Here is a 72089-nt window from a genome sequence, read left to right on the forward strand (position 1 = left end):
CAAAACGGAGTGTCAGAGAGAAGAAACCGAACTCTTATGGAGATGGTTAGATCAATGATGAGTTACTCATCACTCCCGCTTTCCTTTTGAGTATATGCCCTCGAAACAGCCGCCTACATTCTGAACCAAGTTCCGTCCAAAACGGTTCCTGGTACTCCTTATGAGCGATGGACTGGCCGTAAAGTGAATCTTGGCCGCATCCGAATTTGGGGTTGCCCTGCACACGTGCTGAGGCAAAAGACTAGCAAGTTGGCTAGTAGGTCAGAATTGTGCCTGTTTGTAGGATATCCGAAGGAAACCAAAGGTTTTACTTTCTATAGTCCCGAGGACGATAAGACTTTCGTTAGCACGAATGCTCGTTTCCTTGAGGAGGACTTTATGAAGGATGCGAAACCTAGAAGCAAAATTGTGCTTGAAGAAAAGTTAGGTGAGGAAGCTTCTACCTCATCTGTAAGAACTGTTCTTACCCCAACTGAAACACAACCTAACTCATTAGAATCTCGTCAAGTAGTACTTAGACGTAGTGGGAGGGCTACTCAAAAGCCTGACAGGTACATGTTTTATGGAGACTCTCTTGTAGCCGTCTCCGACATGGATGACCCTGTTTCCTATAGCCAAGCGATGGCTTGTTCTGAATCAAACCTTTGGCTTGACGCCATGAAAGTTGAAATGCACTCGATGTATGTCAACAATGTCTGGAAACTTGTAGACCTTCCTGAAGGGATTAAACCCGTAGGGTGTAAGTGGATATACAAGAAGAAAATGGGTCCTGATGGGAACGTTGAGACGTTCAAAGCACGACTTGTGGCGAAGGGTTATACCCAACAAGAAGGGATTGACTATGAAGAAACCTTCTCGCCAGTCGCGATGCTTAAATCCATCCGCATACTCCTATCCATAGCTACAGCTCTCGACTATGAGATCTGGCAAATGGATGTCAAGACAGCCTTTCTGAATGGCGATCTTGACGAGCGCATTTACATGGCTCAACCAGACGGTTTCGTGGATAAAGGTCAAGAGACCAAGGTTTGTGAGTTGCTTAAATCCATTTATGGACTAAAGCAAGCATCTAGGTCATGGAATATTAGATTCGATGAAACTGTAAAGAGCTTTGGCTTTGAACAGTCAATAGATGAGCCTTGTGTTTACAAGTCAATACACGAAGGCAAAGTTGTGTTTCTGGTACTATATGTCGATGATATACTATTCATTGGTAATGACGTGGGTAAGTTATCTGAGGTTAAGGTCTGGCTGGCAAAGCAATTCGATATGAAGGATCTAGGAGAAGCCGCGTACATTCTGGGGATCCAAATCTTTCGAGATAGGAAAAACCGGACCCTGTCGCTCTCTCAAGCATCTTATATTGATAAGGTGATGGATCGCTTCTCGATGCAAGACTGCAAGAGGGGTCAAACACCCTTTAGGCATGGAGTTTCACTCTCTAAGGACCAGTCTCCCAAGACTGCACGAGAGATTGAAGACATGAGGAAGATTCCTTACGCCTCTGCCGTAGGAAGCCTCATGTATGCTATGCTTTGCACTAGACCTGACATCTGTTTCGCCGTTGGCGTAGTTAGTCGTTTCCAATCCAACCCTGGACCCGAGCACTGGATTGCTGTTAAGCATGTTCTTAAGTATCTTCGAAGAACTAGGAACTTGATGCTTACATACTCAGGTACTGACCTGACTATGACGGGATATACCGACTCCGATTTTCAAGCGGATAAGGATTCCAGGAAATCCACTTCGGGATCTGTGTTCATCCTTAATGATGGAGTTGTTGTGTGGAGAAGTATTAAGCAATCTTGCATTGCTAACTCCACAATGAAAGCAAAATATGTGGCTACTTGTGAAGCATCCAAAGAGGCTGTATGGCTTAGAAAATTCCTCAAGTATTTGGAAATTGTTCCAAAAGTCGACAAGCCCATGACCCTTTATTTTGATAATAGTGGGGCTGTCGCTGACTCAAAGGAACCTCGAAGCCATAAGCGCTCTACACATATTGAGAGGAAATACCATTTGATTCGAGAGATCGCGCAACGCGGAGACGTGGAGGTGAAGTAGATCTCTGGCAGATCTATTCACCAAGGCCCTAGCGAACATGGTCTTCGACCAACTTCGAGAGGGATTAGGCATGTAGGACTACTCACATCTTCTTTGAGTCAAGTGGGAGTTTGTTGTCAATGGTGCCCACAAGAAGAGTAGTAGTGTCTATTTATGTACATTTGATGTCATATAGTCTTACGAAGACTCTTGCTTGTAATTGCTTATTCATTAATAAAAAGTTGAAACGTTCATTCATTCTTTCTTTGTTTGAAGCTTTATGATAAAACCTTAGTCTTTTAGTCCATAAACAAACTTAACAACTTACGAAGAGACAAATGTAGATTTGCATGAACAAACTCTTTGTAGTTTGCTTAAAACGATATATTCGCAATCTTAGGGTCAAAAGACTATTGACCTCAGTATGATTGTTAGAAGAATCTATGATGTCTGGTTATGAGGCATTGAGAGTTGGGGACTCTATAGTTCTTCTAGGTATCTTCCGAAGGTACTGAATTGACCAGTGCACTTCTAGAGACAATATAAGAACAAACCATTTAACCTCTTATGTCTCGAAGTCACTATGTATGAATTGCATCATGCTTACCTTAATCCTGAAATGAGACATGCCATTTCACACCTTAGTATTCTCATTTGAGAAAGTCAAAGTTCGGACTCACTATGTGATTCCAAACAAGGCCTATTGGTGAAGTACTAAGTTGTGAGTCTGTCATGAGTAACTTTGTGAAGTTCTCATAGATATGGAATTCATGTACAAGATTGCTGAAATGCAATGTATGTCACCTCATGCTTTGTTCCTTGTAGTGTGAATAAATGAACTGGCCAGTGTCCAAATTGAGTCTTGACTCTTTTGGATGAAACAATGTGACTTGTTAGCTCCTCGTCAATACATTGTTTCTAACTTATTCACAAGCGACAAAGGAGTTGAGGAAATAACAGCTAGAAGGGTAAAATGGTAATTTAGTAAATCCCGACTAGCTGATGACATTCATGAAGGGTAAACATAGATAATATTCAGTGGATCCGCTCATCATTATTAGGTCGAATTCTTGAGTAGAAAATAAATTCATTTGAACCGAAAGATTTTTAGTGTCAGCTCTTTAGTGGAGTCAGTTGGCATTAAGCTAAACTTGGAAAAGGTTTGTGAACTTTTGAGTCCAAGTGTTTAGCTCAAGCTTTGTTCATTTGGGTCCATGAGGTCACTGTCACGAATCACATCGATAGGAATAGTTAAACTGGAAGCTAAGTCAAAACAAGAACGAAAATAGTCAAAAGGGTATTTTTGTCTTTTGAGACAAAGGATGAAATGAATGTCAATAAATTTTTTGACAAGTTCATTTGATGACTTAATGTCACTCGGCCATGACTTGATCATTGGGCCTTGTGAATTAATTTCATTTCATAAGAATTTTATTGAAAATTCTAAATGGGCATTTTCTTATGTTGTCATGAACAAGTGAAGAAAATTCTAGAAGCCTTTTCTAGAAGATTATGGGCGCCTACCCTATAGAGAAATAGGAGAGTTTATTTTGTGCATAAATGTATTTAGATACTTGCCAAAAGAAAAAGAGGAAACAAATTTCCCACACATGCATGGGGAATTTCGGCCAAGTGAGAAAAGGGCAAGCCAAGGAACAAAAAAGGAAACAAATCCAAGCCTCTAGGAGGCAGCCTTGGGCGCCCAAGATGGAATGGGAAATAAAGGATTTTTGCTCATGAATATGTGATATTCTATAGAAGAGGAAACTACTTTATTGAAGGTAAAACCTCTCCTATAAATAGGAGCCCCATTCCTCATATTTCATTCATCCAAGTTTAAGAGATTTGAGAGACTCTCTCTCTAGAACTTGGCCGAAAATCCTCTCTCTCTCTCTCTAGTTTATTTTCGATTTTTTCTTGTCTTGGCACCTAGGTCCTCACTCGACCTAGTATTTAGCTCTGCGACTTAGAGACTCGTTCTTAAGTCGTAGTGTTTAAAAGTGCCCACTCACTGATTCCTTCTTTTCGAGTGATTTAGTGATAGAAACTTTCGTGGTTGCTCGAGGTGCCGAGGAAAGAAAGAGAGACGTGCTGCGAGGGGAGACGAGCGTTGCAAACTTTCCACAAGCTTCTTCAAAGTTCAAGCTTCAAGAAAGGTTAGTAAACTCTTAGCTCATACTGGTTTTTAATTACATGTACTTGCACTTGTCTAGGTTAGTAAAAACTGTTTTACTTGTAAAAGAAAATTTTTAAAATTCCGCCGCTTATCGAAGCGTTAATTATTTTCTCAAACCCTAGATCGATTCCAACAGTCCCCCGTGATGCACGTAAGTTGCTACGCGCAACGTATTCAAAGACTCCATACACAGCGCATGCGCTATCGCTAAGCGCGACGCACCCGTCTTAACAAAAAAACACGACATGCTTGCACAAGCAACACGCTCGCGTGGGAACACAGAATTAACCCGTATGATGGTTCGATGCCAAAAACAGCTACATCAATAGCACATAAAATATCGCTAAAAAGAAACTCCTTAGACCTAACCCGCATAAAGGTAAACTTGCCTAAATAGTTGCACGATAACTAAGGGAATAAGAGTGAAACCCCGCCAAGAGCGGAAGAATTGTCAAAAGCTAACAACTAAATGTTCCAACTAGAATATGCCTCGGCCAATCAAGATAAGAGCACACATTAGAGCATAGATAGAAACGGGAAAACTTGCTCAATGGTCAATTATAAAGAGATTAGATTCAAGTTTCAACTCCTCCATCTTCTCCTGGGTGACCCGAGTAACATCTTATGCCAAGGAGTCATGCTCGAGCTCTGCTTGCACATATGCAACTTCACTTGTCATGAGATGACCCTGCACGATCTTCATCTCGTCTGCCCGAGTGTCCAACTGACGTCGAAGATCCTGAACTTCACCGCGAAAGACTTGAACCATATGAGTTACTCCCTCAGAAGCCTTGTGCTCAATGTCAGCTTGCTCGCTAACCTCGCGACCGACGACTAGGCCCGATTGCACTTATTGTAGACGACTCCCAACTCGACACAGTCTGCTGAAGCTCTTTGCGAAGTCTCGCGAGCTCCGCCTTCAAGTGGGGACCACCATCGGCCCGAGCTAGCTGAGATTTCACTTGAGCCAGCTCATCCTTAACTAGTCCTATACGAAGAATGAAGTCAAGAAAGATATTCTCACCCCACATGGAACGGTCAAGTACCTAAGGCGGTCAAAGCCATGAATTAATAAAATGTGACTTGCATGAAATTTACAACAAAATAAAAGAAAGAGACTTACTTTCTGAGCATCGGCAACGCCGTTTTGGAAGAACTCAACGTCGCTGCCTAACACAACGTACTTCTACACCTTCGGTTGAGATTTTTGAAGGCCTTGAGAGCACTCGCCTTTAACTTCAATGGCCTCCATGGTAATCATGGAATGAGCATGCTTCGAGTCCGAAGGCCCATTCAAAGGCGTTGCATTCGATGCCCGCTTCAGGGAAGCACGGGTATCGAGCTCGCCGAGTGAATGGCTCATAAGCTTGCCCAAGAGGCACAGGCCACAATCCAAGAATGCGTTGCTGCCAGGTCACTCTCTCGAGAAGACTTCGCCAGACGCTCTTAAGCCCTCTCTCTCTGGATGAGGAACCTGCAAAGGTGACAAAGTGAAAACACTGAGCGTAGATGCAAAGTCGCGCATCAAAATAGCAAAGGCAAACACTACATGATAAGCCATGGCTCGTGGGAGAAACCGCGATGTAAAGGACTCCCTCACGGGATTCCAAGTGGAAAGAAGGAAACCACGTAGTCGACGCTATCAACTCCTTCAAGCGAAAACAATCAACCCCATTCTGATCATTCGACATGCCACAAATGGCCTTCACAAAGTCGAGACTATCCGTCCCCATATCGGTGAGAACATCAGCCAGAGGGCCAAAAAGAAGCGACGCCACCCCAAAAGCATCAAACACCCAATCAATCCTGCTAGTGGTCTCGGTGTCTGTGATGGGATTAGTGCTTCGAAGATCTCGAGCCATATGAAATCCAGGTTGACCCGACACCATGAAGACCATACGAGATTGCAAAGTCATTCACGGTCATGGCACACTTTGAACGGCTATACCACTCCATGTGGCACATCGTGACCAAGCGATAGAAAGTCGGGCTCACCTAAGAAGAAAGTAACCCCAATCGCGCGAGAAGCTGCTAGACGATGGGCTGAAAGGCTTATCCTCCCAAAGTGGACGAAGAAGTGCCACAAAGGAAGGAATGGTGTAAGTCTCCCGAAGGCTAGAAAAAGGTGTGGTGCGAGATCAAAATCTTGATATCGACCCCCACACAGACAAAACCCTCTAGAGCGGCAAGACCCTCGGTCGGGAACAAAACCATCTTCTCTGAGCACCTGATCGAGGCACATGCCTCTGTTGGAATTGATCTAGGGTTTAAGAAAAAGATTAAACGCTTCGGGAAGCGGCGGAATTTTAAAAAATTTCTTTTCAAGTAAAAACAGTTTTTACTAACCTAGACAAAGAAGCAAGTACATGTAATTAAAAACCAATATGAGCTAAGAGTTTACTAACCTTTCTTGAAGCTTGAACTTTGAAGAAGCTTTTGGAAAGTTTACAACGCTCGTCTCCCCTCGCAGCACGTCTCTCTTCCTTTCCTCGGCACCTCGAGCAACCACGAAAGTTTCTATCACTAAATCACTCGAAAAGAAGGAATCAGTGAGTGGGCACTTTTAAACACTACGACTTAAGAACAAGTCTTGAAGTCGCAGAGCTAAACACTAGGTCGAGTGAGGACCTAGGTTCCAAGACAAGAAAATATCGAAAATAAACTAGAGAGAGAGAGAGAGAGGATTTTCGGCCAACAATGTCTAGAGAGAGAGTCTCTCAATCTCTAACTTATGTTGAATGAATAGAATGAGAGGAATGAGGGTCCTATTTATAGGAGAAGGGTTGGCCTTGGAAAGAAGTAGTTTCCTCTTATTTTCCAAGCCTTTATGAGCAATCTTTTATTACCCATTCCTATCAACATAGGCGCCCACCTCATGCACATCCACAAGGGATTTGTTTCCTCTTTTATTTCATGCCTTTGACTTTCTCTTGGCTTGTTTGGCCGAATTTCCTTATGGCAAGCATAGGAAATTTGTTTCCTCTTTTTCTTTTGGCAAGTATCTTGATACATTTATGCACAAAATATTTTCTCTTTCCTTGGGTATTATGGGCGCCTATTCTCATCTAGAAGGAGCTTCTAGAAGCTTCTTCATTTGTTCATGACAACATGAGAAAAACCCATTAAGAATTTTCAATAAAATTCTTATGAAATGAAATTAATTCACAAGGCCCAATAATCAAGTTATGGCCGAGTGACATTAAGTCATCAAATGAACTTGTCAAAAAATTTATTGACATTCATTTCATCATATGTCTCAAAAGACAAAAATACCCTTTTGACTATTTTCGTTCTTGTTTTGACTTAGCTTCCAGTTTAACTATTCCTATCGATGTGATTCGTGACAGTGACCTCATGGACCCAAATGAACAAAGCTTGAGCTAAACACTTGGACTCAAAAGTTCACAAACCTTTTCCAAGTTTAGCTTAATGCCAACTGACTCCACTAAAGAGCTGACACTGAAAATCTCTCGGTTCAAATGAATTTGTTTTCTACTCAAGAATTCGACCTAATTATGATGAGCGGATCCACTGAATATTATCTATGTTTACCCTTCATGAATGTCATCAGCTAGTCGGGATTTACTAAATTACCATTTTACCCTTCTAGCTATTATTTCCTCAACTCCTTTGTCGCTTGTGAATAAGTTAGAAACAATGTATTGACGAGGAGCTAACAAGTCACATTGTTTCATCCAAAAGAGTCAGGACTCAATTTGGACAATGGCCAGTTCATTTATTCACACTCCAAGGAACAAAGCATGAGGTGACATACATTGCATTTCAGCAATCTTGTACATGAATTCCATATCTATGAGAACTTCACAAAGTTACTCATGACAGACTCACAACTTAGTACTTCACCAATAGGCCTTGTTCGGAATCACATAGTGAGTCCGAACTTTGACGTTCTCAAATGAGAATACTAAGGTGTGAAATGGCATGTCTCATTTCAGGATTAAGGTAAGCATGACGCAATTCATACATAGTGACTTCGAGACATAAGAGGTTAAATGGTTTGTTCTTATATTGTCTCTAGAAGTGCACTGGTCAATTCAGTACCTTCGGAAGATACCTAGAAGAACTATAGAGTCCCCAACTCTCAGTGCCTCATAACCAGACATCATAGATTCTTCTAACAATCATACTGAGGTCTATAGTCCTTTGACCCTAAGATTGCGAATATATCGTTTTAAGCAAACTACGAAGAGTTTGTTCATGCAAATCTACATTTGTCTCTTCGTAAGTTGTTAAGTTTGTTTATGGACTAAAAGACTAAGGTTTTATCATAAAGCTTCAAACAAAGAAAGAATGAATGAACGTTTCAACTTTATTATTAAAGAATAAGCAATTACAAGCAAGAGTCTTCGTAAGACTATATGACATCAAATGTACATAAATAGACACTACTACTCTTCTTGTGGGCAACATTGACAACAGCCTCTACCTCAGAGATCTCAGATCCGGCACTCCTCAACACCACGAAAGAGTGGTCATCCTTCGAAGCTGCCAAAACGATCTCCATGTTCTTACAAGGGAAAGCCACGGCCGATCCTTTGTCACTTGAAAAAGTCTCCAAGTAGTTGCTGGGTCCCTCAGACTCCGACCCAAAAGTATAATCGTACGAGATCTCATCGAGGACAGATTCGAATGGAATCCTGCTAGAGATCAACAAAACGAGTTGTGCATCGCCTTTCGGCGCACAGTGGGCATCCAAGTCAGAAGCCTAGATACCCTTCCAGAAAACTACAAATCTCGCTAATTTTCAGTGGTATCCTGTGCGACTTGTCGCACCCAATACTATTTGGTGCGACAAGTCGCACCTAAAGGTTTCAAAATTTTTAAGCGCGTCCAAAATCCCCCCTTTTTATTTTCAGTGTCTGAAAACTAAAAAATTAATTTTTTTTAACTATCGGGTGCGACTTGTCGCACCCAGTACATGCAACAGATGCGACATGTCGCACCAGATATCATTCCAGAAACAAAAAAAAAATATAAGTTTAAGTGGTATCGAGTTCGACTTGTCGCAGCTAATACTATCTGGTGAGACTTGTCGCACCCAATATAAGCAACAGGTGCGACTTGTCGCACCCGATATGAACAACAGGTGCGACATGTCGCACCGGATAGTATTATGGGAACATTATAACTACCGAGCTCGTTCTTCTTCTTCTTCACTTTGCCGAAAACTAAAACATTTTTTGGTTTCTCTCACTTTGCCGCCCAACTCTCTCGCCGGAGCTACCATCGCCTCCGACCAGCCCCAATGCCCCGCTCACGTCCTCGCCAACCGATTCCTCAACGGGGTCGCCATCTCCGCCTCTCTGTCAGCTCAGCTCCTTGGTTGACGCCGCTTCGTCGTCTCCGCCTCTCTGTCCGCTCGGCTTCCTTAGGTAATCTCTCTCTCTCTCTATCTCTCTCTCTCTCTCTCTCTCTAGATTAGCAGTATTTTTCCTTTTGGGTTTTTTTTGTTGTGCAAGTTTGGCGCTCGACCTCCCCTTCAGGCTATTTCTCTGTTCCCATTGTGTTTTACTTTCTTAGGTATCAAATAAAAATTTGGAGTGTTATGTGTAGAAGAGTTAGGAATAAAGGTAGTTTTGAGTCATTGAGTTAGGACTGTTAAGAATCTTAGTATATCTTTGAGGTCAAGAGATTGAGAATAATGGTAGTTTTGAGTCATTGAGTTAGGACTATTAGGAATCTTGTTATATCTTTGGTATATAGTTAATGATCTGTTTCAGCCATGAGATCTGAGGGCTTTTGTAAAACCAATTGTATGCGATTTAAAAAGCTTGTAACGATATCTGAGAGTATCTTTCAATTTGCGCCAGAGATCGTCCACGAGGCCACGAGAACGCTGATCCTCTGAGACCATCGAGACCACTGAGCCACGCTCGGAGATCTGCCCAAAAAATCCTCCTCGTCGCCACGCTCCGAGACATGCCCGGTGAACCGCCTCGTCACTGCCTAGCTCGGTGATCCAACAGGTTAGTTAATTTTTTTTTGTTATATGTATTATTTAAGTTTAGGTAATTATAATGATCGTAAACATAATATGATAATTAAATGTTTAATGTTTAATTAGGTGAATGTAATTATAAAAATAAATGAAATGATTTAGTTTAAGTTGTTTGATTTTGATTAGTTTAGGTTAATTGTAATTGTTTTTTTGTTTTGTGTAAATGTTAATAATGTGTAAATATGTTATTATGATTTAATTTGGTAATATAAAATTAATTATTATGATTTTCTTAGTTTGATAGTTTTGTTAGTACAAATTGTAAATAGTATATGCATTGGTTAGTAAATTGTAAAGATTTAATTTTGTTAGTTTGTTAGTTTTGTTGGTAAATTCTAAATTGTAATTAAATTGTATATGATTTTGAAATTAAAATTGGAATGAAATATTTATATGATTTAAATAGTTTAGTTATTATACTTGTATAGTTTTAGTTAGTATATTTTTTTAACTGTAAATTGAGTTGTTATGTTACATGATTGGATTGAAATTCATTAGTTGTTTTGTTAGATAAGTTGTTTTGTTAGATAATTGAATTATATTGTTGTGATTGAGCCATAGAAGTTCGGTTTAGGGTTTAGTTGATCAATCCATAGAGGCTCGGTTTAGGGTATCATGACACATTGTTGTGATTGAGCCATAGAGGCTCTATTTAGGATATCTATATGTTTTTAAATGAAAATGCAGAATTTTGGTTTGTCAATATTCTAGAGGAAAGTCTACCGAAATTTTGGTAGATTTTTTCAAATGATAGAGTACTCGTATCTAATCATAATCGACACAATCAGACTTCAAAAAAATATTCCGTTCTCTCTCTCTCTCTCTCTCTCTCTCTCTCTCTCTCCGTCTCTCTTCAAATTCTCTTGACTTTTGCTTTCTTGAAGAACACTTTTTTCCTAAGTCATGAACCAACACACACATCCATTCACCAACTACATCGTGTTCCTACTAATGATTTAGCCACTCATACTAGAAGATAAGCAAATCAAGATAGTGAGAAGAGTAACCAACAAAGCAATTAAGCAAAGAGACATCATGAATAAGCTAAACAAAACAATTCTATTCAAAAACTCAATTCAACTATCAATTATCCAGTATTCAACCAAACAGCAAAATCGCAAAGCAATAAAGTAAATCAAACTAGACAATACTCAAAACTAAGATCAAAACTCAAAAATGCCAAAAATCACCAAGAATCTTAGAAATCAAGTAAAACAAGAAACAATGGAAGTATAAAAGATGGAGATGAAGGGGTGACACTACTACAAATATTAGGTGCGACATGCCGCACCTAAATGAGAATTAGATGCGACATGTCGCACCGGATACTAAAAAAAAAACTTTTCAATTCAAGACAGTAAAAATAAGAGGAGGGATTTTAAGCCCGCCTAAAATTTTAAAACTTTTAGGTGCGACATGTTGCATCGGATAGTATTGGGTGCGACATGTCGCACCCGATACCACATAAAATGAGCAAAAAAATTTTATTTTGTGGAAAGATATCTGGTGCGTCATGTCGCACCCAATGCCCATTTAGGTACGACATGTTGCACCGGATACCCTTCTGAACTAGAAAATGAAATTTGTAGTAGTGTGACAAGAGGTGGGGTATAGGTTGATGGTAGGTGAGGTTGTTAGTTCTTTCTGTTTCTTCTTCTTCTTCTTCTTCTTCTTCTTCTTCTTCTTCTTCTTCTTCAATCCCAAGCTTTCTCTTCTTCAATGGCTTTCAAGACTTAAAAAAACTTGGTATTTTCCTAATGGGTCTCTTCCTTATGAATATGGACCGGATTGAAGCTATAAGGCATTACATGCCTTATTTTCGGAGCCTTCTAGACCATTGGATGAAATCCAAGAGCCAAGATTGAGACTATAAAAAGAATGGAATAAAAAATCATTTTAAAAATTTACCCTCTTTCTTCTTCATATTGTTTCTTCTTTTCGTAAACTCTTTTCTTCATTTCTAACATTTTAACAGTAATTCCAATACTCCGATGGAGTGATAGGCAAGCATACTTGTTCAGACAATGATTCTCGTGAAATCAAGTATAAATAAAAGAAAAGTATGATCTTCATATTCTTCAAAAAGAAATAGTTATAAAAAATTGAAGATAAAAATGGTAATCTCCCCTAAATCAACTTCTTCTTCAATATAATCTTTGTCGGACCATCCTAATTTTGGAGACAATAAAAGTTAATTTTTTTAGGAGCCTCGATGAACAGGATGGGAGAGAAAAGTTGTTGGTAGATAATCTTTGAGAAGAAGATGAATGAAAACTATGGTGTTTGGATCGAGAGAGAAAATTCTATACTCGTTGCTGTTTCATTGATTGTGAATCTGTACATCATTTGGTTTAAATCAAGGAAAAAAATGCCGATTTCGTTGCCGTTTCGAGCCTCCTGATTTACGGAAATTCGTCATGCCGATGGAATTTCGAACGGAAAAATTGTGGAAATGGGCAAGTAAAATGCCGTTTTCAAATGCCGATTTCCATGGAAATTCGACGTGCCGACGGAAAACCAAACGGAAATAATGTGGCGAAACAAACACATAAATATATATATTTTTACAAGTAGTTCAAATTTAAAACACTTCAAATCATACATATATCAAGATATCAATAAATTCAATTCACAATACTTTCTTTCAATTCAAAACGTAATAACTTCATTTCATAATCTAATTTCTACATGTCAACAAATTTATTTCAAGATATCAATAAATTGATATCACAATACTTTCTTTCAAAACGTAATAACTTCATTTCATAATCTAATTTATACATGTCAACAAATTAATTTCAATATAATGAACATATCAATAAATTCCTACACTTAACTCTTAAATGATTTCATTTCTAGCATATACAAGAATTAAACACATAACCTTACTTAACAACAGAAAAAAAAAAACATGAAATTCGGTTATTTCAGTCGCCGGAAAAATTCAAGGTTCGCAGGAAAAAATGGTGTTTCGACGGCCAAGCGTCGTTTTTTTTTCTTTTCCATGGAATTTCCTCGAATTTCCTGGAAAAGATGAAGTTTTTATACGTAAAATGAAACGACAACGATCGGCATAAAACGACAGAAAAGAAATGTCGTTTCGTGGAAATTCCATCGGCATAAAACATGGAAACGACATATTTGTCTTCCGTCGGCCGTTTTTCCGTGGAAATGGAATTTCCACCCGAAATTCCTGGAATTTCCGCGGCATTTGATTCCTTGGTTTAAATACACTGAAATCAAGTGGTAACTGTGCTTGAGCAAGCATGGACAGACCTAACTCCATAATGTGGCGGTGCAACCTCTCTCCACGTCAATTCTGTGTGTGCACATGTGGACACAGATGCCTTAGTGCAATGCCTTGTTCAACAAGGAATGGTGCAAAAAGACGGTACTCTCCACCCCAGTCACATTGAACTGCACAGATCTTCTCTTTTGAGTGATTTTTCCACAAACTTCTTGAAGCTTTTAAATACATTGAATGCCTCCGACTTCACTTTGAGTGGATAGATCCACGTGAATCTTATAAAATAATCCAAGAAGTGGATATAATACCTATACTCATTATTAGAGACAATCGAAGCTGGGCCCCATAAATCTGTGTGTATAAGCTGTAGCACTCTAATGGACTTTGTTTGAGAAAGAGGTGAAGGTAAAACATGACTTTTCCCATATTGACATGTTGAGTAAAAGTCAGTTATTCTTCTTTTAGGACATACAACATTACACTTATTTAGTATCATGTGTAAAACTTTCTCAGGTACATGGCCAAGGCGTCTATGCCAAATGGTCCACTGATCATTGTTGCTAGAGCTACAACATTTTGAGCTAAGTCTCTGAGAGCTTGTGAGAGATGAGTCTTGTTCAGGCTGTTGAGAAGAATGTTGTGTTGAGGTTGTGGGAGAAGAGGATATGACCATGAAGCTGATAGGAGTAGATTTGACACTTTTGCCTGATGCTGAACTCTGGAGCAGGTACAATCCATTTTTAGTTGTTCCTCGTAGAAGAACCTTCCATGTCCTCTTGTCCTTAACACAACAATAATTTGCATGAAACTCAACAACTACATCGTTATCATTTGTCAACTGTGATATGCTCACCAGACTCTTTTTTATTTCAGGTACTCGTGGTATGTTTTTCAGTCTTATCTCTTGACTATCTCTCCTAATTCAAGACTTTTCCAGTAGTTTAGATTGGCCTAAATGAGTAACGTTTAGACAATACCATTTTCGACCATGAATTTCTCCTTGCCCTTGTAGCTTGTGCTCACTTGCAGGTTCTCCATCTCTGAAGTCACATCATTGGTAGCACTGGAGTCGCCATACCAGGCTGGATCGTACACTGTCTCTGGTCCAACAAAGAAGGCAGACATAGCAAAGTTTGACTTATTCTATTGATGAGATAGTTGATGTTGAGGTGGCGTGGCCTAGTAAGACTAATCAAGATGATACCAACATGCCGTAGCGATATGTCCCTACTTGTTGTAGATTTGACATGTCGGTCTCGAGTTGCTTGATCCTCTAGCTCCATTGGACCTTCCTCTCCCTCCTCTTCCACGACCACGTCCTCGTCCGCGAGTCTCGACACGATTCACCATTACCGAGTGAACCTGATTATCAATGTTGCACACCATGTGTTCGATATAAGACTCCTGAGACAAAGCTATGGCTAGGCCTCTTGAACAGAGATCTCTGTGCCATTGAGTTCATGTCCTTATAGCTTATCATACCCCGCAGGTAATCCCATCAGAATCGCAAAGACGAGCTCGTCGTCTGAGACTTCATAGCCGGCGAGAAAAAGAGAGTCTTCAAGATTCTCCATCTTTGAAAGTAGTCGGAGATTAAGAGTGAACCTTTCTTTGTGGTCTGTAGCTGGAGTTTGAGTGGCATAACTTGAGCTTTTGATTTGACGCCGAATTGTTGCTCCAGCGCGATCCAGAGACCTTGAGCATTTCAGACACTTGTGACGGATCTGATGATTGTTGTGGTCACCGATGACAACATCCAGCTTAAGAGCAATTGATCTTCACGAGTCCAGATCTCGAATTAAAGATTCGGAATCATGATTTTAGCTCCGCGCTCATCGAACGATTCGCTGAACTGCCGCAACTGAGCTCTGGTTCCATAGATGAAGCCTTGAAGATTGTGGCCTATTATCGTTGGAAGAACTTGAGATCTCCAGATGGAGTAGTTCTCACGGTCGAGTTTCACCGTAACTGCATTGTTGAGGGTCGCAGTGAAGTGATGATTGATCATCGGCCTTGGATTGTTGATATGAGAGGATGACGGAGAAGAAACACCTTCAGTCGCCATTAGATATTGCTTTGATACCAAGATAATCTTTGAAAATAAGATGAATGAAAAAGGTAGTGTTTGGATCGAGAGAGAAAATCCTCTACTCGTTACTGTTTCATTGATTGTGAATATGTACATCATTTTGTTTAAATACACCGAATCATCGTCAATCATAGAGTAAGACTTCCTAACAAACTCCAAACAACCTAACATATTAGTCCAGTGTTTCACGTGACGTCAGCAGAGCTGTGGTTGCTCTCACTTGCTGACTGTGTAGGTGATGTGTCTAATACGCTATTATTGGTGGTGTCCGAGCTATTCCCAAACGGCGGTCTCGACAGGTGGCTCTTCGGGGTCGAAGTTCTGCCGTGGACCCTCGAAGGTCTTTCCTCATTCACCCATTCATATTTAAGTTCCTAGCCTTTTAATATTCATATTATTATTAGAACGACAAAGAAAATAAAAGAAAAACCCTTTGGACAAAAATATAGAAAGATAAAAAGACTTGTAAAGTGAACAAGAAGACCAAGAGTTGAAGAACAATCGTCGACGATCCATGGAATTATTTATTATTTGTCTCTCATTTTTTTTCGTACAATTATTCCCAAGACGTTGCTTTCCACACTTTTTTTTATTTCCTTCTCTTGTATGGTTGCAATAATATTAATATTAATATTATTCTTTTTTAAATGAAATACTCTTCGGGGAAGTCTTTCTGTTTGCTTTTCTCGTAATACTCAATAATGCACAACGCGCGAGTCAACAAAATTATTATTGCTTTTAAACAAAAAGTGGAAAATAAAAATAAGGAAAATAAAGTAAGTTGAAGACTTTTAATTTTATTAAATTAAATTTAGCAAAATATATTATATAATTAGATTTACTAATATTGATAATTATATTTACTAATATTGATTCATATATTATATATAAAAAAAAAGAAGCCGCCAATTAAAAGAAAAAAAGGAAGCCGCCTATTAAAAAAAAAAAGAAGAAGACGTCAATTAAAAAAAAAAAAAAAATCGCCACGTGTCACCGCCTGACGAAGCCACGTGGCGGCGTCTGGATGAAAGTAGGAGATGAGGTTCTATATTATAAATAATGCTCTAAACATATATAAAAAGTAACATTAAAACTCAATCTAATCTCACACTCTCACTTCACTCTTACAATATTAATATTATTCTTTTTTAAATGAAATACTTCTGGTGGAAGTATTTCTGTTTGCTTTTTTCGAAATCTAATGTTCTATACATATATAAAAAGTCACATTAAAACTCAATCTAGTCTCACACTCTCACTTCATCTTACACTTTGAAACAAACTAAACACAACTAGGCAAACTCTTTATTTTCGCTCCGTTTTCTGTTGTACGGAAATGGCGAGTCCGAGAGAGCACATCGAAGAGATTCACAAAGATCAAATGATGGAAAAAGCCAAATTTCAAACTCCCGAATCTCGCACCCTACGATGGAAATGCGGATCCCGCCCTCACATCCAGCATTATGGAAAGACCAAATGAAAAATTCTATATTTATATTGAAAGTCGATGGATTCTCATTTTTTTTTTTCATTTGAAGAGAATTTGAAAATTCGTTATGAAGATTTATTGAATTTTTTGTCAATTTATTGACATGAATGTCAATAAATCTTCGAAGATTCTAGAAATTTTTTTGAAGATTTATTGACATCGTTGTCAATAAATTTTCAAAGAATTTCTCACGATCGCTTGAAGATTTATTAACATCTTTGTTAATAAAAAGATAAAATGTCAATCAATTTCAAACGATTTCTCAAAATTTCCAACCATTTTTTTTCCCAGATTTTTCAACTTTTCCAAAAAAAATAAATCATTTTTTTAAATTAGAGGCGAAACGAAAATGATCTCTAATCTTGCTTTTGTGATCATTAAGTAAATAACAAAAGTAAATAAAATAGTAAAAGATATTTCATTAATGGTATTTTCGTACCAAAAAATATAAAAAAGTTATACTTTTAGATTAATTTTGAATTACTTAATTTTGGCCCTAAAATATTGAGGAAGCAATTGTGAATAATCCCTATATTCAAACAATCAATTTAAAGATTAAAGAAACGAAAAAACACATAAAAAAAAAAAAAAAAAAAAAAAAAAAAAAAAAAAAAAAACAGATGACATTCCCAACACATTTGAATCCTTAAATAGTAAACTAAATATGCCGTTAAACTAATAGGTCTTCAAAGGTATCCTAATTATATTCCCTAAAACAATGATTGACTGGCTGATTATGAGTCTTTGGATGCCGAAATGAATTTATTGAAGGAGTCCAAAAAAGTATGAGTTAGAGATTTTAATTACTTCTTGAAGACTCTTCAAAGAAAAGACTCCGAAGGTATTTTCCTCATTCACACATTTATATTTATATTATTATTAGAACGAAAAAGAATATAAAAGAAAAACCCTTTGGACAAAAATAAAGAAAAATAAAAAGATTTATAAAGTCAACAAGTCAACAAGAAGACCAAGAGTCGAAGAACCATCGTCGAAGATGCATGGAATCATTTATTATTTCTCTCATTTTTTATCGTACAATTATTCCCTTGACATTGCTTTCCACTTTTTTTTTTTCCCTTCTCTTGTATGGTCGCAATAATATTAATATTAATATCATTCTTTTTTAAATGAAATACTTCTCGTGGAAGTATTTCTGTTTGCTTTTTTGGTAATCTAAAGTTCTAAACATATATAAAAAGTCACATTAAAACTCAATCTAGTCTCACACTCTCACTTCACTCTTACACTCTGAAACAAACTAAGCACAACTAGGCAAACTCTTTATTTTCTCTCTGTTTTCTGTTGTACGGAAATGGCGAGCCCGAGAGAGCACATCGAAGAGATTCGCCGGAAAAAGTTTTCGATCGGCGGAGAAGAGAATCCTCTGTCGGAGGATCTACACCAAGCCGTGAAAAATCTCTCTGCCGAGCTTTACGCGAAAGACGTCCATTTCTTGATGGAGCTGATCCAGGTAAACGTTTCAGAGCCGTGAAAACCTTTGCTCATAAAAAAAGTTGGAGCCTTTGCGGTTGTTTATCTTAGTTTTGCTGTTTTTGTTTCTATATTGTCGTTTAACTGTTCAGTGCTGAGGTATACTCTCACGATACCCTAACAAGAAGTTAAATCGCTTTTTGGCTTTGGTGGTTTCGCCTTTTGGTTTATGATCGTTTTCGAGTGTCGCTTTAATTTAACTTGTTTCCTTGGTTTCTTTTTAGCGTGTATTATAGTGCGCTTTAGCAACGTAAAACTGAAAAAATTTCATGAACATCAGGGCGTAGTGTGAAACTATTGGCAATATCGTAATTAGCAGGGTAATAAGTTGATAGAGAACTGAGTGTGAGTGGTTGTGTTGTTTTGTTTTGGGCAGAACGCTGAGGACAACGAGTACTCGGAGAGCGTTGATCCGTCGTTGGAGTTCGTCATAATTTCCAATGACATCACCGCCACTGGAGCTCCGGCGACACTGATCATCTTCAACAACGAGATCGGCTTCTCACGCAAGAACATCGATTCCATTTGCAGTGTTGGACGATCAACAAAGAAAGAAAACAGGAAGAAAGGCTATATCGGAGAGAAAGGTAATAACATTGTAACGTTGTATTGTCGTATGTGTGTGTGTAATAAACGTTGTTGCTTGGTCATACTATTGCAGGGATTGGTTTCAAGAGCGTGTTCTTGATAACCTCAACGCCGTACATATTCAGCAATGGATATCAGATCCGGTTCAACGAAGAGCCCTGCGATCACTGCGGTCTCGGCTATGTGGTCCCGGAGTGGGTCGAACAGAACCCGACTCTGTCCCAAATCAAGCAAGTGTACGGCTCGCCAACAGTTCCGACGACCACGCTGGTTCTGCCCCTGAAGGCCGACAAAGTCAAAGCGGTTTCAAGTCAACTCTCGTCCATCCACCCTCAAGTCCTCCTCTTCCTCTCGAAGATCAAACGCCTCTCCGTCCGGAGCGGCCTGAGCTCCGTCACGGAGGTGGCCATCATCAAGGAGACCGACTACGCTCAGCGCAAGAACATCAACGCCGAGTCCTTCACCATCCACCTCGCTGCCGGCCCCGATTCCCCGTGCAGCTTCTACATGTGGCGGCAGAAGTTCCCGGTGCCGGCGGAGAGCCGCGTGGACCGCCGCAGGGGCGTCGACGAGTGGACCGTCGTCCTCGCCTTCCCGCTCGGCGATTCCGCCGCCGTCAAGAAGTCTCCGGGGATCTACGCGTTCCTTCCTACGGAGATGGTGACCGGATTCCCTTTTGTGATCCAGGCCGACTTTGTCCTGTCCTCGTCGCGCGAGACCATCCTCCTCGACTGCCCCTGGAACCGCGGCATCCTGGGGCGGGTCCCGCAAGCGTTCTCCGACGCCTTCAAGTCCCTCGTGACTGCAAACCCCGACGTCCCCCTCTCCACTCTCCCGGGGATTTTCCGGCACCTCCCCGTGGACCCCTCCAGCTACCCGGAGCTCAATGCGGCTGTCAGGGATGGGATCCGGGCCCGCCTCTGCGAAGAGCACGTGGTCCCGAGCGAGCCCACGGTCGATCAGAGGCTCTTCCACCGCCCGCGGGAGGTCGGGAGGCTGCTCCCGGGCTTCTGGGCCGTCCTGGGCGGGGCCCGTCGAGACGGTGTCAGCCTCTCGTCCCTCTCCTCCCACGGGAAGTTCGTCCTCGCCGGCTCGTTCGACAAGGAAGAGAACGACCGGTTCCTCGACTTCCTGGGCGTCGAGGCCATGGGCAGCGAGTGGTACGGGAAGTGCATCCTAGGCTCCCAAATTGTCACCGGCGTCTCCGAGCCCAACTACGTCGAGCTTCTCTCCTTTGTCGCCACCCACTGGGGCGAGCTTGGCACCACCAATCTCCGCAATATACCACTCCTGAAGTACGAGGGCCTCTCTGGGAAGGTCTCGCTGAGAAGCGTGGCAGGGTCCACGACGGTGCTCCTGTGTAGCAAGCCCGCGGAAGACGAGTGGCTGATCGAGTGGAACGGCGAGCTGGGGTGTCCGGGGAGCCTGTTCTTCGTCCCCGAGGCCATTCAAGACGCGATAAGGCTGAGCCCGAACCGGGCTGTCCTCTCGCAGTGGGTCCAGAGCCACGCAAAGATGGCGACGGTGGATGTGTACGAATACGCGGGCCTCCTCTGCGGGTCTCTGCGGGAGAGGAGGCTGGTGGTGTCCTACACTCACTTCCTCCACCACTCGACGAAGAAGGGGTTTCTGACGGAGGCCAGGGCGGACTATCTCTGCACGCAGATGCCGGTGGTGGACAACTATGGCAATGTGGTGACGTCGAGGAGCGGAGTCTTGGTCCCGGCAAAGGGGAGCAAGTGGGCCGCGCTGGTGGGTTCCAACGCCTGGCGCGGCCACGGCTACGTCGAGCTCAGCGAGGACTATCTCTCACCGGCCAAGCTCTCACGGGAGACTGAGCTTGCCGGATTCCTCCGCGACAGAGCCAAGGCTGAGGACGTCCCGTCCGTCCCCATCCCGGACTCCAGCATAGCCACCGCCGGATCGCCCCTCACAAAGAGCAACGCTTTCCTCCTCCTCGATTGGATCCGGAGCTGCCACCGCCGCGGGACTCGGTTGCCCGCCCGGTTTGCGGAGAGCGTCTCCAAGGGAAGCTGGCTGAGGATCACCGTGAAGGGGCGTTTCGGCTTCAGGCCGCCGTGCGAGTCTTTCCTACTCAGCTCGTCGTCGCAGTCGTGGGCGAGCCTTCTACAGAGCGGCTCGGTGCTCGTCGACATCCCTCTCGTCGACCGCAGCTACTATGGGAACGCGATAGACGGGTATGCGGCCGAGCTGAGAGCCATCGGCGTGAAGTCCGAGTACTCCGAGGCCTGCGAGTTCATCGGAAACCGCCTCATGTCCCTGGCACGCTCCGGTAACTTGACCAGAGAGAATGTGCTTTCCATCCTCGGGTTCATCGCCTTTCTTAGGAAACAGTGTCTCCCCCCCAAAGAGTTCATCGACAGTGTTAAGGACGGAAAGTGGATGAAGACTTGCTTGGGAGACAAGTCGCCCCAGGAGTCGGTCTTGTACAACGACGCATGGCGAGTTGCGATGGAGATCAGCGACATCCCGTTCGTGGATGTAGATTACTATGGAAGCGGCGACATTAGGCGATACAAAGAGGAGCTCGAGTTGCTTGGCGTGGCCGTTTCTTTCACTACAAGCCACTACCAGTTCATGGCTGACCGCCTGAAGCCGTCTCAAAACCTCGCACGCCTCTCCAACCAAGCCCTAGTTACGCTGCTGATGTGCATGAACATCGGGGCCTCGTCCGAGAAAATAGTCCTAGCCTTGACTGGAACTCCGTGCCTGAAAACTAGCTCCGGCTACAGAACTCCCGGCGGATCAGTGCTCTGCGACCCGATCTGGGCTTGTCTTCTCCAGATCTTCGACGCTATCCCTTTGGTGGATTCGACCTACTATGACTCTAAGCTTTTTATTTTCAAAGACCAGCTGAAACAGATCGGAGTGGTGGTCGATTTTGAGGACGCCGTGAAGCAATTCGTTCGGTATTTCAAAGCCAGCGTGTCGTCAAGGACTGTGTCGAAAGAGAATGTCATGTCGTTGCTCGCAGCCTACCAGAAATTAGATACTTCCTTCGTTGTCCCTTCCGATCTCAAGAAGTGCTTGCGCGAGCAAGAGTGGCTGCGGACTCGCCACTGCAACTATCTGCGGTCGCCGAAGGAGTGCATTCTCTACAGCTCTGATTGGGAGGCCATTTCGCCCATCGCTAGCCTTCCTTTCATCGACGACACCGAAAACTGCTACGGGAAAGGCATCTACGCGTTCAAAAAGGAGCTGAAGAGCATGGGAGCGGTGGTCGATTTCAAGGCCGGAGTCAAGTTCGTAGCGTCTGGTCTCCTTAACTTCCACGACGTCGCGTCTGTGAGCCGCAAAACTGCGCTCGCCTTGCTCAACTGCGTTCAGATCTTATTGGCAGAGAAAGATTACGAGTTTCCCGATGATTTCACAAACAAGCTCTCTCAGCCATGGATGAAGACCTGCCTCGGCTACAGGTCTCCGCAGGAGTGCTTGCTCTTCGGTCCAAAGTTTGCCGACTCAGGTCTGAAGAAGACGGACGGGCCATTCATCGACGAAGAGTTCTATGGCTCAAAACTCGCTGACTACAGAGTAGTTCTCGCCTCAATCGGGGTCACAGTCGAGGCCGAGAAAGGATCTCCTCTGATCGCTGCCCAGCTCAAATCCCAGACTGAGCTTCCGAAGATATTAAGATTGTACAATTACTTGGCCAGATACAACTGGGAGCCTAAAAGTGAATCGGATATGAAGATTTGGATCCCCACCGGGAGTCACACTGGGAATTGGGTTTGGCCCCGAGATTGCGTCGTTCATGATAACTCTGGTCTGTTCAGTTCACAGTTAACCGTACTGGACAAACACTACACGACAAACCTCTTCTTTTTCTCGAGCACTTTCAAAATCAAGCTCAGTCCCGACACCGAAGACTATTTCCGGCTATGGAGGACTTGGGAGGAATCAGACCGGAGTTTGTCTCACGACGAGTGTTGCAAGTTCTGGGGTTACATCGCCAAACACTGTTCATCGAAAACAGACGAGACTAACCTGCCTGAGAAGTTTTCCAAAGTTCCGGTGATGCCGCGCGGTGGCCGTCCAAACAGAATCTCGTTGGCGAAGAAGAGCGACGTGTTCATCGCCGACGACCTTCAACTGAAGAGCCTCTTCGACCAGTCTTCCACGCTCCCCATCTTCGTCTGGTATCCTCAGCCGGCCTTGCCCGCCCTCTCCCGGACCAATCTGCTCAGAGTTTATCAGAAACTCGGCGTCCGAACCATATCCGAGTCGGTCCAGAGAGAAGAAGCATCCTCGGCGCCAAGCGACCGGAGGCAGATTCCGAGCTCCGACTTGATCGGGAGAGTTATGGTGAAGCTCATACTCGGATTCCTTGCCGTGGGAATGGAAGCGGAGGAACGGCACCGCGCAGTCGGCGATCTGTTGAGGCTGAGCGTGGTTGAGACGGACGAGCCGATCGAGGTGGGTTACGATCTGAGTCTCTCCTGCGGCGAAACGCTGAGTGTGAGAGCGAGCCGGAGCGTGCGGTGGGAGAGAGAGAGCTCGACAATGATGACGCAGAAGATGATGGAGGGAGACAGGTCTCCGTGCCACAACATCGAGAGAGCCACGTACTTCTCAGAGGTGGTGTCGGAGGGAGTTCTGTGGGAGAACGGAGACCGCGTTCAGGAGCTCGCCGAGCTTCTGAAGATGGCGTCTCTGTTGAACTTCGATGATGCAGCAGTCGGGTTCCTCATGAAGTCCAAGAACTTGCAGATATATGACGAGGACGATCAATTCTTGGCGTCTGCTTTTCCCTCTCATCACTAGAACACCCTTTTTACTAGTTTTATTCACCGTGTAATGCTTCTTATTAATACCTATCATGGGTTCTTAAACTTTTGTTTCCTCATCTTTCTTTACTATTAGAACTGATATGTTAAGTGTCACTTGTCATGATCTTACAATTGTCTGTTGGTAGTTTTGGTTGAAGCTTAGTTTCGTTAATGAAGTGCAACAGATTACATCAACTTGACTATGAATCATCGACACTGGACAGTAATACCAAACAGGGCCATTATACTAATTTCTTCTCTCCTCTCCTCGTCTTGGACTTCGTAGAACCTCACGACATAAATACAAAATTCATATTAGGACTGAAGCCCTCGATCGTCGTATCACATAAATAAAATTTTCAGTCATTGGCCTCCTTAGTTAAGCAGACACTATGCTTACTAATTAATTTTTTATATCCTTCATTCTATCTTTGTCAATATTAATCTACATTATGATCCATAATTATTTTTTTCTCAAAATCCTTGACACACCGCAGGACCATATTAATTCATGTTACAGAAAAAACAAAAAAATCAAAACAAATAAACGTATAGAACATGATATACTGTTAATGTTGCATGAGCCAATATGAAGAACTCCATCGCAAAGAACATCGCAATGTAAAATGGGGTATTTTAGTCAATTTACGGGTGTAAATACATGGTGTAAATACATGGACGTGATTATTTACTAAATATTTACTAAAAATTTGTTAAATAACAATCTAAAAATGTAAATATGACTATATATGTAATGTGCCTCAAATCAATGATATTAGATTTACTGTGTTTTGAAAGGCGGGAAAATAAAAGTAGTTTAGAAACACACAAGTTATGGGCATGATTGGAGTCGGAGACTAAAAGCTAACACGCTCGTGACATTTAAGATGTTCCATAATTAACGTACGAAGAAAATCAGCCTTCGGTTTATGCTTCTCAGTCTTTATGTTATCCTTCACACCGAGAAGGAAACACAGCTTATAAAACTCAACCATTACTTTTTTTTTTTTTTTTTTTTTTTTCTGGTAATATTATAACCTACTCAGAGATTGATATCCAAGGTTCGAAATGTCGTTTTCGATACCGTTTCGAGACTCTTGACTTATGGAAAATCGATACGCCGACGGAATACCGAACAGAAAAATGTGGAAATTGACAAATGAAATGCAGTTTTCAAATTCCGTTTTCGATGGAAAACTGATATATCGATGAAAAATCGAACGGAAATAATGTTGCAGAATATACTAAATATATATATATATATATATATATATATATATATATATATATATATATATATAAATTTTACAATTTCTAAACACACACACACACACACATATATATATATATATATATATATATATATATATATATATATATATATTTCTATCCAATACACATATTATGTAAATTCTACCCAATACACATTATGTAAATATACATATATATATATATATATATATATATATATATATATATATATATTTCTATCCGACGCACATATTTGTAGTTTTTTCTAAATTTTATTTATTTACGTATATAGGTTATTTTTTGTGAAAATAAAAGTTATCAAGCTCATTTAATAAGAACACTAGCGTGTACGTAAATATTTTATAGGATAAATTACACTATTGCCCCCTCAACTATGACGTTGATAACGTTTCACCCCCTGAATTATGAAATCTTACACGACAGACCTAAAATTCTACATTGTAACAAACATCTCCTTCTGTCAGGTTTTATTAACGGCTGTCAAGTGTTTAAAGGGTAAATCGGTAATTGTACAATTAAAAAATTATTACTTTTATTTATTTTGTGTCTCGTTACTCTTTTCACCACATTGAAACCCCTAAATCCCCAAATCTACTTGATGGTGTGAAATCATTAAAGGTAAAGAAGTATTTTTTTTTCTTCATTAATTTTTTTAGTTTTTTTTTATTATTATTCTGGTTATATATAAATAATCAAATGTTTTTATTAGTATCTCTATGTTTTCATGATATACACAAACATATGTATACATATGCACAAACACATACAATTTTTTTTTGATAAAAATCGGTAAATCCACACAAACACACACGTATTCTTTCCAAAAAAGACTAGCGTTTAGCTGTTAGCATATGTGACTCACGCATCTCTCTGTTTCTCTCTATCTTTCCAATCTACAACTCACCCAAACAAAAAAGAAAGAAAATTATGAATCCATCCTCAGCTTTTAGCAAATCCAATCCATCTCCATCGTCGACCAAGAAAAACTAGAAGATGAAGAAATTCAAAATTCGACAGCGACGTAACTAAGCATAAAGAATTTGGGGGCGAGAATTGACGACGGAAGCAACATCGATATTGGCGAGGCCTTCCAAATCTATTCCCTCGCCGTTGGTGAAGAGAACAACGGGATTTATAATCGATTTTCGGTAGAAAAGACGATGGCGTTTTTTTTTTTTTTTTTTTTTTTTGTTCTGGCAGCGGGAACTTGGGGACAGCGAGTTCGAGTATGGAGGAGGCAAGAAGCTTGGGTTCACCGTGGTCGTCACTATAGAGAAAGAGAGAATTTAAAGCTCTATTGAAGAAACTGATTGATGATAATGAGGCTGAGGGATTGAGGACCGAACAAATGAAAAAATATGAGGGATTTGATGGGAAAGATTTGGGGATTTTGATTCAGTCCAGTATAAACGAAGGAATAAATATATAATAACACTTTTTTTTTTTGTTTTTAGCAAGTATAAATAAGGGTATTAATGTAATGTCTCTCATATACCAATTCACGTGCTGGAAACGTGACCAAAGTAACGAATTCCGTTAATAAAACCTGACAGAAGGAGATGTTTGTTACAATGTATGATTTTAAGGTCTGTCGTGTAAGATTTCATAATTCAGAGGGTGAAACGTTATCAACGTCACAGTTGAGGGGGCAATAGTGTAATTTATCCTATTTTATATAAGTAGTGGATCAGTATATAAATAATTGTTATTCTTAGCCGGTTGTTATACCTTTCCAAAAAAAGAGTGCACTTATACATTCATTAAAGGCCCACTTTTTCTTTTTCGTTTAGTTCATTTGGGCAAATGTTTTTTTAGCCCACGTTTTCATTCAGCCCAGCCCACTAGGGCAGTAATACTTCCTTCTTCTCCAGATGCAAGTCACGCATCAGGGCAGTAAAGCTGCATAAACAACAACAACAACAACAAAAAAAAAAAAAAAAAAAAAAAAAAAAAAAACTCAACGCAACCAAGACCAGAGCCGCCGTTGCAATTTTCTTCTCGCTGAAATGGCTCCGATTTCTCTCACTTTTCAGTCTCATCTCCGAGGACTCTCGTCGGCATCCAGAAGCTTTTTGTCGCTTCTCTGAGTACGACGAAAATCGCTCATCTCTGCCGTTTTCTCCGATTTTCCTCGACGTTCTTCGATTTTAACTCATTTTTTTGCTTAAAAAGTAACGAAATCTGTTGATCTTTTTTGGTTGATCAACGCGTCGTTTCGGCGACAATTGAACGACAATTGACGACGAAACGAAAAATGTTTTCTCCGTCGGCCGCTAAGCCACCGACAGCGATGGCGCTGGCGACTTTCGGCGAACATTTAGAAGGTGTGATGATCAATGCCTTGAAAATCAAGCCATGTCTACTACGATGTGTAAAAGATGCACGACATTACACACCAGCATAGTAATAATAGTACGTAACAATAATTGAATAAGGAGTCAACAAAAAAAGTTGAAGATAGAAAAAAAAAACCAACACAAGGTCATATGATAGACAGTATGTAGTTCATGAGTCCCAATGAATCTTCTTGAAAGTTGCATTATCACTTGAAAGTTGCCTTGTCTATTTTTCATGCATTTGTATAGAGAAATTTCATTTTATAGACCTAAAATTTAACAAAATATCGGGATTAGACCTCACACTTTAAAAATATCTAAAAATGAATTTTTGTCCCAATTTCGGACATAAATACCATTTTGAACAAATATACTCATTTTACTTGAGATATCTTCTCAATCCTTCATTCGATCTTTAACGCTCGATTCCGATGAGATATAACTAAATTCAATGAGATATGAGGGAATCCGACGAGCTATGATAACATAGAATGACAAAATTTCACGTGAATTTGACTTTTTCCGCTTAAAATATCCAAAAAATATGAATTTTATCGTATAACATCGTACATTATCGTATGGCATCGTACGATGCCGTACGATGCGATACGATACATTATAATTATAATGTACGATAAAATTAATACACATTATAATGTACGATATCGTACGATACCGTACGATGCTGTACGATGCGATACGATACATTATAATTATAATGTACGATAAAATTCATACATATTATAATGTACGATATCGTACGATGCCGTACGATGCTGTACGATGTCGTACGATGCGATACGATGCCGTACGACGAGATACAATGTGAAACCCTCAAAATCGAAACTGAACACATACCAAATTCGAAGATGAAAAGAATTGTGATGAAAATGATTTGAAAATGAGAGAAAAATATGGGTTATTTGAATCAGGGGTATTTTGGTCCAAAATGTGTCCAAAAGTCCAATTTCAGATTTTTTAAAATGTGAGGTCTAATCCCGATATTTTGTTAAATTTTAGGTCTATAAAATGAAATTTTTACTTAAATGGCATTTATATTTCCAATATAAAAATGTATATATTTATTCATTTCCTCTTGGTATCAGAGCCTAAACCAAAAACACCATGAATATCTTCGAAAATTCATTTGCCCTCACTACAACCTGTTCTAACTCATCACCCACGCCCTCTCAGTTACAAACTCAATGGCCACAACTACCTTTCATTATCCCATCATATCACAAGTTACAAACTCAATGGCCACAACTATCTTTAGTGGTCTCAATCTGTACTCATGTAGATTTATGGGAAGCAAAGATGACTACCTCACCGACGTGATGAAGGCTCCAAAAAGTGAAGATCCTGCACACAAAGGATGGAAGGGGCCGAGAACAATATGGTGATGTCCTGGCTCATAAAATCGATGAACTCCGAAATCGGGGAAAATTTTCTTATCTACTCCACCGCTGCAGAAATTTAGGAGGCCGCAAGAGAAATCTTCTCTAGCTCGGAAGATGCGTCAGAGCTATTCGAGACTGAAAGCACTCTTCACGACCTACGACAAGGCGAGTTGTTAGTCATGCAGTATTTCAGGTCACTCACACATCTTTGGCAAAAAATCGACCTCTACGAGCACCGCCAGTGGACATGCCAAGATGACTCAAAGCTCTATCGCAAGATTGTGGAGACCAAAATAGTCTTCAAACTATTATCTGGACTCAACAAAGAACTCGATGAAATTCGAGGTCGGATTCTTAGTTCGAAGCCTTTACCCTCTCTCAGCGAAGCCTTCTCTGTGTTCAGACACGAAGAAAGTCGAAGAAAGATAGTGTTGGGTGGAAGTCCGTCGACCTCGAGCTCATGAGTCATGATGAGAGCTTTGCTGCTCGAGCCATATCTGATAACAGTTCTCGCAAAGCTTGAACATACTATGATCATTGCAAACAGTTGGGCCATAACCGAGAAACGTGCTAGAAGATCCAAGGAAAGCTAAAAGACTGGAAGTCAACTCGCTACACCAAAGACCCCAACTCAAACGAGAATTCTACTTCAACATCAACATCGACTCCTGCCTAAGAGACCACAACAACCTTAAGCAATGACCATCTCACCCTCCTCCAAAAAATCATTAAGCAGGTCTAGATTGGGAGCGAGACCTCCGTAAACATTGTTCACGAGTTACTACATTCCAAGCTATCCATGCCAATAGAAACTCTGATTCCTCATGGATTGTTGACTCCAGGGCTTCTAGTCACATGACTAGTAATCGACATATCTCACCAATTTTACACTGTGTGATAAAGATATGTCAGTCATTATAGTAGATGGGTCAAAATTCAAAGTTTTTTTTATAGGAGCAGTTCATGTAACATAAATCATAAAGCTCGAACGAGTGTTCTTCATCCCACAAGTACATTGCAAACCTCATTTCTGTCAACAAGATTAATGAGGATTACTGTTGTCGAACTATATTTGATGCTCAATATACTTGTGTGTTTCAGGCCCATGATGTATTACCTTCACTTAGGACATCCAAATTCTTTTGCATCTCAAACAATTGTTTCCATCTCTCTTTATCAATAAAGATGTCTCTTATATTCAGTGTTATATTGTGAATTTGCTAACATACTTGTTGTCGCTCGTTTTCGGACAACGATTTAGAAGCTCCAAATGGTTCAACCCAAGGTCAGATCAAGTAGTCGCGTTCGAGCTTGAGCGTCCTGAACTCGGTATCTCCAGTTCGTCCCTAACTGTGAACGGTCTTCCACGTCCTCCAAGATGTCCTGAAAAGAGAAGGACAGATGAACTACAAAGGGGAAACTAAAGGCTTGCCTCTATTTACCTCTATGACACTGAGCATTAGGAGGATTGAGGTGGAAGAATGGTGTTAGGTGTTTGGAGGTCAAAGATGAGTGAAACGAGTGACTCAGAGGTTCGACATCATTTCAGAGCTCAAATTCGGGATACCTTGGAAATAGAGCCGGAGTCTCTATTTATAAGGGAAGTGTCGCGTGCGCGGAGTGAGGAGGCTGACCAGCCGGCTCACTAGGATGGTCGTCCGGCCATGACCGGCCGGTCCTCTGCTCGGCCGTCCGGCCAGTCCCTTCCCAGCCGTTCCGGCCTGTTAGGAATTCTTGCCCACGAGAGATAATGAAGACATTATAAATGATTACTAAATAGAATAATAGTTTACTTTATTAGCATCATATGATTAGTGGGTTGAGCTTTGAATATCAGAATCAATAGCAACTATCATCCGTAGCCTCCGTATTAAACTGAGTTACGTGCTGGGCACCTGAGTTCGGACGGCGAGCTAAAGCATGGTCGATGACTGATACATGCCTGGATAGTTGTATCTAAAGTCATATATGTGGAACACTAGTGAAGGTTGATCACGACGTGCGAGCATTCTGCACTTGTGGTAAGTGCACGACCCGGACAGACTTTGGTTGTAGATGTGTCGTTTAAGTACCGTTACGACACACTAACCTGGGTCGCTATGATAGTCACAGTGAGACTTGATCTAAATCCTGAAGTGATCATGGACACTGGATCATGTTACCGCACTCTTTGATTCATTCACTAAAACGCTACTATCATGCTAATCACAACTTATGTCTTGAGAGTTTCGGAGCATGATTCGAGTGGAAAGTGGTTGACAGATACGGAATCCAGCCTTCCTGAAAGACCGTCAATGTTCACTAACCTAAGGGTAGATTCCAGAACCGATAGATTGTCGGCACTTCCGATGTATGTATTTTCGGAAGAATCTTTCGCTGGGGAAGCAACAGTGCTTATGGTATATATGTATCAAGAAAGATATAACGGATTAATTGACCTTTCTCGATACAGGTTGAACCTGGAGGATCTTGATCACGTACTGACTAGATCAGTGGACACTTATCACGATGAGTAAATATAATTCTAGTATAAAAGAGAGTTCAGTCTTGGCGTACCTAGGTGGAGTCTGACCAAGATTAGACAAATCGATGTGGAAAAGAGAAAAGACTTTTTCTTCTTTTCATCGGATTTATTAAGCTTCTATTACTAGGTCCATAGTCCCCGATTCGGCTTCGATAAGACGAATAAATAACCTCTAATAATAATGTGTTTCATTATTATAGATATCACAAGCTGTAATAGTGATTAACAGCATTTAATTCAGAAAACGAGTATTTGCTTAATTAATATAGTATTTATAGTAGAATTGTTTATTTATTGTTTGATCAAGTAAATAAGCAATTGATCCATTAATTATTTATTGTTTGATCAAGTAAATAATTAATCAATTACTTATTTGTTTATTGTTGGACCAAGTAAATAAATAATTAATTGGGCTTTAAGCAATTGAGCCTTGCACAAAAGTGAAAGTCGAATTTTAGGATTTGGCAACAAGGAGTCGCGCAAATCCTTTGGCCGAGAGCCATAAAACTCGTCCACTATTATGTTGGTACTTACCAATATTTTCTCTTTAGTTGTTTAAATAAAGGAGAGAGAAAAACATTTAAAAGAAAATAATATATTGTCATTTATTCTCTCTCATGAATATTTAGAGAGAATAATATTTAAAAGAAAATAAGATATTGTTCTTTATTCTCTCTCATGAATATTAGGAGAGAATAATATTTAAAATGAAATAAGATATTGTCTTTTATTCTCTCATACTTAAATATTCTCTATTAAAACATAAAATAAAGTATCGTAGATATTGATTTGATGTCTAAAAGAGAAAGTGTGATTCTTGAGATAAGATCCAAAGGCTAAGCTTTGACTCACTAGTGTGAACACAATAAAAGAAAATAATATATTTTGTAAACTACCATGACAATGATATAAATATGGGTTCATGAGAATAGAATAATAAGCTTTTGGAAGATCAAAAATTCGACCAACATAGTGTGTGGCCGACTTCTCTCGATGTCTCTCTCTCATTGGAGTTACTCTATTCCGTTCTTAGAAAACAAGAGTGAGATCTTGAAACAACATTGTTTCTTGATCGTGTGAGATTAAAGAGTGTGGTCCCACGCCGTCTTTCTTTATTCGTCCGGAGATTACGTTTCGGAAGACTACGGTGTCATCAAGAGGAGTACAAAGATCTGAAAGCTTGAAGAAGGAGATCAAGGCGTTTGAAGACGGATTGAGAAAGCTTAAAGTTTCTGTTCGTGAGCCCAACTCATAAGTTCTCTATGAACATTGTTCTTTGTTCTTATTGATTGCTTGACATGTTTGAATGCTTTCCTTATTTAATTAATAAAGTAAATCTAGATCTTGTTAGATAACCATACATTTAATAAGCTCTTGTTAGTGTAATTAATTTATTCCGCAACTTAGATGGTTATCAAGGTGAGCACATAATCACTATACAAGTGTTTTGAGAACGATTGTTCATGTCTCATACCCACTTGGTTCACCAAACAAATGGTTTCGGAGCGATTGTTCGTGTACAATACCAACCGTGATTAACAACAAGAGGTATCAGAGTGATTTCTCATGTCCGATACCCTATGTGCATCACCGACAGGTGGTATCAGAGCGATTGTTCGTGTCTGATACCTACCCTCGTTTCCCAACCGGCCGTGTCCGACCGGTCTAGTGCGCGGGATTCGGTCGGTTCTTTGTGAGGCCAGCCGACTACGTCATCAAAAGGCCAGCCGGTCATGTCTGAGGCCGGCCGGTTGGTTATGCTTTGTTAAGGCTAACCTGTCGTGCCATCTGAAGGCCGGCCGGCTGTGTTTAGGGCCGGTCACCTGTGCCTCCAGGTGGCCGGCCGGTCGCGTCACCGGGCAATCGCGGCACGTCGTCGCCTGGTCCAATTACTCAGTCGGGATCATCCCGAGTGGGTCCACTTTAGATGGATCCGTCTCTCGAGTTGGAGGCTCGGAATCGACGGATAACATTAGCCCCCCCGAGTTCCCTTTCGAGCGTAGGTCGAGTGGAAACTCAAGACACTTGCTACCAATTTGGCTTGCTGCGAGAGGACCCGATTGCGATGGATTCCTTCGGCATACACGTTTTCTGAGAAGGCCCGAGTCGGCGCAAATGTCATGTGTTGGGATGGGCCTGCCGTAGACTTAGTTCCCAGCGAGCATGGCACCTTGCGGTGCGCGTGTGGCGTGTTGGGTTTCGTCTATTGTTTCAAGACTGGCTTTAAGGCAGATGTGACGCATGTTGGTGTGCTAAACACTTTTTCGATTCGCGTCGACCGTTTTTGTTCCATGCTAGTGCGTCGCACGGAGTTTTGAGCAGAAAACCCGCGGGAACTCGCGGGTGTCCTCCCCGGAGTTTTTTTTGGGTATTTGTAGAAAAACCTAAAAAAATTGTAAAAATGAGAGGCGAAGGATGAAGTGCAAATGGAGTTTGTATTGCTGTGTTATCAAAGTTACACTTCTTTGGCCACTGGCTTTGTTACATGATAAAATAAACGCAAAAGACTTTAAGCAAAAAAGATGCGGAGGGATGTGGCGAGCTTCATTGATAATATTGCCTCAGGTGTTCGGCGTTCCACGGATGCGTGAATACGAGGCCTTCCATGTTTTCGAGCTCGTAGATGCCATCGTGTATTGCTTTGCGCACACGATACGGACTCTCCTAAGTGGGCCCAAGACTCCAGCTCCTTTTAATTTGGTGTTTTGGAACACCCTTCTCAGAACAAGGCGGCGAACTTCTGCAACTTAACCTTCAAGTTATAGTATCTCTCGACTTTTCTTTTTTGTGGGGCGAGGCGGGTCAATGCGTCTGCCCTATTTTAATCTATGAGGTCGAGCTCGAATCTCATCACTCTGTTATTGTCGTCTTCCTCGAAAGCTTCAATGCGAAGAGTGGGAAGTTTGATCTCGATGGGGACCACGGCCTCGACGCCATATGCGAGGGCGAATGGGGTTACGCCGGTCGCATTTTGCTTGATCGTTTAGTTCACCGACTCCCATTGGCCGTTGGCCTGCGGATGCCTAGGGAAGGAGAAAGTCTTGCCTATCTTCAATTGCTCGTAAATCTCGCGAACACGCGCGTTGTAGAACTGCTTGTTGTTGTCAGTCACGATCGATGCGGCAATCCCAAAGAGAAAAATGATGTTTTTCCAGATGATATTGGTTGTGTTCGCCTCTGTGATCTTTGCCAGTGGTTCCGCCTCCACCTATTTGGTGAAATAATTGATTGTAACAATCGCATGCCTGTATTGCCGCGGGGCCATGGGCAACTCGCCGATGAGGTTAATCCCCCACTTCGCGAAGGGTCGAGTTACAATGATCGGGCACAGTGGCCCGGGTGCCTGGCTCGGGACGTGGGTGAACGTTTGGTATTTGTCGCATTTTTTGGCCCACTTGTGTGAGTCCTTTTTCAAGGTTGGCCAAAAGTACCATAATCTCAGGAGTTTCATGGTTATAGATTTTCCGGCGGCATGGTTCCCACTCAAGCCTTCGTGAACCTCGCGGAGCGTGTTCTTTGCTTCGCACTCGGTCATTCATCGGAGTAACGGCATCAAGTATACTATTTTGAATAGGATGTCTCCCATCATCGTGTAATTCGACGCCTAGTTTTTCAGCTTTCTTGCCTCCTCTTTGTCTTCGAGTGTGGATCCTCGCTCGAGGTATTCTACTAGTGGTGTCATCCATGTCGGAGGCGGCCCGTCCTCGATCACTCATACGTCGCCTCTCAAGACATAGGGTCTGGTCAATACTTCGATGGGGACACTCCATTCGCATTCGTCGTCTATCCCTGATGCAAGGCATGCTAGGGCGTCGGCCTCAGCGTTTGCCTCGCGAGGAACTTGCAAGATTTCGAACCACAAGAGGGCCTCGAGATTCTTCTGCGTTTTTGACAAGTATGCTATCATGTTGGATTCCTTGACTGCGTAGTCGCCCTTCACCTGATTCACAATGAATGCGTAAATTTTGGACTTCTAATTTGCATGTCAATTCTAGTCCCACAATCAGGGCTTCGTATTTCGTCTCGTTGTTTGAGGCCTTGAATTCGAAGCGTAGTGCGTACCTCAGCTTTTGTCTATCAGAATTTGTGAGTACAACGCTAGCGCCAGCCCCCCGGGCGTTTGATACGCAATCCACGTTCAATTCCCAAACAGGCCCTATCGGGCCGCTAGTTCTCTTCTTTTACAACTCGTCGTTGTCGCCTTTCTTCAAATCTCCACATACTTCCTTCACTTTGTCTACTTCCTTCTTCCCTCCTTGGGCCGATATGTGTACGAGAATTCTACTACGAAGTCGGCGAGGGCTTGATTCTTGATAGTCGTCCTTGGTTGGAATTCGATTCTGTACTCCCTCAACTCTTGCGACCAAATGGCCATACGCGAGCATGTCCCTCTTTGCAATGCCTTCACGATAGGATGCCCCGTGCCCACCATGATTGGGTGCGCCTGAAAGTAGGGGCGTAACTTTCTCGTGCTCATGATGAGAGCAAGAGACAATTTCTCGATTTCGGGGTATCAAGTCTCGGCATCGAGGAGAGCCTTGCTAATGTAGTATACGGGTCATTGCACCTTGTCTTCCTCACGTATTAGTACTGCGCTCGTGGCCCTATCGGAAACCGCGAGGTAGACGAACAAGGTTTCACCGTCCTTCGGCTTTGACAGGAATGGAGGTGAACTGAAGTAGGCTTTCATTTCACGAACGCTCTTTCGAATTTCTTCGTCTACTCGAACCCGTCTGTCTTCTTTAACGCCCTGAAGAACGGTTGGCACTTATCGGTTGTTTTTGACACGAAACGTGTCAGGGCGGAAATCCCGCCAGATTCTGAACTTCTTTGACTTTTTGCGGCGACCTCATCTCTAAGATCGCCCTTATTTTCTCGGGATTTTCTTCGATCACGCGCTGATTCATCATGTATCCTAGGAATTCACCATATTCAACCCTGAAGGCGCACCTGTTGGGGTTGAGCTTCATTCTGTATCAACGGAAGATTGTGAACATCTCCCTCAAGTCACAGACGTGATTGACAACCTTGAGACTCTTGACCAGCATGTCGTTGACGTATACTTCCGAGGCTCATGGAGTCGCTAGGGTAACTTTTGAGCTACTCAAGCAAAAATGCTAACATGTTCTACTTTCATTAGAACCCTTTCACAAAGAGCCAAACATCTATCTTTCTTTTGTCCCTTAGTCACAAAAAAACTTAGCCAAGGAATGAAAAATCCTAGAAAGAACCCCGTTCTCTATCGACTCTTGAGTGATTGGTGTCGATCTTGTGGATTGCGTGCTTGTATCATTTGTCAAAATTTATGTCGCGCTGGCATTTGTAGATATCTTGTTTTTCCTTTTATTTTGTGCTCATGAAATAGAAGAAAAAGAAAAGAAAAAAAATATAAAAAAATAAAAAGAAATAAAAGGCACAATCATGCCCAAATCTTGAAAAGTTTGCATACATTTAGTTTTCATTATTGTGATTTTTATTTTTTGTTTATTTTTGGCGCGCCATTAATTTCTTGTTTGACAAGAAAGCACATAATCTAGACTATGAAAGTGCAAAAAGTCCAAGTTTGTGGGGAATTGTGAAGCTTTGTGCTAAAAGAAGAAAAAGAAAGAATTCTTGAATAAAAATTGAGAATGTTGGTTGTTGGTGAGGATGAGTCGCTAGGGTAACATTTGAGCCACTTAAAAACTCCATATCCTACCCTCTGACCCTCCCCGAACATTACAACCCGTGAAAGACCTTTGGACTTTCACTACCTCGCCTAAACCGAGTGGACAGTGCTCGGTGAAAAGTCTTAATGTGTTCCAAGTTCATTAATGAGCACATTGTATCGAGTTTGCATGCTAGGAAAAGGTGGGAAGGTCTCCGACGCTCATGACTTGGGCTAGAAGCAATCTATTACACAGGATTATTCAAGCAAGGTAAAGCCACACAAGAGTTGATTGAACGCTTGTATTAATTGAGCTTAGTTGTGGTTGTTCTTACTCTTGGAGTCAATTTTGTCTAGGAGAGACGTTCTTGCGAGTCCAAGGTCCTAAGCAATTTCAACACTCATTTTTACTAGCTCCACGGTTCAAGTTTGGGGGTATTTGAAGAGTGTGTTTCATTTAAAATATATCCCTTTTACGCAAAAACTAAAGCTAGTCATTAGCTTATTTGATAGTTTTTGGTGGTTTTCAAGATCAAGACAGCATAGGAGAGTTTTGGTGCAAACATGGGCAGAAATGGAGCTTAATGGCACCAAGAAACGACCCCTGGGAGCTAAATTCAAAGCTGGAGAAGAAGTCAGCACAGTCTCGCGTGTCACTCAAGACTTAGAGTGCGACACGCTGGAGGTTTCAGCAGAGCGTGACGCGCAAAGTCCTTACGCGTCGTACAACCTTGCATTTCGAGGCACCCAAAGTTACTAATTCTAGCGCGACGGACGCGCAGACAAGAACGCATCGCCCGCAACAGCCACACAACGTGTCCAAGACCTTGTGCTTCGCCCAAAGTGACAGACTAGATTTTTAAAGAGCTTGATTTTAGCTACTGAGGACTCTTGGATCTCATCCAATGGTCTAGGATGCTCCGAAGTGAGGGAATCCAATGACATAAGTTCATAATCATACATGCGGAGAGACCTATTAGAAATGAAGAAGAAAGAGCTTTAGTTTGAAGGAAGAAGTGACGGCCTCCTCTACCATCTACCTAGGGATGGAAAATTCGTGTTCGTGTCGTAATCGTGTCGTGTTTATCGTGTTTTTGAAAATATGCAATAGAACAAAATCCGACCATTTATTAATCGTGTTTGAAACTTAGATCCAAATCCGACCATTTATTTTTTTACGAAACCATATCCATTTAAATTAAACCATTTATTAATCGCGTTAAATGGTTAATTTAATCGTGTTTTAATCGGTTTTATTACTCATTTAGACAAATTAATTACATCTACATTAATTACATCGAGAAAAATGTGTTCTTCATTGCTCGAGCACTCCTTCCATGGCATTTTGATGGAAGAGTAAACACCTACCATTGACACCATTAAAAATACAAATTTCAACAAATATAGGCTAACAGAATATGATGCTAAGATGGACATGATAGAAAGATCTAATCTCTACACAAGTCAAAACTATTGACGCTAATAAAAGAATCATATGGATTTCGATAAACCTTGATTAACACAGAAAAATGAAAAATAAACATCTTAGGATGAATTGACCCTCTACAACCTCATATTGATTTAACATATACTTCTCAACTTCCCTACCCTCTAAAAACCATTTAGCCCAAAAATACCGCTTTCTTATTTTCGGTAACATACAAGTTAGATGAGATGAATGAACATCTTAAGATTGTTGCATGTTTGATATGTAGAAGGTGATTTTAGAGAGGAGTGAATGAAAGAAGTTTGACTTGGTCAACCAAAGAAGGCCATTGGTGCAACTGAAAGAGCCTTTAGTTGTTTTGGCCTCAACCTCTGGACAAACCATGTCGTACAAGTATTTGAACTTTTCGCGATCTATGTTATATTTCGTCTCTAACCTCTGCAAAAAAAAAATAATAGTAATAATAAAAAAAATCAAATAAATAAATTGGATTGTAATTCAAGCAACATTGCACAGACCGAGATGTTGCCGCCGATATCGGTCTTGACGAGGACCATGGCCGCTCCGAACTTGTCTGAAATTGAAACCACAAGGATTCGAGCTTTTTTTAAATCAGGGGAAGAAAAATAAATTGGAAAAGGATCTAAGTTTACCGATGAGAGGCAAAGTGCGTTTGCAGAGCTGCAAGAAAGGCTCCGTCAGGATTTAGTCCTCGTCGGATTTGCAATGCTTCATTTCTTCCAACGCCGGACTGAACACCGTCTCTGCCATCTTTTGATCTCTCTCTCTCTTTGCAACACAACAATGTATCGCGTTTTCAGTAATGGTGATGGAAAAAGCACGAATCACGTGATAATCGGCAGTCTCGTGATTGTATATTCCCAATATTGCTTTAATCTTTCTCAACACATGAACATATACAGTTACATACATAAATAAAGCTGAGTACTACGAATCAATTCAGACCAGAGATCTTATTACAAATAAACTCTGAATCCCTAAGCGAGAGAGAGAGAGACTTACTGATGATGTGATTCCGACGACAGTGGGCAATTCAGCTAGGATCAAGATCGATTCCACGTTTCTCTTTCTCTCTCTCTCTCTTTCTCTCTCTATCTCTCTCTCTCTCTCTCTCTCTCTCTCTCCCTCTCTCTCTCTCTCTCTCTCTCTCTCTCTCTCTATTGGGATTCTCAGTCCGACTCTCGCTCTGTCTATTCTTCGTTCCGATTCTCAGTTGTTCTCCCTCCCTCTCAATTTCCCTCTCTTTTTTTTCTTCCAATCTCGCTTTGTCTCTCTCTCTCTCTCTCTCTCTCTCTCTCTCTCTCTCTCTCTCTCTCTCTCTCTCTCTCGAATCGCCTCGCGATTTTTCTTTCCTTTTCTCTTCTCTTCTGCGTTTCTCTTATGTGTGTTTGCGTGCAATTTTGTTTAAGCGTGCTTATTTTTCTTTCTTTTTTTCACACAAAAAATAGGAGGGAAAGTGATGGGGTGAAACAAAATAAAAATATTAGATTGAAATTTCATGGAGAAAAATGGAGGGAATATTATGGAGGGATATCAAATCTCAATATTAATCTACAAATTTTATAGTTACATGAAATAATAATAGAAGTTTATAATTACATTAAATAATAATAGTTTATGAATGACATAAACAAATAACATTGGTAATGTAAAGTAAATTTTTAATTGTGAGTGTTTGATATGAATTGAATTGAATTAAAATCAAATAAAATTGAATACGATACGTTATTTTTATACTATTATTATTGTGATTGTAAATTGTGAATTGTGATGGTTCAATATGAATTTAATTGAAATCAAATAAAATTAAATACGATAAGTTATTATGAGACTATTGTTATTGTGATTGTTAATTGTGACTGTTCGATATTAGTTTAATTGAATTGAAATCAAATAAATTTGAATACGATACGTTATTATGAGACTATTGTTATTGTGATTGTAAATTGTGAATTGTGGTTTTTCGATATGAATTGAATTAAAATCAAATAAAATTCAATACGATACGTTATTATGAAACTATTGTTATTGTGATTGTAAATTGTGATTGTTCGACATAAATTGAATTGAATTGAATTGAAATCAGATAAAATTGAAAACAACTAATTCGATAGATTATTATTGCTTTGATTAAGTCAACTGGCTATTATGTCACTAATTAGATTAGTAATTGAATTGAATTCATATCGAACACTCGATAGATTAGTTATGACACTATTGGTGTGATTAGTTATAACACCAATTCAATTCGATAGAAGTGTTATAACACGTTATGACACTTATTAGCATCAATTAGTAATTGTCAAGATAACATGTCATAATAACGTATTGATTAGTTTTACTAATCTATCGAATTCAATTCAATTACTAATCTATCGATAGATTAATTGTAACACGTTATGACACTCAATTCAACTACTAATCAATTTGATAGATTTAGTTATAACACGTTATGATACTATTGGAACACCACTACACATACTAGTTAGATTAGTTATCGAAAACAACTAATTCAATAGATTATTATTGCTCTCATGAAGTCAATTGGTATGCTATTGACTATATTATATCATACGTGAATTGATATTGATACGAATGTACCTTATTTTCAACCTCAACCCATACCGAAATTAATTGAAAATTATAAGTTGTTCTACGACCATATAAATGTCAATATATGACAAAACAGTTCTTTTTATTCCATCATATTTTCTAATATCGATTTTATATTTATACATTTTATGTTTCGTTTATATTTGGCTTATAATTATAATTTTATATCTTTTTGCTTTATACTTATAATTTTAGATAACGTTTCTATATATTAATAATTTTACATATATAATATTAATCGTGTTTAACTGGGTCGTAATCGTGCTATTACTCGTAATCGTATTAAATGGGTCATATTCGTGCGGGTCGTAATCGTGTTTCGTGTCGACCATTTAATAATCGTGTTAATCGGATTTTAATCGTGTTACCGTAATCGTGTCGTTTTGACCTATTATTTAATCGTGTTAGCGTGTTCGACCCAATTAAGAACCGATCCATTTATTGAGATCCAAATCCGCTTTAAATCGTGTCGTAACCGTTTCGTGTTTCGTGTCCGGACCAAATTGCCACCCCTACATCTACCTCTACCTCATCTCTTGTTATCTCTCCATCTCCATCTTTTCTACTTCCATTGTTGCTACTTTTACTTGCTCTATAAGATTCTTGTTATTTTTGGTATTTTTGGAGATTGATACTTGATTTAAGTTTTGTTTGATTTGAATAATTGAGATTCCTTTTTACGTATTTGCGTTGCTGATTACTCTTGTAGTTACGTTGATTTGCTCGTTTTCAATTATGAGTAGCTAAATCTAGAGTCGAGACATGATGTAGTTGGTGAATGGGTGTGTGTATTGGTTCATGGCTTAGGATAGAAATGTTCTTCGTGATAGATAAGTCAAAAAGGAATTTCATGGGTTGTGGGTGTTTTTCATTCTCCTAGCTAGCTTAGCTACCTAATTAGTTAGTGTTGTTCCATGTTTTGAGAACGAGAGGGTAAAGACATGAGAGAACTACCCAACCCATCATTAGTCCACCTAGATCTATAGAAAGACTAAGGGAGTGGTGTAATCGTTTGAGCCTCGATCTTAGTGCAGTACGTTGTTTTAATAGAGTACCAACCGATCGGTGTAAGCTCGTCAATCTACTAAGGCCCCTAGCAACTCGAGAGAGGTTAGTGGATAAAACCAAGAGGCGAGATTAGAACCCTTAGCTTTTTCTTATTCATTTTGAACTCAATAGCCAACCGCACCTTGAAACCAACGAAGTCGTGTCCCTCGTCTTTTAATATTATTTAAACCTCGCTTTAATATTTTCTTATTTGGCATTCTTGAAGTCCAACAATTGCAAATTCCCATCCTTTTACTTTATGTTTGAAATCCATTGATAATAGAAATTGACAAAGTCTAGGATTCGTGCTATATAGTCCTCGTGGATTGATATTCGTGCTAGACACACATTATTACTTGACGACATTCGTGCACTTGCGATTGTGTGTGTAGAGAGAAATATCCACCGATCAGAAGCCATGGCCCACTCAAAATGGTCCAAAGACAAAGCTCGAGCCCATCAAAGCACATGTGCACACCGCGCAAAGAAGTGTGCAACGCGTGAAGGCTTTGGCCTGACGTGGCATCCCTTCAGCGGGCCGCACAAAGTGCAATGAGGACTACCCATCACGTGCTCCTCCAAAAACACACCGCGCGCGCTTGATTTGCGCACTTACCTTAGCATGTCGCGCCCATTACCTGGCGCGATGCGTAGGCGTACGCACAGTCTTCTGCGACGCTCTAGCCGATTCACACCGTGCGCTCCATGCCAAACGACTAGAGCCTCTCTTCAGCATCACAAGCACTATAAATACCCCTCCTCATAGCGGGCAGGTACACACACAATTATCTCTCAAGATTACTCGATTCTATTATTCTGAAACGCTGGCGAGGACTCTCCGCACTCTGTTTCCTCTGTTGAGCCTCTAATCTTCTCAAATATTCATTAACAAATATCGGTCCCCCACCTCACATAGCAATCAGATTAATGTTGAGCGTCGTAGCGCGCATCAGAGGCGTATGTGCCCATCTAAGCTTAATTTTTCTTCTTCTTACTCCCAGATCTCCGTGACGAACTAAGAACGCATTTGAGCTAGAGTAATGACAACTCATGACTTTCGAGTTTCCCCCAGTTGGCTCGAGTGCGGCCACTTGATCCGGCCTTGAGTCGAACCGCCCGAAACATTACTCGGTTGTTCATTTTCGTGCGACAACAGCTCTTATTCGGATTCCCTATCGTGGGAATGGAAGCGATGAACGGGGAGACGGTGTCTCTAGTGAACTTCGACGACACAGGGTCGGGTTCCTCATGAAGTGCAATAGCTTGTAGATATATGACAAGGACGATCGATTCTTGGTTGCAGTTTAGTTTCGTTAGCGAAGTGCAACATTGGACAACAATAACAAACAAGATGATTATATTATTCTCTGCTCTCCTCTCTTTGTCTCGGATTCCTAGAACCTCACGCCATAAACAAATAAAATACATACGAGGACTGAAACCCTCATTCTATCTAATAAAAATTTCCAGGCATTGGCCTCTTTAGCTAAGTAGAGACTACGCGTACTAATTAATTGTTGCTATCCTTCATTCTAGCATTGTCAATATTAATCTACATTATGATCCATAGTTCTGTTTTTATCACAAAGTCCTGGACACAATGCAGGACCATATTAATTCATGTTACATTAAAAAAAAAAAAAAAAGATCAAAACAAATAAACGTATGTAACATGATATAAAATTAATGTTAATGTTTCGTGAGCGATATAAAGAACTCCATTTCAGGGAAAATCTGGAAAAGGAAATGAGAGACTAAACTTGAACTACAGTTCGAAAAACTATAACTCAAGCATCGTAGGCTTTACAAATTTCTGGTAACAAAATCGATTTTAAAATTAGAGATAATAGCGGCATTAATACCTAATGTTTTCGCGTGGATACAATTTGGCACCTAATCTTTTTTTTTTTTACCGGAAAAATACCTATAGTAGCATTTCAGTGTCACCGTTACATTTTGGTTGTTTAATGCTAACAGTTTTCCACGTGGCCGTCATTAGGTGAGTAAATTAATTCATTTAAGAAGTAAAAACAACAGTAAAAAGAGAAACAACTTAAATTTTGAAATCAATGAGACCTAAAATGAGCGGTCAAACCAAAAAAAGAAATCGACGAAGATGGATGAAGAACGAATCGATGAAGAACAAGAGGGTGGTGGCGAAGAAGATTCCGTGTTTGAAGAGGAAGAGTACAACGAGCATGAAGACCTTGAAGCTGAGCAAACGAGTCATCCTCAGAAGTGGTGGTCGGATGTGAACGCCGTATGTAACGACAACAACAACAAAGGGGATGGCGACTCTAATGGATTCGTGTCTGAGAGCGACCTCGAGAGTTTGTGTAGCGATGAGGATGAGCAGTTGACGAAGAAGAGCAAGCGAGAGTATAATCCACGGTCAAATCTTGCGGATTTCAAATTCAAACTAGGTATGCAATTTCCAACGATGGGTCATCTGAGACATATTCTCAGAGAATAGTTCATTAAGAATGATAAAGAATTTCAGTACATTTTCAATGAAGGGAGTCGATTGCGAGCAAAATGTAAAGGGAAAGGTTGCAAGTGGGTTCTATATGCTAGGCTTATGAATTCAGACACGAAAAACTGTTAGGATAAACACATTGATTAATATCCATGATTGTGGGATTGTGTTTGACAACAAGCATGTTACAAGTACTTGGTTAGCCAAACATTTCCTCGAACAGTTTAGGCTTAACCCTAACTTACATTACCAAGCCTTCAAGGAAATGACATGTGCTTCAAAGTTCAGCAATGTGACCAAGACAATGTTCTATAGAGCTAAGAAAAAAGCTAGAAACGCACTGGAAGGCTCTGTTAGAGATCAATATGCAATTCTAGATGATTATTGTAGACAACTCACAATAACAAATCCTGGTAAGTATGTTCTAAGTTATCATGATCAATATTGTTTTTATTAATGGGCATGCTTAATATTTGAATTTGCTTGAATGCTAGGTACTACGGCTCTGCTTAAGACCAATCTTGTGAATGATCAAAGAGTCTTTGAGAGGGTCTATATATGCTTGAAGGCTTGTAAGGATGGGTTTAACAAGGGATGTAGGCCACTGCTTGGGTTTGATGGTTGCTTCCTCAAAGGATACTGCAAAGGGATGTTGTTGGCCGCTGTGGGCATTGATGCAAATAACTCATAGTATCCAGTGGCATGGGCTATTGTTGAGAAGGAAAACACTGCTAGCTGGACATGGTTTATGGAGCTGCTACGTGAGGATTTGCAGATTCAGAACACAACTGGATTCACTATGGTTAGTGACAGGCAAAAGGGGTTAGAGAATGCTTTGGCTGAGGTTTTCCCTGGAGCAGAATTCAGGTTATGTGTAAGACATCTACACGCAAACTTCAAGAAGGACCATGGTGGATTGTTGCTGAAACAGATGATGTGGTGTTGTGCTCGAGCTACTACACCTGCTGAGTTTACTAAGAGAATGGCTGAGCTGAAAGCAGAAGATGAAAAAGCTTATCAATGGCTTCTCAACAAAGATCCAAAGGCATGGAGTAAATCACATTTCAGAACACATGTCAAATGTGATATGCTCTTGAATAATCTATGTGAAAGTTTCTACTCTGCAATAATGCCTGCAAGAGACAAGCCAATAATCACTCTGTTGGAGAAGCTGAGATTCTGGCTAATGTGTAGGTTTGCTTCAAAAAGGAATGAAGCTGAAAAGTGGTTGCATCCAGTAGGAAAAAGAGTGTTGGCAATAATAGAGAAGCATAAGCAAGTAGCAAGGTATTGCCAATCTACACTTGCTGGCAATGCTAAGTTTCAGGTAACATTTCTTGGAACCGAGACTTTTGTAGTTGACTTACGGGCTAGGTTATGCACTTGTAGGAGTTTTGAATTATCTGGAATTCCTTGCCCTCATGCATTAGCATGTATATGGTCCACTGGATTGGATGTCATGGATGATGTTGATGACTGGTACAAGAAGCCGGCCTATTCTGCTGCATACAGTGCTATAATAGAGCCCATGACCAGTCCTGATAAATGGCCAGAACTTGGGCTACATCCAATTGTTCCACCATCAGAAATTGTACTACCTGGATGGCCAAAGAAAAAGAGGAACATAAGCAATGATGAACCTCCAACTTCTGCCACAAAGCAATCCAGAAAAGGCCAAAGAAATCACTGCAGTAAGTGCAGGCAGACAGGGCATTCTATTGTTACTTGTCCTAATGTAGCTACTGTTCAGGTACATTCATCTCGAGTTTTGTATATAGATAGGGCATTTAGTTTAGAACAGGGCATTCAGTTTAGAATTGCATATAACATGTTATTTTGTGTTGTAGGTGAAACCGGCAAAGGAGAGAGGAAGGCCAGTGAAAGCAAATCCTGATCCGGAGACAATCAAGAGGAAAGAAATGAGGCAGAAACAAATTGCTAAAGAGAAAGGACCTTCGAACTGATTGTGTTTGCTGAATTCAACCTCCAAACTGATGGTGTTTTATGTATTATTTTGTGGATGCTGTTTTAATTTTGTGGTGGTGTTTTATGTATTATTTTGTGGATGTTGTTTTATGTATCATTTTGTGGTGGTCTGTCAAACTAACAATATGTATCAGAAGTACTTCAATATGTATTTTGAGTATCAGAAGTAATTCTCTATTTTGAATGAAATTGTCACTTTGAACAACATCCAGCAAGGCCCTTAAAATTGTCAATGTTCTCAATTTTCTCACTGTCACTTTGAAAAAAAAACAACCTTCATAAATATGATCAATATCCAGATTACAAGCCCCATGATTAGCCAAAATACATACATATACTACAACAACATTACAATAAACACTAAAGCCATGACAATAAATCAGCCTTCATAAATATGTTGAATATCCAGATGACAAACCCCCCTGTGATCAGTCAAAACAATATTACAATAAAAACTAAAGCCATGACAACAAACATGAAAACAAAATACACAGTACTCCATCTTCCACGTATCTTCATTATTGTCCCCTGATTCTCTTCATCATCATCTGTCATCCTATGGTTCTCAAATTCGAGCTTGTTAATCCTCCACTGAAAGCAATCGCAGCCTCCTTCAGACTGACCCGACAAAAAAAAAATCAAACTACTCAGAATCTGAATAATTTCAAGTATAAAATTAAATGAAAACTCATATGGGAACTGACCTTTTTCTTGTAACAACTAATGAATCTCCTACCCGGATTCATATCGGTCCATGAAGTGCGCTCAACCAATGGCACACCACATTTGCACAAATCTTGAAACCTTGCCTGAGAAGGCGATCTCTTACTCATCGACGGCACCTTGCCTGAGAAGGCGATCTCTTACTCATCGACGGCGAGCTTGCGCCAGACAATACTCGATGGCACTTCGTACACCTGCTATCGAAGGATGAAGACGAGCTTTCGTCGAACATGGCGTCAGTATTGAGGGGATTGTGAAGAAGCGAAAACCAGAACTAGGGCTTTTGATTTGGGATTTTTCTATCGAACGAATGTGTTTCTTATTTCAATATCAGTTGTTTTTATTTCTTAAATGAATTAATTTACTCACCTAATGACGGCCACGTGGAAAACTGTTAGCATTAAACAGCCAAAATGTAACGGTGATACTGAAATGATACTATAGGTATTTTTCCCGTAAAAAAAAAAAAGATTAGGTGCCAAATTGTATCCACGCGAAAACATTAGGTATTAATGCCGCCATTTTCTCTTAAAATTATCAATATAGTTAGTAACTTGTGTGAGAAACAACAAAAGCCAGAAGGGAAAAAAAATAAAAATAAAAATAAATCAGAACAAAACAAACAAACAAATTCCTCAAAGGTTTTAGAATTGTCAATGGCGTTTCTTGCCACCGCCCTTCTTGCCGCCTTTGTTCTTTCCCTTTCCCTTTCCTTTTCCTTTTCCGGTTTTGGGTCCTCTGTTGAAGGTATCAGGACCAATACGGACCTCTTTAGATGGAGCTTGGTGCAACAAATGCTTCACATTTAGCACACCATTCCTGAAATTGCCTTCAATTGACTTTAAAACCCGGTTCTCTGGTTTCCGCTTTGCATCGGGTTTTTTAGATCCGCTTCCATAGCTTCCACCAAAACACCCGAGAATCATCCTCTACAAGGCGTTATATTATTTTATTCAGTGTAACGTAGATATTTCACAGCACTAAAATTAACAAAAGAGATAGTAACAGTTATGAAACACACTGAACATACCTCTTCTTTCATTTTCTCCTCTCTTTTCTGCTGGCACTTCATTATCCCCTTGGCTAAATTAAGTGGCCGTCGCACTTGTTTCTTAGGCTGCGTCAACGCATTGACAAATTGTATTCAGAACTTTTTGTCTTTGTTAGAGAAATCTGTTAACTTTGCTAATGTATGTAAAGAAAAAGAGAGTTTTCAGCATACCTTTCCACCGAGTAAAGCTATCTTCCTATTTTCAAGGGCCTTCTTCTCTTTCCATGTCATATTCGAAGCAGCTGAAACGGGACAGTCAAAGTGAACGATAAAACTAAAGGGCTTTTAGAGAGAATAGTACACTACCCAAATCAATGGTGTTAGATTTACTAGTATTGAAAGTCAGGAATGAAAAAAAAATCTCAGAAACACACAAATACAAGGATGATAAGTCAAGACTAAAAAGCTAAGACACTCCTGATTTTCAAGATGTTCCATAGTTAATGTAAGAAATCAGTCTTCAGTTAATGCTACTTAGTCTTTATGTTGAACATCACACCGAGAATGAAACACAACCCATAAAAACTTTTACTTTTTTTCTTTTATTAGACTCTTTTGTAATACAATAAACTACTCAGAGATTGATGGGTATGGTCACTAAATGCCTTGACAATCAAGCCATGTTTCCTACGATGTGTCAGATATGCACGTGAAACATTCCAGCATAAAATAAAATAAAAACAATTGAATAAGGAGGTAACATTAAATATGCCCTATCAAATTATATTTGAACTGGAAATATCAAGCAGGAAAAGAAGAAAAAAAAAAATCAAACTGAAGTTCATATGATAGATCTGTATTTCAAGTAAGCCTTGAGAACTCCCAAAGGTAACGAACAATGACAATAATCAAGAGGTGAAAACATTTTCTGATTGTGCTAACTTAATCAAGAGCTCAATCAAATCAAATGTTCTACTACAAGTACCGATGCTGAAAAAAAAAAAAAAAAAAAAAAAAAAAAAAAAAAAAAAAAAAAAAAAAGAACAAGCTTTACTTTTCTGGCCTAAATCGTTAAAGCCTTATAGGTTCTTCGATAGACTCATTAAGTCTCAGTGGTTGCGTTTATATGTAAAGCCCTCTCAGCTGAGTTAGAACGAGTTCTTGTTGAACAAGAAGAAAAAAATAACTGGTGGCAAGTGAGCTTGATGTGTCTTGATTCTCAGCATCAGAATCGTTACTCTTACATTCGGTTTGAAGGACTTCGTTATGTTAAAATTATCAGAATATTCTAAATAGATTATGAATTGTCATTGTTTTCTTTTTCCATCTTTTTCAAGTGAATATCATCAGAAACATCGGAATTCATCACTTCTTACAAGTGAACTAGGTAGGTTTATTTGCTTTTTCCCATCATTCCAGATTTTGAATCACAAGCATCCTAAGCTCCTTGAACATAATAGAAGCTAAAAAGTAAAAACAACAAAACTAAAAACGAAAAATACAAAGAAAATCAAGATTCTTCGAAAAGAAATTTTGAAACTTCAGTATTAGGGTTTTCTTTAGAGATAAAATTAAACGTACCCAAAAGCTCAATGTCCTTCATGATGTTCTTAATTTTGAATCTTTCGTCATCGTCATTCGTAGGAGCTCTTGTGAACCTCCCTCTATCGTTTTTCTTAGTATCCTTCATCTTTTCCCTTCTATTGAGGCAAAGAATAATAAAAGATTACAAAACATTAAGAAAAAAAATACAAACTCATCACAGAGAGAGAGAGAGACCTGAAGTGATTTTTCACGTTCTTCGGCTATGGCAGCAAAGCGAGACCTGTACGCGGCAAAAGAAGGATTTTTTACGTGAATGACCTTGCTTGAACACCACAAAGACTAAACTTCTAAGTCAAAACCCACAACAAAACCCCCCCAAAATCCAAATACACGAACAAAAACCATCCTCTAAGCCCTAACATCAGGGACCCTGGAATGCTCTGCTTGGTATATCTTCATTAGCCTTTGCCAAACACAGGATTTGAATTTTAGACGATTTCAAATTACATAAACTAAAAACAACAAAAATTACTCTCGAGTAAAAAAGAAAACACTTCAATTATATATTTTCGCAAATGAAATAGGTAACTCAAGCAATGCTAATCAACAAGTCAACAAAATAAAATAAAATAAAATAATAATAAATAAAAAACAAACTGAAACTAAAGAAATTAAGAAGCAACATAAGAGTTTGAACAGCACCTGGTGGTCGTGACGATGAGACGGTGCGATACGGTGGAGAAGGCGAGACAGTGAGCGATACAGTGGGCGAGACGGTGATCGACGGTGGCTGACCGGCGAGACGGCGAGCGATTGGGAGCGACGGCGAGAGGGCTTTCTAATCCTACAGGTATTTTTATTTTTTGGAAAATAACAGTAGAGTTATTTGGTTTGAGAAATTTTGGGGTCGCGACCTAAAGAGTGGCCCATTAACAATGACACAAATAAAAATACTTGACACAACACTAATCAAGAGTAGACTCAATTAGGGATGTCAATTTCGTGTTCGTGTCATAATCGTGTCGTGTTAATCGTGTTTGCATATATAATTGCTAGAACCAAATCCGACCATTTATTAATCGTGTTTGAAATCTAGATCCAAATCCGACCGTTTATTTTTTTTATAGATCCATAACCGTTTAAATTAAACCGTTTAATAGTCGTGTTAAATGGGTATTTAACCGTGTTTAGACATTCGGACTCAATTAGTTGCGATATAATTTATAAAAAACATAACAATCATAAGATTAGAATTGTCCTCTTTCTTTTTGTACTAACTTCCGATACATCGACACTGTTTGTTCAACTGATTTAGAATCACAATCCATTTATAGCATGTAAAAAAATAAAAATAAAAACACTTACACCAAAAACAAACACACTTTAAACTCAAGCCAAAATCAGAAGTTCAACAATGCCCAAGACCAGAAGTTCAACAATACCGAAAATAAAAAATTCAACAAGTACATAATCAATACCCAAATTCACATTCACATATTCAACAAATACACTACGAGTGACTCTCTAACCAATACTCATACGATTTAAAGAAATTGAATATGATACATTATAATGAGACTATAGATATTGTGAATGTCAATTATAAATTATGATTTTTCAATATGAATTTAATTGAATTGAAATAAAACAAAATTGAATATGATACGTTATTATGAGACGATAGTTATTGTGATTGTGAATTGAATTGAATTAAAATCACATAAAATTGAATATGATACGTTATTATGTGATGATAGTTATTGTGATTGTAAATTGTAATTGTTCGATATGAATTTAATTGAATTGAAATAAAATAAAATTGAAGTGATACGGTATTATGAGACTACATTTATTGTGACTGTCAATTTCAAATTGTGATTTTTCAATATGAATTTAATTGAAATCCAATAAAATTGAATATGATACATTATTATGAGATGATAGTTATTGTGATTGTGAATGAAAATTGTTCGATATGAATTGAAATAAAACAAAATTGAATATGATACGTTATTATGAGACTATAGTAATTGTGATTGTTCGAAATGAATTGGGATTCTTATTGCTCCCGTTAAGTCAATTGGTATACTATTGACTATATGTTATATCATACGTGAATTGATATTTATACGAATATACTTTATTTATTACATCATGTTTTCTAATATCAATTTTATGTTTATAATTATAATTTTATGTTTATAGTTATAAATTTATAATTTTACATATATAATATTAATCGTGTTTAAATAGATCGTAATCGTGCTATTACTCGTAATCGTGTTAATTGGATCATATTCGTGCGGGTCGTAATCGTGTTTCGTGTCGACCATTTAATAATCGTGTTAATCGACTTTTTATCGTGTTACCGTAATCGTGTCGTTTTGAACCATTATTTAATCGTGTTAGCGTGTTCGATCCAATTAAGAACCGACCCATTTATTGAGATCCAAATACGCTTTAAATCGTGTCGTAACCGTTTCGTATTTCGTGTCCGGATCAAATTGTCACCCCTAGACTCAATACATGGATGACAATTTGGTCCGGACACGAAACACGAAACGATTACTATACGATTTAAAGCGAATTTGGTTCTCAATAAATGAATCGATTCTTAATTTGATTAAACACGTTAACACGATTAAATAATAGATCAAAACGACACGATTACGGTAACACAATTAAAATCCGATTAACACGATTATTAAATGGTTGACACAAAACACGATTACGACCCGCATGAATATGACTCAATTAATACGATTACGAGTAATAACACGATTACGACTCAGTTAAAAATACGATTAATATTATATATGTAAAATTATTCATTTATAACTATAAACATTAAATTGACATTAGAAAATATGATGAAATAAAATAAGGTATATTCATAGCAATAGCAATTCACGTATGATAACAAACAGTCAATAGTATATCAATTGACTTCACGAGAGCAATAATAATGTATCGAATTAGTTGTTTGCAATTTCTAATTTAAGTAGTGTGTCTAGTGATGTTCTCATAATTCACAATTTGCAATCTCAATAACAAGAGTCTCATAATAATGTATCGTATTCAATTTTATTTTACTTCAATTCAATTTATATAGAACAATCAAAATTTAAAATTCACAATCACAATAACAATAGTCTCGTAATAACGTATCATATTCAATTTTATTTTATTTCAATTCAATTCATATCGAACAATTAAAATTTACAATTCATAATCGCAAAAACAACAGTCTTATAATAACGTATTATATTCAATTTTATCTGATTTCAATTCAACTCAATTCATATCGAACAATCACAATAACAATAGTCTCATAATAAGTAATAACATATCGTATTCAATTTTATTTTATTTCAATTCATATCGAATAATCACAATTCACAATTCACATTTACAATCACAATAACAATAGTCTCATCATAACGTATCATATTCAATTTTATAATTTGATTTCAATTAAATTCATATCGAACACTCATAATTCACAATCAAAATAACTACAATCTCGTAATAACGTATCATATTCAATTTTACTTTATTTCAATTTTAATTCAATTCATATCGAACAATCACAATTCACAATAACAATTACTATAGTCTCATAATAACATAGCATATCCAATTTTGTATGGTTTCAACTTTAATTCAATTCATATCGAACAATCACAATTCACGAACACAATTACTATAGTATCATATTCAATTTTATTTGATTTCAATTTTAATTCAATTCATATTGAACAAGCACAATTACTATAGTCTCGTAGTAATGTATCATACTCAATTTTACTTGATTTCAATTTTAATTCAATTCAATTCATGTCGAACAATCACAATTCATAATAACTATAGTCTCTACGTATCGTATTAAATTTTATATTTGATTTCAATTCAATCAATTCATATCGAACAATCACAATTTACAATTCACAATCACAATCGCAATAGTCTCATAATAGCGTATAATATTCAATTTTATTTGTAACTCATTCAATTTTATTTTATTTCAATTATAATAAAATGACTTATTACATCCATTTATTTTTTAATTCAATATCTAATTTTTATCCAAAATAAAGACACAAATTTTAAGGTTTTCAAATTTTTCTAAAAAAATTCATTGATTCACTTTACCTTACCAATGTTATATTTGTATGTAATTAACAAGCAATCATTATTTCATGTAATTATAAAATTCTATTATTATTTCATTTTAACTATAAATTTTCAGTTTAATATTGAGATTTCATATCCCTCCATAACATTCCCTCTATTTTCTCCATGGAATTTCAATATAATATTTTGTTTTGCTTTTACCCTCCATCACTTTCCCTTCATTTCCTTTTGATATTTTGCCTAGTTTTTGTGTGAAGACTATTTTATTTTTATTTTGTAAAGACTATTCTTTCTTTTATGACTTCCATGGTTTGATAATTTAATCGCGATTAATTGAGTCTGTTAAACACGATTAAATAAACCAGTTAACACAACTATTAAATGGTTTAATTTAAACAGTTATGGATCTGTTAAAAAAAATAAACGGTCGGATTTGGATCTAGACTTTAAACACGATTAATAAATGGTCGGTTTGGTTCTAACAATTATTTATGTAAACACGGCACGAACACGAAATTGCCATCCTTATCAATACTCAACACTATCAGGAATAGATTTATAGGGCAAAATCACCCTTTTTCTCCACTTTGACACAAATAAATAAAATATAATAATTAAAAAGTGAATATTGGGCCAAAAAAACTGAAAGGGTTTCAGGCAACTTGCAAAGGGTCAAAGATCGATTTATAGACCTTGATCTTTTAGAGTGGTTGGATAAGTTGCATGCCTAGTCTTGCTGAAGCTTTCAATGTGGTTACTTGTCATTACATCATACCTTTTTTTGTAAAGCTTTATAAGAAGTCACTTAAAACATCCTATCCAAGTAACCAAATTCAAATAAATATTAAGAAAAAATTAAAATGTACCTAATCTCGGGAAAGTAAGCTCAAGCCCACCTATCAAACTTTGCTTCCTCAAGATATTTAGCTATATCATCACAACTACCTGAAAAAAAAAAAAAAAAAAAAAAAAAAAAAAAAAAAAAAGATTATTAAGTTATATAGCCACACGGTTATAGTGAATTTGGATATAGCCCACATTTCGTTAATTTTTTGTAAATAGCCAAGTTAACTTATTAACAGATTAATAAAAGACTTATTTAATCCAGCCAAACATTTAAAAAAAAAAAAGTAGTTAATAGGCTGTCACGTATGCAAGTTGGCTATTTAAAAAGTATTTACTAAAGGTTGGCTAATTTACAATTCATATAGTTTAGGTGGCTTAAGTAGCCAATTAACTACATACATTTATAGGAACAATCAATATAGCAATCAATATAGCAGTCAATAGATATCTGTAAAATGAGATCTTTGGTATCAACATTTCTATTGTATTTTAATCCTATGCTTATTAATTTGTTTTAATTTGTAATTTTTTTTCAAACAACTAGTTTAAGTCAATTGATTGATTTTTATAACAAAAAAAAATGTTATCAATAGTTTGATATGCCATTATAGATGATAAAATATTTGAATTTTTTTATTGATATATGTATATAATAAATATATATCTATACTAAGCTATTAATATTAAACTTCGTATAATATGATTTAATATCTTACAAACCAAGTTATATTACAAAAATTATGTAATATATTATAACGATTCATAAATTTGAATTTGAAGATTAGACTAATTTCTAATGTTTTATTTTTACTTTTAATAACAATTTTTTGTATAGTTTATTATAAGATCAAATGTCATATTGTATTTAATATGAATTAAATTATGATCAATGTCATCTTGATTTGCCTTTAATATTTTTTTACGTGTATTGTTATTCCATCATTGTTTGTCATTTTTGTATATTTATTAAAAGGAAAGAATATTCTAGGGATGCGGTATATCTCATTAAAGGAAAGGGGTCAACCATGCTAACTGCATACTTTCAAAAGGGGGGAAGCTAACCCTAATCCAATATCTTTTGTCCGATTTACCACATATTTTATGTCTTTCTTCAAGATGCTAGTTGGAGTTGTGGAAATTATTGAAAAACTTATGAGGGATTTCTTATGGGAAGGCTTCATAGAAAAGGCAGAGTAGACACAATGTTGCCTAGATAAATTGTTGCAAGACAAAGTAAAAAGGTGGTTTGAGGATTGCTTGACTCATCGATAAGAATCTAGCCCTACTTTCCAAATAGCTATGCCAAAAAAAAAAAAAAAAAAAAAAAAGAAAGCATTATGGTGTAGGGTTATTATTCGGGCCATATACGGGCTTCAAAGCAATGGATGAGACCCTCGAGATTTGTCAAATCGCTCCTTATGCAGCCCATGGAGATCAATATTTTCAGTTCAAGGGAATTCTATAGTCGAGTCTCTTGGAAGGTCAGAGACGGGTCGATTGTGAGATTTTTTTTTAAGACTTGTGGCTCGGTGATCAGATTTTGGCGATAAGTTTCCCCCCGCTTGCATGACCTGCTCCATAATGTAATTGAATATTGTGTGCCCAGTGGTGGTTATTGAGGAAGACCTGGGCTGGAACATTGATTTCCTTTGGAATTTTATGGTTTGAGAGAAACTCGATATTTTGAATCCGTTGAAGCTTCTGCACTCGGTCAAGCTTTGTGATGACCTCCAGGATCGAAGAGTGTAGCTTGATGATTCTTTGGACTTTTCAACACTCTTTTTTGTTGCAATCTCCTCGTGCGCTACCGAAGATAAGGCTTACTTCTACGAAGCAGTCTGGAAAGCGACGGTTCCCAAAAAGATCCATGTGTTCGGGTGGAGATTAGCACTCTGACGAGTCAACACATCCGATGTTATTTAGAGGCATAACCCTAGTCGTGCTCTTTCTCCTTTAAAGAAATTATGGATCATTTTTTTTTCTTTTTTGTTCTTTCATAGTGCCGATTTAGGGGTGGTTTTATTTGAAGATCGCGCTCGACTCTCTCGAGCCTTCTTCTTTGGAAGAGGTGTTCTCCTTACACGCTTCTGTTGGAAAAAGTGCAAGATGGGCTGTTGTCACAAAGACGGGAGATATTTCCATTTTATAGTTGATTTGGGGGAAACAAAACAAAATAATTTTGAAGAAGGTGACACTTCTGAGAGTGAGATTAAGTTTCCATAAACTTGATATGGGATATGTCTATCTTTGATCAGTAACGAGTTTTCAAGTTTTTCTTCGGTGGATATTTCAAGGGATTGGGCTAGTGTTTTGTAATTCTGCTGTAGCAAGACTAGTTTTTGTTTTGATTGTATTTTCCTTTGCATTGATTGTTTTATTGGGTTGGGTTTTGGTTGGCGTTCTAGATTGGCGTTGGGTTGCCCTTCTTGGTTTTTCGCCCCTGTCTTTCCTTTGTATTTTCAGGTTTTTTTTTTGCCTCGTTATCAATAATTTTCCCATATTTCTTTTTTTTTTAAGTGTTACACTTTAAAACTGTTATTTTGGAAATTATCTCTATTCAAACGATGAAAAAACAAGTTGGAAGGAAAATGAATAGATGTCCTTTTAGGTTCAGGAAAAAAAAAGTATTTTGATATACAATTGAAAAATGATTTTCTTTATACAGGATTAACCAAGTACTATGTACGAATGGAAAAACATATAAGAATGATAAACTTTTCATCTTTTAAATACAAATGCTGAAGTGGATATGAAGAATCTGACGTTGAAGTTGGGATAGTGTTTCCGAATCCAAAAGTTTTCAGAGATGCAATGCGAGAATATGTTGTAGCGGTTGGGAAAGGAATATACTTTAAGAATAATGACTCGACGAGGTTTCGAGCTCAACGCAAGGATCCTAAATGTCAATGGATTCGCTAGGCATCATATTTGAGACGCAAGTCTTCATTCGTGACCAAGACATACCAGCCAGAGCAAATATGCGCGAGGACGAACAAGAATAAGTTTGCCACTTCTAAGTGGCTGGCCAACAAATATCTGCAATACTTCAAGGATAACGACTCTAGATCTGCCCCACAGTTTATAAACAAAATCCATAATGATCATATTCCTATATGAAGGCCTGCAGGATAATGAAGCTTGCAGAAAAAGTCATCGACGGTTCGCGTAAGGACCAATACACTGCTACGTGGGACTACGGAGCTAAAATCAAGAAAATAAATCATAGATCCACAATTTAGTTTGAGTGTGACGACATGATCCTCTAGGTAATCCAATTTTAAAACTAATGTATATTTGTTATGTTGGGTGAAAATAAGGTTTCCGAGCATGTAGGCCTCTCATAGCACTAGATGGGTACCATATTAAAGGCCATCACACGGGCCAACTACTCTCAACAATCGATATAGATGCAAATAATAGTATGTTTCCATTTTAATTAGTCGCGGTTGAGTATGAGGGCAAGTCATCTTGGTCATGATTTTTGAATATTCTGAGAGAGAATATCAACATCACGAATGGACTTCATTGGACGTTTATAAATAACAAATAAAAAGGGGTCAAAGAAACACTCAATTGTATTTGGGAAGAAGGATCAGTGAAACCTCATCATAGATATTATGCAAGATATCTTCAAAGAAACTTTACGAAGGTATATTATGATATATTAATTATGTGATCAATCTGAGATTACTCTGCGACATTGTACTCCGATACTAATATATGACATAGTACTCTGTTACATAATCTGATATTAAATCTGTGATATTCCAAGTTTTCCAGGTTTTTTGATGACAGATGCTCAAGCATACTCAAGACACGGTTTTCATGTCAACATAGAGTTGATAAAAGTTTAGGATAAGAAGGCTTATGACTGGTTAGTTGAGAAAGAGCCCTGTCATTGGGCTAGAAGCAACTTCCGCACTGGTATTCAATGTGACATTCTACTGAATATTTTTTTAATGGAACACGAGCTATACTGTAGGCTATACAGAAGCCTATATTGTCTATGCTAGAAATGATTAGAATGTAAATCTTGTAGAAATTCACTAAACAACTATTTGCAATGGAGAAGTGAAATGGTGATATAGGGCCAAGAATCTCATAACTTCTTGAGAAGAATAAAGTGAAGAGCCATGAAAACATTGCGCACTGTGATGGTGACTCAGAGTACCAGGTCTCTAACATGTACGGATCCATGTACACAGCTAATCTCAGTGAGCAGATTTGTTTGTGCAAACGATGGACCTCTCAGATATTCCCTTTACTTATACTTTTATAGATGATCAATTTACATTGTTCAGTCTCTAATATACGTTGACATTGTACTAGGATATACAATGTGCCCATGCTATAAGATGCATTTGGCAAAGCCATAAAGAGCCAATGAAATATGTTAATTGAAGAGCCGAGAAGTGGTCCAAGACCGAACTAACACCAATGGAAATGCCTGCAGAAAGAGCAGAGCCTGTAAAGCCTAATAAAGTCAGAATAATTGAATACGCGCGACGAGGTTATTCGATTTGGAGCAACCAGAATATCAGGAACATTTGTCATCACAAAGTGTTCAAAATGAGAACGAGAGGGACACAACAGCAAGACTTATTTTAAAAGGTAGCAACACTTTTAATTAATCTGAGATGTTAATGTTGTTAAATTTTCCAGAGAAACAAAGGGCAACTAGACACATACAAAAACAGCCAAATTCTCGATTAGCAAGTCAGCCACCTAATCAAACACCCACTCATTCACAAAGTCAGCCACCTAGTCAAGACAACCCAACCCAACATCAAGTCAAGACAATCTAGGAGCAAGTTAAACCAATCCAAGAGCAAGTCAACCTAATCCACCAGCAAGTCAAGAACCAAGGGTATCTAGCCTCAAATAAAAGTTTTTTTTTTTTGTATACTTCACATTGGTCTAACAACTTGCTTTTTCTCTGTTAAAGAAGTTGGAGATTCAAGACCACTAGGAGTCCAACTACAAGGAACCAATCAGGACTGTAGTCTAGGGGATTATTTAAGATGTGAAAAGGCTTCCCTTTTTTTACAACTAGATGTGAAAGAGCTTTGAACATATTTTGATAACATTTTTTTGGGACACTTTATGTAGAAAATCAAATACTATAATTGATGCCATGTAAAATCCTTTCAAACTAGTTCTAAGTTATGTATTTATCATGGTCCACTTTTGGTACAATATTATATTTTAAATTTGCATCTATTTACTAGAATATTGTCATACAATTCACATTGCCGATTCATAAAATTAATAGCAAATACAATATGCTGGAAAAAGCGTTATCATCTCACATTCATAGATACTATAAGATGCAAAAACATGTTACCATCAAATAGCATATATACAATATGTTTATAGCACAACAGACACAACACAACTAGGCATGATTCATAACAACTACTTCGTAACAATTACACAGCAATAACATACAAACAAACAGCATAAACTTATTTTTTTTTATTTGAAATTTTTTCAATAATTTCAACATATACATTTCCAATCATCTTCAACTCCAGTTCATTTTGTCCATTATCCACTTCAATTCGTGTCCTATATCTTCCAGAGCTTTCAGCTTCATCAACAAACCAGGAATTATATGCTAGGAGCTCTTACACATTGGGGGATCCAACCACTCTAAGTACCCACATCCATTTTCTTTTTATTTATGCCAAAAATAAAAAATAAAAAATTTAAAATCCAAACTTCATACCAAGCACAAAGAACCCAACACCAAAACGACCACATCACAGACCCATCCTTTTTTAGTAGCTGAACGAGAGATTTCTCTCTACACTTTCTCAAGTGCACGAATCGTCAAGTAATATACGTGCTAAGAACAGTTCAATCCCACGAAGATTAAACGCTCGATATTAGAATCTTTCAACTTCTTTTTTAATTCGAATTTCGTAAAAAGAAAAAAAAAATAAAAGATGTGGGTTTTTAAAAATTTGTCATGTGAAGAGAAGCAAGCAAATAAACTCAAATGATTCAAGCAAATATGGTGAAAGCAAGGGAGATATGACTTTGTTGGTCCAATGATGTGATCGGCTATAAGGTTCACATATAGGTTGGAAAAGAACGGTAAACTCAATCTCACCCCTCGGAACTACCCACTAATCTCTCTCTAGTCTATAGGGACCTAGTTGGGTGATGAGCTTACACCTCTCGGCTTGGGTCCTATTAAAACACACAATCGCATTACACCCGGGGTTCAAACGACTACAACTATCCCCTAGTCTTTCTATAAAGCTAGGTAGATTTGTGAGGGAGGGGTAAAGCTTGCATGTTTATTACTATCGGTTTTAAAACTTGCCTAAGGATTGACTAGCTAGTTAGCTACTCTAACTAGAGATAACACGCAACCCATTCCCATAGATTTCTTCTTGTTTTCCCTCATGAAAATCATCTCTATTCCTAAGGAAATGAACCAACCATCACCACTTATCCAACTATATCATGCCCCTTTACAAATCTAGCTACTCATAATAGAAATCAAACAAAGCAAAATAACAATAATCAAAAGTAAGAAAACTATAAAGTAAAGAGACATGGTATTCAATCAAAACTCAAAATATACCCAATTCAATACCCTCAAATCAAGATTCAACTCCAACAATATTCAAATAAACATAGAAACTAGATCAAAGCATGAAATAACAAAAAATTAAACTCAAAACTAAAATACAAATCTCCAAAATATCAAAATCAACTAGAAACTTAAAAAACAAGCAAGGATTGTTCAATAAGCAAGAAAATAAAAAATGGAATAGGAAAAGGGATAACAAAGAGTGATGTTGAATGCACTTCCTCCTCCTCCTTCTCTCCAAGAGCTCCAATGGCTTTTTCTCTCCAAATATGGGTCTCTAAATATAAACTTTTGAGTAATGTGTAATGTATGAGATGATGATGTGTTTAGACCAGATTAGGACAGAGCATTTTGGATCCTTAGATGGGATCCAAGGGTCAAGATTAGCTTTTAAATGAACTCTTTAAAAAAATCGGTTATGTCCCCCTGCCCATCGTGTGACCGTTCTGCGCGACGCGTGGGGGTCAGCGCGTCCATCGCGCTAGGTCTTGGAAATTTTGGTGCTGCTTGCGCGTCGTGCTCCTCTGAAGTCTACCAGAGCGTCCTGCTCTAAAGTTGCGCGTCATGCAAAACAAGGTTGACTTTTTGTCCAACTTTGACTTTGGCTTTTGGGGGTCGTTTCTTGAGCGTTTTAGCTCAAAATCCGCTCGTTTTCGCACCATAACACCCCATTTTGCTCTCCTGTACCTGAAAATCACTAAAAACTATCAAATAACCCAAGAAAAATCGTTTATTCTCATATTAAATGGTCGAGATAAGCGTGAATGAATCGAACTTATCAGTACCTTAAATTGACGACAACCAAAACAACCTTATGTATGGGTTATCGTCGGTCCAAGAAGTCCGCTCCAGGCTCGCGACTCCACAATGGCACATTCGACAATTTTCTGTGAACGAGCTCACTTCTTCGTTGCTTCCAGACATACGACTTCGAGAAGATTTTCGTTGCTCATCGCTGCAGTCAAGAACCAAGTCTCACAAGTCTCTTGAGCTCATGTTCGAAGAAGAAAGAGTGAGAAATTTACGAATTTAGTGATTCAAAAATTACGCTACAGAATTTAAATGAGGATATTAAATGGGAAAATTAATAATTTTCCCCTTTTGACAGCCCACGTGACAAAAATGTGACCCTAAAACTAACAGAAAATTGTAAAAATAGACGGAAGAATGATAATTGTAAGCAAATAAATGTTTAAGCCCACTGTCGTCAAGACAAAAAAAGAGAGACCACGTTGTTAAGTGGTCAAGAGTTCATAGGGCATTAGTGTAATTTATCATCTATTTTATGTTCATCTAATCTCCTTTTATATGTGTTATTTTCACTAGTATGTGGGTTCAGTGTATTTTTTTTAGTTTACGAGAGAAAATCGTGGTCTTTCCCATCTAATAACCAATACGTTTAATGTGCTCGCACTTCTACAAAACCCTTAATCTAGGTTTTACCCGACATATTTTGTTGTTAATGTGCTCAACACGTCACCCCAACATTTTTATCTCTTCAGGTTTCTTAGGCATAGATTGTAGCGAGCTTAAGTATTCATTATATGGTGATTGTTAATTTTTTTTTTATAACCTTGCTTTGGGATCAATGTTTAAGCATGCTCGGGATCTATACCGACCATGTATGCATGATTATCGGACACATATATATTTACAGATAGTGTTACCGTAATTGTTTGCTATTCCTTTGAGGCTTCGGCGATCCACAGTTCGTTGTAAGTTGTATGTACGGATCAAGATCAACTACTTCTGCCACGTCATAACTTGGTGCGCACTCCTATGGTCGGCAGTCATGGTTCAGACTATTTTGTACTTGGTCTTTGTGGCTGAAATGGAAGTAGAATTGGGCGTATCAAGAATATTCACGATCTTCCAATTGCAATTTTTACCATCTTCCAATTGCTCGGGTTCTTTCTCCTGCTGCTCAGTTCGTTACACCTTATTTCTCCGTTTTTAATAATAATTATTATTGTAAAAAAAGATGTATACTAGCTGAGAACTGAGAGCTCAACCATCAACACAACGTTAGCTTTTTCTCCGAGAATCCCAACCACCCACCGCAGCATGTAAAAGCAACAGAAACTGTTAATACTCCTTGCGTTTGTTCAAATTAAATCTAGGGATTATTCCTAAACTATTACCTCTACACTATTTTTTGACCAAAATCCAATATGTCTAAATTAATCCAAATATATGACTTTCATTTTGTTTAACTTACTCTTTTACCCTTTTTTTTACTCTCCACTCATTTGTCTCTCTCTCTCTCTCTCTCTCTCTCTCTCTCTCTCTCTCTCTCTCTCTCTCTCTCTCTCTCTCTCTCTGCTACAATGATTCTATCTTCTTCTTTTTGATGTGTGTTCTTCAATCTGTGGCAAACACTAAAATCAAAACTCAAATCTTCGCTGGAGAAAGTTGGTACTACTTGAAGAAGCTTATCAACGACGTCCCCAACAAGGTGGAGTCAACGCACAACACGGAGCGAGGAAGCGGTGCGGCTCGGCTTCCGAATCGAGCGAAAACCAGCTCGACGGAGACGATCGTCGAGCTCCAGCGCGTTCGTTGCTCTGTCACGCCTGGCGGGATTCGAAACTCGCCGTCGCTCTCGACTCTTTTGGTTGGGCATGGGCGAAGAGGGTTTCGGTGCCGTCGACGGCGAGGTGGGAGGAGCTGAGGTGGGCCGGGGTCGAGGACACGACAGCGGTGGTCGGAGGAGGCATAGCTCGGCGACGTCGTTTGGGAGGCCTGAGATCAGCTCTGAAAATTTATAGGTTTTCGTTGAAGATTTATTGACATTGATGTCAATAAATATGCATTTTTATTGACATCAATGTCAATAAATCTTCAAATGAATTTCCCAGAATCGTTGAAGATCTTCAAAGGAATTTTCCAGAATCGTTGAAGATTTATTGACATTGATGTCAATAAATATGCATTTTTATTGACATCAATGTCAATAAATCTTCAAATGAATTTCTCAGAATCGTTGAAGATTTATTGACATTAATGTCAATAAAAATGCATATTTATTAACATCAATGTCAATAAATCTTCAACGAAAACCCAAAAACGTGAGACGTGAGGGAAGACACATAGACATGAAATACGCAGGAAAAGAGAGGGAAGAGAGAGGGACGTGAATAACTCATCCCATTAATCCAAAAATAAAAAAAGAAAGTCAAATAATTAAATAAGAAAGAAAATCAAATATTATTAAAAGTAAGGGTATTTTTGTATTTAGTGAAAATAGGTAGTCATAGTTTAGGATTTATTTGGGTTTAGTAGATTTTGGTCCAAAATCTTTGTACAAGTCATAGAATAGGAATAATCCCTTAAATCTAACTTCCCGGTTTTCATCTATAAATAAATACATTTAACAGAATAATAATAACAATAACAATTCTCAAGTTTTCGCCACTGGAACCATGCCTTCGTTTAAAAATATAGCCATACTCAACTTGTCACAAGTTACATACTTGATTACCTAAAACACTAGAAGCGGTTGTAAACTTCCTAAATTTTCTATTCTTGGTACTGTGCATATAAAATAATAAATTATAACTGAAATCCGTTCCCTATGAATGGAACAAACATGTAAAAATTGAAAAAACCATTTCTTTGTTTCCACAGGCATATTGAAACGACTTGCACACGAAACTCCACTAATGCCAATGTGTGTAACCGATATAAACTTAGGTCTCTTGAGCAGGACTAAGGAGTTAGGTTGTCAAGGATGTCAATACATCTCTTGAGAAAGGACTTGGCTTCCCCATTTTTCTCTACTTCGTGCACGTGAAGAAGCTCATTTTTAAGCCCTGCATTCTCTGCCCGGCAAGCTGATGGGATATCTCCGTATAGTTTGAACATTTCAAGAAGACACTCCGAAGCATTTATGTGAACCTAACATTAAATGAGACAAGGAATTCGTTTAAAAGACCGTATTATTTATTGCATCGTGTCATTTTAGTACATGGTGAAACCATATTGTTAGCCGAGGTAAATGCAGTACCTGAGCTATCTTCACGGTATGCAGACATTCAACGACCTTAGGTGACAACATTCCACACATCTGAAGAGAAGAAGAGTGAGATTCCACAGCGAGTTTTATTTGTGTTCTAAGTTTTGTATTGGAATTTTAACTTTGACTGTTACCTCGTTGACAAAAGAAGCTATCTTAGGGTGTGTAGAAGTTTCCGTTGAATTATCCAAAACCTCACGAAGCTTTGAACAGAGTTCTTTTACTGCTGAAAATCCCGCTATTTTGACTACAAACGAATGTTTCTATTAGTAGAAGCAACAAACCCACGTGGTATTTAGCAAAAAAGGGCAATGGGAAAGAGAACTTACCAGTCCAAGGAAACCCAGGGGAAAGAGAAGTAACTAGAACATGCATTAAGTTCTCTTGTTGGTCTAGAACATCGTTTATATGCGCTATATGGATGCAGGATTTCAGACAGTCCAAAATTTTATCACTTGGAACTGATATCTCTCCAGCAGTATCAACTTCTGCGATTGATATGATATACAACAAGCTCAGAATAAAATACTTTCAATACTGACTATCAGGAATCTTCAAAACACTGTCTTCAAGACTAAACCGAAGCATAGCTGTTTTTGCAACCATCTTTACCTGTATCGCCTGATGAAGTTGCCTTCCCTGAATTGCTAGGAGCCACAGACTTGAACATATCTAACAGCATGGGAAAAATTGATTTAAAGAACTCTGGATTACCGAATGCTGTTACAACCTGAAACAAGGGTATGATAAAGAGATTTGAATAAGTGAAAAAGCAAGTTCCAGTGGAGGGGAGATGATCAACAGAAATTCTTTTTAAAGAAAAGTACAATGGAAATTACAGTTTACCATTTACAAAATAAAAGGAGGATATAGTTACCTGCTCAAGACAAGCAAAAGCAGCTTCACGGTATTTTTTCACCTTTTTAGTACAAGCAGATGATACAACACTCAATATAGTACTAGGTGCAGAAGGGTTGTCACTAGAAATTGCTATGTGACAGGACTTGGAAAGAGCACCAATTGCTTGAAGTAGAGCTTCCTTGCCCTGTTTAGTTCACCTTGATATTAGCAGACAAAAATTGAAAAAAAAATATATATATAATCCAAGAGGAGATGAATTTAAGCAGGGGATGGTTTAGCAATTTGAATTCCCTTAAAAATGTTTTCACATGTGACCTGTTTCCAGATTAACATCTTTGTGCTCAGCCGCTCACTAACCCAGAATTGTCTTTCCACATTGAATTAGCTATATATTTTGAGTTGTCATTAACTGAAAGAAAATTGCTTCTAATGCAGGATTACATGTTGGCGTTTCATATCGCTTATACTTTTACAGCTTTGACGAATTAGTTTCTTCTTATAAGCACATTTCCCATTCTACTAGTGGATAAATAAGCTGTTTAGGCTCTCGATAATGTTAAATGAATAAATACATTAACCAACATAAAAAAGGAGAATCTTACCTCCCATAAACGTCCAGGAATGTCTTTCAAAACAGCCTCAAGTAGTACACGATGGTGAGAAGCCAGAGATTCACCTAAAACTTCACCTAGTTTGCAAATTGCTAGACCAGACTGAAATTCAAGATAAAATTCATACAACGAATCAACAACTTGATAGATGTGTAAAAAAATATTAAATATTTTTTTTTTTTTTTGGGAAAGCGATGAGATATATTATTATACACGGGAGGGCAGAAATGAAGCAATTAAAGAAAGAAAAAATGAAAGGAAAAAAAGAGTGAGAGAAACACATATGATTGACCTTCTTTTTACTTGACCATGACGAGGATGTAATGCTCTCACAAACGAGGGAGACAATCTCAGCCAAGTATAACTGGAGAGCTATTCTTTCACTGCTTGTATTCTCTTCCCACAACTCCTCAAACAGACCGGATACGTGCTTGTCATCCTCGAACCTGCAAGGCAAAATCTATATCATTGAACAAGATATACAAACAAAATGGCTTCTTAAAATTCTATTTAATTTTTTAGAGCTTCTGCCCCTAAAAAAAATAAATAAATAAAAAGCGAGGTTACATCATTCAAAATGAAGATGACAATAATTTTTCAGCATATTTTAATTCATGGATCTTATGCATTTTCAGTTAAGAGCTGTTACATTCACTAATCTTTCTTTTTTACAGATGATCCAGAGCTAGTAGTTTGAGTCTCCATCCATAGTTTTACTAAAATGTATTATGGCAAAAAAAAAATGCCATTGCCTTGAAGAACAAGAAACATGCGTCAGACCTTGATATAAAAATAACAGGAATAATTAGAGCAAGATATCCATTCAGAACGTCTGAGGCCATTGATGCATAGTTTTTCAATAGAATTGCACATGTGATTTGTGAATTTCTGTCACCAGAATGCAGCGCTGTGGTATCTTCAATTAACTTCTGGGCCTGAGGTGTGGCTGCATACTTCAACACTATAGCACAAGCACTAGCGAAGGCACGTTTCGCAACATTGCTTTTTTCTTCCTTAACGACTGGGAACAACAGCTTCAATAACATGGCTGTGTAAGGTTTGATATCACCACCTACTTTTTGTACAAGCATGCTTGTAAAGTTGGCAACGCCAACCCTGCAAGGGAAAAATAAAATGGTCAAAGAAACTCCAGGTAAAAGCTAATTTCTCATATACTTTGTATACAGAGCGAGCATGCATTTAATTCACACAATCCTACCATCTCTTTTACACTCTTATCATACGGAAACCGTCGTAATTTTGGGTTTGTGGTTTGAAAACCCTCATATTTACATATTATTAAATTACCACCTAAGCCTGAGTATTGCCGACTGTGATGCATAAAGCTTTCATAATCGCTAAAAAAGCTAATTAACCTAAGAAATTGGACAAACACCAACTCTATTTGTCAAAACAGCCCCTAACCTCAACTTTCGTTCACTTTGAAGCATAAAGATTTTATAAATGGCAAAAGAAAAATTATGAACCTTATAAATTAGACAAACACTAACCCTAGTCATCACACTATTCGTCGACTCGTCGTCATGAGTAACAGAAAAATTTATAGACAAACAACTTATTAAGTTTTTTTTTTTTTTTGTCATTTTAAAAATATCATACATTAAAGTCGAGAGAATTCGGGGTTGGGGTTGTTAAATCACAAGCATAATATATATTTTTTACAATAGCGTGAGACAGTGGGGAGAATAATGTCAGTAGACAAATAAATAAATAGAACACCCCTAACAGTTTAAATGGAGTGTAAAACATAGGGTGTCATTTTCCCATTCTGGTATTGGATAAAAGAACTTCTGCATATTTTTTTCTTTCCTCACATGATATAAATCATAATATAGATGACCATTAACAAAATACAATATTATTTTTATCATCTTTGCTTTCGCAAATCCATCTCCTTATTTGATGGGACGGGGGTGCTTACGAGCTAGCCCCTCTTGTCTTTCAATAAAACTAAGAAACAATATCAATCCACCATTCCAGTCTTAAAACCTAAAATCAAGGACAGATTGTGATTGAAAAAAGTATTACCTGGTGTTGAGACCAACTCCAGACCGGACCAATTGGGCAAGGCGAGGAACCAGTTGATCTATTGACGCAGTATCCACAACATTTAAGGACAGATCAAGAGTTTCCCACATTGGAGAGCCTTTGGCAATTGAAATTCTCAAGTTTTCAAGTTTTTCTGTTTGTATTCCAACATTTGCTGCATGGAGCTAGAAAGAAGCACAAACAAAAAAATATGTTAGACTGCGCATGATATTCATCCTGAACGAGAGAATTTAATATTAATTCTTACAACCTCGACATAATTAAGCCCTTGGTCTTCAAGACTAGATAAACTTTCCAGCATGCAACAGATCAAATCAGATAAATGTGGACGGAGAGCAGTTCCTGCACCCTATAAATACGTTGGTAAACCCATAAGTCAGTCACGATCTTGGGAATATTATGGAAAACGGACTAGCTTTAAGAATGTAGACAAGTAAACTGCCAAGTAAAATGAAGTCACCTTTGCAAGCTTCATAACTACTGCAATAGATGCCTTGCGGACACTGCCAACCTTACTTAAGATGCCCTCTCCTAGCAGACCAGGAAGAACAATATCCATGGCTTGGCTTGCATGTGCAACATCTGTTAAGGATATGTCACATAGCCTAATAGTCAATGAAGTAACAGAACGACATAACTTTTCACCGGAAATCCGAACAGTCTCTTTGATGTCGTCCATGGCACGGAAGGCAGTTGACCATAATTTCTTCAGATGTTTTCCAACCTATCACAAGAAGACAATTGTTTTTAAGAGAAATATAATAAATATGAGGGGATGGAGCTTGCCAAAAAGTAAGACATCAGTTGAGAAGATATGGCAAACACTCTTTTTTTTTTTTTTTTTTGAAGGCAGCTTTGCTGCACTGGGGATTGAACCCACGACCTCCACACAGGAGGTGGTGTGGAATTACCACTAGGCTATCCTAGGTACCACATATGGCAAACACTTATGTGATACATATTATACGATATATGGTTAAACCTGTTCAAATTTCCGGCCTTGAATGATATCTGCAAGAGCAAGACAGGATGCTTCCCGTGAACGCCAAAGCCTAGAGCCAGATTGCACTAACAAATCCTCAATAATATCATCAAAGTGCTCGTCGATGGTCTTCTTCGAGTCTTCCACAAGTGACTTCCATATGTGTGACATTGCATCCTATAAACACAAGAAAATCACAAGAAAGGAAATGAGCACCTAAGTACCAATATATGTATGATCAGTGAGGAAATCAGTACACCTATCATCACAAAAGTAAAAGGTTATAGCAAAGATATTGGCCACCAACCTCGGAAAACAACTCATTTTTCCCCTCTTTTTTTTTTTTTTTTTTTTTTGCAGCATGTTACTGATCTTTTTCTAAATAACGACAATAATAAAAATACTAATAATTTTACAGCAAAGCGTGGAATCTTAATAGATCAACTTTTTAAAAGCTTCCGACGATGACGATTTCAGTTGGTTCAAGGAGATCTACCTGCACATTTTTTTCAGGGTCGTATTGATAACGGACAAGCCTTGGGATAAGTGTACGTAAATGAGGCTTAAGAACATCCCCTGCTTGCTTTGCTATCTTAGAAAATCCAAAGGCCGCGCCCCTTTTTGAGTTTAGAGAAGCTTGATGATTTGCCAGATCCATAAATTTATATATTAGGTCTGGTTGTCCCATCTCATTCGCTAAGCTGCAAAGCTCCTTATAAGTGCTGAGCTTCCCACCATTCATACCCTCCCCAATCGCTCCCTCTTGAAACACTTCAGTATCTTCAACAAGCTGCAACACTTATTATATTAGAAACGAAGCCAAATATAGAAAATGTGGAGAGGGAGAGAGAGGGACCAACTTGCCTTGATTGCTCTTTTCCTCTTTCCTGAACCAGTAAGGGTGCTCACAAGCGCATTTACCAAGTTTTTCTTCATTGGTTCATCTCCAAGTTCATACACAATACTCATGCCTTGTGAAGCTAGCTCTTGTGTCAGTTCGTTCTGCTCCCCAAGTAAGTGTGAAAAGGCTTCCTGTGTTAACACAAATAGTTACAGTTGGAGCTTCACGCATAATTTTTCAGCCTATTGTATTATCAAGGCATGAAATGGGACTTTATGATTTTTCTCATTTTTGTTCATTAATCATTTCCCTGGAATGAATTTAAAAGTATCCACACTATTTATCAGCAAATATCCCAGCTTTATTATTTATTAAAACAAAAAAACAAAAAACAAAAAAAACAAGTTCAGTAATAACTTAAGAAGAGTCAAACGTCAACAATATCGTGATCTTTGCTGAGAAGGCTAAAAGTTCAAGGAAAAGTCTAAAATGAAAAATAGACAATGATGAGTATTAAAATAATCAGATGAAAAGTTTCCTTCTGCTTGACATACTTGAATTTCAGGAAGCATTTTCTGGATGGCAGGATGATTGCCACAATACATTGTGATCGATAAAAGCCAGACAGTTCCAGAACATCGCTCTTCTTTCCTTGTGCTGAATAAAAGTTCATCAAAAAGCTTTTTCCTAATAGCATCTCTAACCAAGGGATGACAATCTTCACTTGGTGAATCTGCTCCACCAGTGCTATATTTTGATACCGACAAGTTCACATCACCCATAAGAAAGTTAGAACTCATAGAAAGGGTGCTATAATTAGTTTTGAGAATCACATCAGCAGTTACGGGAACTCCACCCCACAAAAACGAAAGAGCCTCTCCGGCAGCAAAAAGGACATCTTCGACCTATAGACCACAAAAACTGTCAGAAAAAACACCATTTCCTAAATTATCACAAATATTCTACTAAGTTGGTAAATACATAAAAATTATGGTTCCATATTTTCCTTGCAACTGTCAACTAGAAAATGTAAGAGTTGTACAGATTTTCCTTGAATGTTTCAAGTATGCAACTCATCCAAATCTAGTTTAAGAAAATTACAAGAATTGACACTGCCACTTATCTTAAACTGCTTCCTTTACTCTTTGTAATTAAGAATTGAAAA

The 72089-nt window shown here is 38.5% G+C and overlaps 3 protein-coding genes, 1 long non-coding RNA gene and 2 pseudogenes across 5 annotated transcripts in view; 2 read left to right on the top strand and 4 right to left on the bottom strand.

The window, feature by feature from the left end:
• The first annotated feature begins 18293 nt into the window (after positions 1-18293).
• LOC149380911 (uncharacterized) lies at positions 18294-24127 on the top strand. Its single transcript, XM_089630324.1, has 3 exons — positions 18294-18537; positions 18934-19144; positions 19219-24127. Exons 1-3 carry the CDS (start codon positions 18379-18381, stop codon positions 23925-23927), a joined length of 5079 nt encoding a protein of 1692 aa, XP_089486450.1. The 5' UTR covers positions 18294-18378; the 3' UTR covers positions 23928-24127.
• A 14299-nt stretch (positions 24128-38426) lies between these two features.
• On the bottom strand, positions 38427-39329 carry LOC149380912 (glycolipid transfer protein 1-like; annotated as a pseudogene).
• A 5026-nt stretch (positions 39330-44355) lies between these two features.
• LOC149380913 (uncharacterized) lies at positions 44356-46679 on the top strand (annotated as a pseudogene).
• A 446-nt stretch (positions 46680-47125) lies between these two features.
• On the bottom strand, positions 47126-47676 carry LOC149380914 (uncharacterized). The gene is made up of 3 exons (XR_016301979.1): positions 47544-47676; positions 47406-47505; positions 47126-47319 (listed from the first exon to the last, which is right to left on the bottom strand). It is a non-coding gene; the product is annotated as an uncharacterized LOC149380914 (long non-coding RNA).
• A 231-nt stretch (positions 47677-47907) lies between these two features.
• Positions 47908-50906, bottom strand: LOC149380915 (uncharacterized). The gene is made up of 6 exons (XM_089629922.1): positions 50663-50906; positions 50195-50240; positions 49997-50115; positions 48647-48717; positions 48455-48541; positions 47908-48353 (listed from the first exon to the last, which is right to left on the bottom strand). Exons 3-6 carry the CDS (start codon positions 50103-50105, stop codon positions 48078-48080), a joined length of 543 nt encoding a protein of 180 aa, XP_089486048.1. The 5' UTR covers positions 50106-50115; positions 50195-50240; positions 50663-50906; the 3' UTR covers positions 47908-48077.
• A 13985-nt stretch (positions 50907-64891) lies between these two features.
• The window catches only part of LOC149380916 (ARM repeat superfamily protein), a 15973-nt gene continuing 8775 nt past the window's right edge, over positions 64892-72089 (bottom strand). For both annotated transcript variants that reach the window (XM_089630161.1, XM_089630160.1), the window contains exons 20-35: positions 71479-71829; positions 70948-71115; positions 70580-70873; positions 70084-70260; positions 69562-69825; positions 69352-69450; positions 69081-69265; positions 67812-68147; positions 67324-67477; positions 67023-67133; positions 66437-66604; positions 66172-66289; positions 65889-66047; positions 65694-65806; positions 65551-65610; positions 64892-65441 (exon numbers count right to left, since the gene is read on the bottom strand). In XM_089630161.1, the coding sequence (XP_089486287.1) occupies positions 65253-65441; positions 65551-65610; positions 65694-65806; positions 65889-66047; positions 66172-66289; positions 66437-66604; positions 67023-67133; positions 67324-67477; positions 67812-68147; positions 69081-69265; positions 69352-69450; positions 69562-69825; positions 70084-70260; positions 70580-70873; positions 70948-71115; positions 71479-71829 (2946 nt within the window). In that variant the 3' untranslated portion in view covers positions 64892-65252. The remainder of the gene's footprint in view (positions 65442-65550; positions 65611-65693; positions 65807-65888; positions 66048-66171; positions 66290-66436; positions 66605-67022; positions 67134-67323; positions 67478-67811; positions 68148-69080; positions 69266-69351; positions 69451-69561; positions 69826-70083; positions 70261-70579; positions 70874-70947; positions 71116-71478; positions 71830-72089) is intronic.

This window comes from Urtica dioica, chromosome 11 (genome assembly GCF_054948205.1).
Source record: "Urtica dioica subsp. dioica isolate 48M chromosome 11, U.dioica_male_clone48M_v1_H2, whole genome shotgun sequence".
NCBI classification, from domain to species: Eukaryota; Viridiplantae; Streptophyta; class Magnoliopsida; order Rosales; family Urticaceae; genus Urtica; species Urtica dioica.

Coding starts and splice junctions, on each gene's coding strand:
- LOC149380915 (XM_089629922.1), bottom strand. CDS start 50,105: ATGAAGGATACTAAGAAAAACGATAGAGGGAGGTTCACAAGAGCTCCT. Junction 48,718..49,996: donor GAAGGACATTGAGCTTTTGG/GTACGTTTAATT, acceptor GTCCCGTTTCAG/CTGCTTCGAATATGACATGG. Junction 48,354..48,454: donor AGGAGAAAATGAAAGAAGAG/GTATGTTCAGTG, acceptor AACGCCTTGTAG/AGGATGATTCTCGGGTGTTT.
- LOC149380911 (XM_089630324.1), top strand. CDS start 18,379: ATGGCGAGCCCGAGAGAGCACATCGAAGAGATTCGCCGGAAAAAGTTT. Junction 18,538..18,933: donor TCTTGATGGAGCTGATCCAG/GTAAACGTTTCA, acceptor TGTTTTGGGCAG/AACGCTGAGGACAACGAGTA. Junction 19,145..19,218: donor AGGCTATATCGGAGAGAAAG/GTAATAACATTG, acceptor ATACTATTGCAG/GGATTGGTTTCAAGAGCGTG.